Source organism: Aegilops tauschii, chromosome 7 (assembly GCF_002575655.3).
Source record: "Aegilops tauschii subsp. strangulata cultivar AL8/78 chromosome 7, Aet v6.0, whole genome shotgun sequence".
Lineage (NCBI taxonomy): Eukaryota > Viridiplantae > Streptophyta > Magnoliopsida > Poales > Poaceae > Aegilops > Aegilops tauschii.
In genome coordinates this window covers 483,492,117-483,564,205 of record NC_053041.3, presented here as the reverse complement: position 1 = coordinate 483,564,205, position 72,089 = coordinate 483,492,117, and the positions used below count along the sequence as shown (strand labels likewise).

Below are 72,089 nucleotides of genomic sequence, written 5' to 3'. Positions count from 1 at the left end.
CCATTAAAAACGATCTGTTAAAATATCAGCCAATGACAGGTGGACCCCTGTCCAGTTTGACCAAGTCAAACTACTGACTGGACTAGCCTAGTCATTGACAGGAGGGTCCCACTAGACCCCTTTGACTAGTCAAGCTGACCAGTCAACTGCTGACTGGACCTACTGATTGGGTAGTTGACTTAGTCAACTGTCCCCACCTATCAGCCTCAGGTGCACACTTCTGGGTACACTTCCTGTGTACCCATAGCATTTAAATACTAATTTAGTTTCGAATTAAATTAAATCCAGAAATTAGAAAATCATTTAAAACTTTGAAAATTAATATAAAATAATCCGTAACTCGGATGAAAATACTTTGTAAATGAAAGTTGCTCAGAACGACGAGACGAATCCGAATACACAGTCCGTTCGTCCGCCAGACATCCCTAGCATAGCGAACCTGCAACCTTCCCCTCTCCGGTTTGTTTGTCCGAATATGCCAAACACCGGGAATACTTTCCCGGATGTTTCCCCCCTTCGCCGATATCACCTATCCCTACGTTAGGTCACCCCTAGCACAACGTAGTGCCGCGTCTTGCTTTGTGTTACATTTGATTGCTCTGTTATTTATTGTGTTCCCCCTCCGTTAATTCTTTCCGGTAGACTCCGAGACCGCTGCTGATGTCCGTGTGTACGACTACATCACCGACGACCCTTCTTCCTGTGCAACAGAGCTTCCAGGCAAGCCCCCCCCTTGATCACCAGATATCGCCTATTCCTTCTCTCTACTGCTTGCATTAGAGTAGTGTAGCATGTTACTGCTTTCGGTTACTCCTATTCTGCTGCATAGCCTGTCATTGTTGCTACAGTTGTTACCCTTACCTGCAATCCTAAATGCTTAGTATAGGATGCTAGTATTCCATCAGTGGCCCTACATTCTTGTCCGTCTGCCATGCTATACTACTGGGCCGTGATCACCCGGGAGGTGATCACGGGCATATGCTATGTACTTTATACTGTTACATTACTTATGATACTGTTCGGAGATGGGGGCTGAAGGGGCAGGTGGCTCCATCCCGGTAGAGGTGGGCATGGGTTCCCGACGGCCCCCGACTGTTACTTTGTGACGGAGCGATAGGGCAGGTTGAGACCACCTAGGAGAGAGGTGGGCCTGGCCCTGGTCGGCGTTCGTGGATACTTTAATTAACACTCTTAACGAGATCTTGGTATTTGATCTGAGTCTGGCCACTGGCCTATACGCACTAACCAACTACGCGGGAACAGTTATGGGCACTCGGCGTCGTGGTATCAGCCGAAGCCTTCATGACTGTCGGTGTCAAAACTGGCGGATCTCGGGTAGGGGGTCCCGAACTGTGCGTCTAAGGCGGATGGTAACAGGAGGCGGGGGACACAATGTTTACCCAGGTTCGGGCCCTCTCGATGGAGGTAATACCCTACTTCCTGATTGATTGATCTTGATGATATGAGTATTACAAGAGTTGATCTACCATGAGATCGTAGAGGCTAAACCCTAGAAGCTAGCCTATGATTATGATTGTTCTTGTCCTACGGACTAAACCCTCCGGTTTATATAGACACGGAGGGGGCTAGGGTTACACAGAGTCGGTTACAAGGGAGGAGATCTACATATCCGAATTGCCAAGCTTGCCTTCCACGCAAAGGAGAGTCCCACCCGGACACGGGACGAAGTCTTCAATCTTGTATCTTCATAGTCCAACAGTCCGGCCGTCCGAGGACCCCCTAATCCAGGACTCCCTCAGTAGCCCCTGAACCAGGCTTCAATGACGATGAGTCCGGCGCGTAGATTTGTCTTCGGCATTGCAAGGCGGGTTCCTCCTCCGAACACTCCATAGAAGATTTTGAACACAAGGATCGTGTCCGGCTCTGCAAAACAAATTCCACATACCACCGTAGAGAGTATATTATTCCACAAATCTGATCTGCTGACAACTTTTCATAACATGACATCATGCCGTGGTCTGGTCATTACGAACCGTTTTTCCCAGCCTGCCACTGCACGTGTTGCGAGGTGGTTTTATTGGCACGTTTTGTCGAAGCAGAGATCGTGTTCCCCTTATCACGGGATTCTCATCAATACGGGTGTGGGTAACCCAATCATGCTTGTTAGTACGACTCCTCGACTTTAGGCAAGTTCCAAACGGCCACGCTGAGGACGCTTGATATTCGCCCTCTTTATAAAGGGGCCAAGGCCTGTCCTTTTCTTTTCGCGCTCGATCCTTCCCTTCCCCCACCTCGAGTTCCAACACCCAAGGCTCGGGCTAAGTGCTTCGGACCTTCAATCATGTCCGGATCCAACCTTCAAGGCCGGTGGATGGCCTCCTCTGTCACAGAGGAGGACATCGAGAAGCTAAGAGAAGCCAGGTATCTGACCGCCGAAATCTCGCACAGGTTGCCTGCTCAAGGGCAAGTCATCCCCACTCCCGAACCCAACGAGAGTGTCGTATTTGTTTCCCACTTCCTCCGAGGGCTAGGCTTTAGTCTTGATCCCTTTGTTAGAGGGCTTATGTTCTATTACGGGCTCGATTTCCATGATCTAGCTCCAGATTCCATCCTTCACATCTCGTCGTTTATCGTCGTGTGTGAGGCCTTCCTCCGCATCACCCCACACTTCGGCTTATGGCTCAAGACCTTTAATGTGAAGCCGAAGATGATCGATGGGCGACACGCAGAATGCGGAGGTTCCATAATAAGCAAAGGCGCTGATGCTCCATGGCCAAAGGGTTCCTTCCCGGAGATGTCCAACTTATGGCAGCGGGAGTGGTTTTACATCACAGCTCTCCGAAGTACTAAGTGGGTAGCTGCCCCCACCTTCCGTTCGGGCCCCCCGCCACAACTGGCGTCATGGGTCAACAAGGGGCTGGACTGGGGGCCAGTTAATGACGTGCCGACATTGCAAAGTCGCATCCGAGATCTCCTCAAGAGAGATGTCAGTCTTGTCAAGGTAATGCAAGTTATGCTAGTTCGTCGGGTCCTGCCATGCCAACGTCGATCTCTCCGTATGTGGGAGTTCAACCCGGAAGGACCGCGAACTATTCAGCAATTCTTCGGCGTGACGCTCGAAGAGATGTATGAACTGTTCTTCGGATCACGAATAAAGTGTCCGGACACCACCGAGGATGCGGGTCTCAACTACAGTCGTCCAGATACCCGCGTAAGTAATTCTACGACCGAACATGCTGTCTTTTTATTTGTCACAACATCATTCTGAAAAAATCGCTCTTGGCCAGGACTGGATAAGAAAGGCGAAGATGATCAGGTGTTCGGCCCCCCTTCCCGAAGGCTCACCGGATCATGTACTAGCCAGGATACTTGAGCACGCACCTTATCAAGTGCCATCAGGGGAAGATAAAGGGAGGAATAAAGAAGCCGAAAGCGGGCCTCACGCATTACTCATCCAAACCGGGGGAATTAGTGTCTCCGCGAAGGAGGATAATCCGGGAGAAGAATATAGAATCCCCTCTCCCCAAGGAAGGAAAAGGACCGCCTCTGAAGACTTGGAAATGAAGGTTTCCAAACGAGGGAAGAAACCTTCGCCAGGGGGCCCTGCCCCGGAGGGCGTCCTTACCGCACAGCGCCCGCAAGGGGGCCAGCCCTCCACCGAGCTGTAAGCGAACAAGAGTACTTTGGTAAATATATCCTGCTTTATCTCCGAGGACAATAACCGAGACACATATCTTGCAGTCCGGCTCGTAGCGCTTCTCGACAGAGTTCGTCTTCGGGGGTTCTTCTTCCGGAGATGATGGAGAGCGAAACGCCTCTCCCTGTCTCCCCGCCTCATGGGGCGGACGACCCTGAGGTGTCGTCACGGAGGATTTCTCCTGATCCGCCAAGGCCAGAAGGTAACCCTTCGGCCACCCGAAGTCCGGAGTATTCGGCTCCTAAGGAGAGCAACAAAAAGAGTCCGGGACTGTCCGGTGCACAACCGGACGCACTGATGGGTCTTCTGGAGCAAGCGGCTATCTCAGAGGCGCATCGTACCTTAATGGGTACGGTGGTTGAGAGGATTTCATCCGCCAAAAGCGGGTTGCATGAAGCTTTTACGAGCCTGCTAAGAGGCTTTGAGGTACGCAAAGTAATATATATATATATATATTGACAGTACCGCACACGCTAGGTGTGCTCTATACAGATAGTAGCCCCTGAGACTCTAGTTGCTGCCCAAAGGCGGCAAACAGAGGATCATAGTCCCAGGTAATGATCGCGCTGCTTACATGTGCAGGCGGCTGAGGGTCCGGTGGTTGGTTGGACTGCTGAGTTTGCCGAACTGAGGCAGCAGCTTGACGCGGCAGATGTCGACATCACGCTTGTGAACAAGCGGCTTGACGAGGCACAGGGTATGTATTTTCGTGTGGTCAACAAATATTAAGAGGAGCATGATGTAGTATCTATAATATGTTGTGACTGCAGATGGAGCTGCTGCCGTGGAGACCCTTCGGGCGGAACTTGCCCGAGCCAAGGAACAAGCCAGGAGAAGTGATGCGGCCGCCCTAAAGGCGGTTGAAGAGTTAAGAGCCGAACAGGCTGCTCATCGCCAGAGCGAAGATAAAATAGCCAAGATGTCTGTTGAGCTGAAAGATGCCGCCGGCCGATATGAGCTTCTTGAAAAGGAAAGCCGAGCGAAAGCGGCTGGCCTGAAGAAAGCCATGGAAGCAGCCAAGGAAACCCGCTCTAAAATCAGAGCGGCGAAGGAGGGGCTCCGTCAAGCCAGAGATATCACGCCTGGGAAGCCCTTTTTGTTGCGGACGAAGTTCGGAGATCCGAAGTATGCCCCTCTGGATCAATTATGGAGTGCTGCAGACGCGTACTTGGACTTGGCAATGAGTGCTGCTGATTGATACGTCTCCAACGTATCTATAATTTTTGATTGTTCCATGCTATTATATTATTTGTTTTGGATGTTTATGGGCTTTATTAAACACTTTTATATTATTTTTGGGACTAACCTATTAACCCAAAGCCCAGTGCCAGTTCCTGTTTTTTCCCTTGTTTCAGTGTTTCGCGGAAAAGGAATATCAAACGAAGTCCAAACGGAATGAAACCTTCGGGAAAGTTATTTTTGGAAAGAAGGCAATCCGGGAGACTTGGAGTGCACGTCAGAGGATCAACGAGGAAGGCACGAGGCAGGGGGCGCGCCCACCCCCTGGGCGCGCCCTCCACCCTCGTGGGCCCCTCGTGGTTCCCCTGACGTATTTCTTCCTCCTATATATACCAATATACCCTAAAACCTTCGGAGAACAAAATAGATCGGGAGTTCCGCCGCCGCAAGCCTATGTAGCCACCAAAAACCAATCGGGGCCCTGTTCCGGCACCCTGCCGGAGGGGGGGATCCCTCACCGGTGGCCATCTCATCATCCCGGCGCTCTCCATGACGAGGAGGGAGTAGTTCACCCTCGGGGCTGAGGGTATGTACCAGTAGCTATGTGTTTGATCTCTCTCTCTCTCGTGGTCTTGAGGTGATACGATCTTGATGTATCGCAAGCTTTGCTATTATAGTTGGATCTTATGATGTTTCTCCCCCTCTACTCTCTTGTAATGGATTGAGTTTTCCCTTTGAAGTTATCTTATCGGATTGAGTCTTTAATGATTTGAGAACACTTGATGTATGTCTTGCGTGGGATAACCGTGGTGACAATGGGTTATTCTATTGATTCACTTGATGTATGTTTTGGTGATGAACTTGCGGGTTCCGCCCATGAACCTATGCATAGGGGTTGGCACACGTTTTCGTCTTGACTCTCCGGTAGAAACTTTGGGGCACTCTTTGAGGTTCTATGTGTTGGTTGAATAGATGAATCTGAGATTGTGTGATGCATATCGTATAATCATACCCATGGATACTTGAGGTGACATTGGAGTATCTAGGTGACATTAGGGTTTTGGTTGATGTGTGTCTTAAGGTGTTATTTTATTACGAACTCTAGGGTTGTTTGTGACACTTATAGGAATAGCCCAATGGATTGATCGGAAAGAATAACTTTGAGGTGGTTTCGTACCCTACCATAATCTCTTCGTTTGTTCTCCGCTATTAGTGACTTTGGAGTGACTCTTTGTTGCATGTTGAGGGATAGTTATATGATCCAATTATGTTATTATTGTTGAGAGAACTTGCACTAGTGAAAGTATGAACCCTAAGCCTTGTTTCCTAGCATTGCAATACCGTTTACGCTCACTTTTATCATTAGTTACCTTGCTGTTTTTATATTTTCAGATTACAAAAGCCTATATCTACCATCCATATTGCACTTGTATCACCATCTCTTCGCCGAACTAGTGCACCTATACAATTTACCATTGTATTGGGTGTGTTGGGGACACAAGAGACTCTTTGTTATTTGGTTGCAGGGTTGTTTGAGAGAGACCATCTTCATCCTACACCTCCCACGAATTGATAAACCTTAGGTCATCCACTTGAGGGAAATTTGCTACTGTCCTACAAACCTCTGCACTTGGAGGCCCAACAACGTCTACAAGGAGAAGGTTGCGTAGTAGACATCAAGCTCTTTTCTAGCGCCGTTGCCGGGGAGGTGAGTGCTTGAAGGTATATCTTTAGATCTTGCAATCGGATCTTTTAGTTTCTTGTTTTATCACTAGTTTAGTCTATAAAAGAGAACTACAAAAAAATGGAATTGAGAGTGCCTCATATGCTTCATCTTTTTAATGTCTTTCGTGAAAATGATGGGAAGGAAAATTGTGCTCAAGTACTAGAAGAAGAATTACATAGAATGCTTGGCATAAAATATGTGAATGATGAGCATGATTGCAATGTTGTTAGTATGAATTCTTTGAATACCCATGATGCTAATGATATGCAAAGCCACAAGCTTGGGGAAGCTATGTTTGATGAAGATGATATTTTTTGTCCCCCAAGCTTTGATGAGAAAATTTACTATGATGAAAGCATGCCTCCTATCTATGATGATTATTGTGATGACACATATGCTATAAAGAATAATGATAACCATGAAACTTGTCATCTTGATCTTAATTTTCAATCACATGATAGTTATTTTGTTGAGTTTGCTCCCACTTTTATTCATGAGAAGAAATTTGCTTATGTGGAAAGTAATAAAATTTCTATGCAAGTAGATCATGAAAAGAATGCTTTAGGTGCTGGTTATATTGTTGAATTCATTCATGATGCTACTGAAAATTATTATGAGAGAGGATCATATGCTTCTACATATTGCAATAATATCATGTTTCCTCTCTATGTGTTGAAAATCTTGAAGCTATGCTTGTTTTTCCTTCCTATGCTAGATGATTCTTGCTCCAATAAGTTGTTTGTTCAAAAAATCCCTATGCATAGGAAGTGGGTTAGACTTAAATGTGCTAGTCATATTCTTCATGATGCTCTCTTTATGTTTCAATTCTTATCTTTTATGTGAGCATCATTGAAATCATCATGCCTAGCTAGGGGCGTTAAACGTTAGCGCTTGTTGGGAGGCAACCCAACTTTATTTTAGTTTCTTGCTTTTTGGTTCTGTTTAGGAATAAATAATCTATCTAGCCTCTGGTTAGATGTGGTTTTATGTTTTAATTAGTGTTTGTGCCAAGTTAAACCTATATGATCTTCTTGGATGATAGTTATTTGATCTTGCCGAAAATTCCAGAAACTTTCTGTTCACGAAAACAATTGTTAAAAATCACCAGAATGTGATAAAATACTGATTCCAATTGCAGTAGATCAATAATCAAATTATCTAGGTCGTCCTAGTTTTGTAGGATTTTTTGAGTTCCAGAAGTTTGCGCTAGTTACAGATTACTACAGACTGTTCTGTTTTTGACAGATTCTGTTTTTCGTGTGTTGTTTGCTTATTTTGATGATCTATGGCTAGTAAAATAGTTTATAAACCACAGATAAGTTGTAATACAGTAGATTTAACACCAATACAAATAAATAATGAGTTCATTACAGTACCTTGAAGTGGTGTTTTGTTTTCTTTCGCTAACGGAGCTTACGAGTTTTCCTGTTAAGTTTTGTGTTGTGAAGTTTTCAAGTTTTGGGTGAAGATTCGATGGACTATGGAATAAGGAGTGGCAAGAGCCTAAGCTTGGGGATGCCCAAGGCACCCCAAGGTAATATTCAAGGACAACCAGGAGCCTAAGCTTGGGGATGCCCCGGATGGCATCCCCTCTTTCGTCTTCGTTCATCGGTAACTTTACTTGGAGCTATATTTTTATTCACCACATGATATGTGTTTTGCTTGGAGCGTCATTTTATTTTCTTTTGTTTTGCTTGCTGTTTGAATAAAGTATCAAGATCTGAAATTATTAGATGGGAGAGTCTTCACATAGTTGCATAATTATTCGGCTACTCATCGATCTTCACTTATATCTTTCGGAGTAGTTTGTCATTTGCTCTAGTGCTTCACTTACATCCTTTTAGAGCACGGCGGTGGTTTTATTTTGAAGAAATAGATGTACTCTCGCGATTTACTTATATTATTTTGAGAGTCCTAAACAGCATGGTAATTTGCTTTGGTTATGAATTTAGTCCTAATATGATGGGCATCCAAGATGGGTATAATAAAAACTTTCATATAAAGTGCATTGAATACTATGAGAAGTTTGATACTTGATGATTGTTTTGAGATATGAAGATGGTGATATTAGAGTCATGCTAGTGGAGTAGTTGTGAATTTGAGAGATACTTGTGTTAAAGTTTGTGATTCCCGTAGCATGCACGTATGGTGAACCGTTATGTGATGAAGTCGGAGCATGATTTATTTATTGATTGTCTTCCTTATGAGTGGCGGTCGGGGACGAGCGATGGTCTTTTCCTACCAATCTATCCCCCTAGGAGCATGCACGTAGTATTTCGTTTCAATAACTAATAGATTTTTGCAATAAGTATGTGAGTTCTTTATGACTAATGTTGAGTCCATGGATTATACGCACTCTCATCCTTCCACCATTGCTAGCCTCTCTAATACCGCGCACCTCTTCGCCGGTATCATATACCCACCATATACCTTCCTCAAAACAGCCACCATACCTACCTATTATGGCATTTCCATAGCCATTCCGAGATATATTGCCATGCAACTTACCACCGTTCCGTTTATTATGACACGCTCCATCATTGTCATATTGCTTTGCTTGATCATGTAGTTGGCATTGTATTTGTGGCAAAGCCACCGTTCATAATTCTTTCATACATGTCACTCATGAGTCATTGCACATCCCGTTACACCGCCGGAGGCATTCATATAGAGTCATATTTTGTTCTAAGTATCGAGTTGTAATTCTTGAGTTGTAAGTAAATAAAAGTGTGATGATCATCATTATTAGAGCATTGTCCCAGTGAGGAAAGGATGATGGAGACCATGATTCCCCCACAAGTCGGGATGAGACTCCTGACGAAAAATAAAAAAAAGGAAAAAAAAGAGGCCATAAAAAAAGAGAGAAAGGCCCAAATAAAAATAAAATAAAATAATGAGAGAAAAAGAGAGAAGGGACAATGCTACTATCCTTTTACCACACTTGTGCTTCAAAGTAGCACCATGATCTTCATGATAGAGAGTCTCCTATGTTGACACTTTCATATACTAGTGGGAATTTTACATTATAGAACTTGGCTTGTATATTCCGATGATGGGCTTCCTCAAAATACCCTAGGTCTTCGTGAGCAAGCAAGTTGGATGCACACCCACTTAGTTTCTTTTGTTGAGCTTTCATATACTTATAGCTCTAGTGCATCCGTTGCATGGCAATCCCCACTCACTCACATTGATATCTATTGATGGGCATCTCCATAGCCCGTTGATACGCCTAGTTGATGTGAGACTATCTTCTCCTTTTTGTCTTCTCCACAACCACCATTCTATTCCACCTATAGTGCTATGTCCATGGCTCACGCTCATGTATTGCGTGAAGATTGAAAAAGTTTGAGAACATCAAAAGTATGAAACAATTGCTTGGCTTGTCATCGGGGTTGTGCATGATTTAAATATTTTGTGTGGTGAAGATAGAGCATAGCCAGACTATATGATTTTGTAGGGATAACTTTCTTTGGCCATGTTATTTTAAGAAGACATAATTGTTTAGTTAGTATGCTTGAAGTATTATTATTTTTATGTCAATATTAAACTTTTGTCTTGAATCTTATGGATCTGAATATTCATGCCACAATAAAGAAAATTACATTAAGAAATATGTTAGGTAGCATTCCACATCAAAAATTCTGTTTTTATCATTTACCTACTCGAGGACGAGCAGGAATTAAGCTTGGGGATGCTGGTACATCTCCAACGTATCTATAATTTTTTATTGTTCCATGCTATTATATTATCTGTTTTGGATGTTTATGGGCTTTATTAAACACTTTTATATTATTTTTGGGACTAACCTATTAACCCAAAGCCCAGTGCCAGTTCCTGTTTTTCCCTTGTTTCAGTGTTTCGCAGAAAAGGAATATCAAACGGAGTCCAAACGGAATGAAACCTTCGGGAAAGTTATTTTTGGAAAGAAAGCAATCCGGGTGACTTGGAGTGCACGTCAGAGGATCAACAAGGAAGGCACGAGGCAGGGGGGCGCCCACCCCCCTGGGCGCGCCCTCCACCCTCGTGGGCCCCTCGTGGCTCCCCTGACGTATTTCTTCCTCCTATATATACCAATATACCCTAAAACCTTCGGAGAACAGAATAGATCGGGAGTTCCGCCGCCGCAAGCCTCTGTAGCCACCAAAAACCAATCGGGGCCCTGTTCCGGCACCCTGCCGGAGGGGGGGATCCCTCACCGGTGGCCATCTCATCATCCCGGCGCTCTCCATGATGAGGAGGGAGTAGTTCACCCTCGGGGCTGAGGGTATGTACCAGTAGCTATGTGTTTGATCTCTCTCTCGTGGTCTTGAGGTGATACGATCTTGATGTATCGCGAGCTTTGCTATTATAGTTGGATCTTATGATGTTTCTCCCCCTCTACTCTCTTGTAATGGATTGAGTTTTCCCTTTGAAGTTATCTTATCGGATTGAGTCTTTCATGATTTGAGAACACTTGATGTATGTCTTGCGTGGGATAACCGTGGTGACAATGGGTTATTCTATTGATTCACTTGATGTATGTTTTGGTGATGAACTTGCGGGTTCTGCCCATGAACCTATGCATAGGGGTTGGCACACGTTTTCGTCTTGACTCTCCGGTAGAAACTTTGGGGCACTCTTTGAGGTTCTATGTGTTGGTTGAATAGATGAATCTGAGATTGTGTGATGCATATCGTATAATCATACCCATGGATACTTGAGGTGACATTGGAGTATCTAGGTGACATTAGGGTTTTGGTTGATGTGTGTCTTAAGGTGTTATTTTATTACGAACTCTAGGGTTGTTTGTGACACTTATAGGAATAGCCCAATGGATTGATCGGAAAGAATAACTTTGAGGTGGTTTCGTACCCTACCATAATCTCTTCGTTTGTTCTCCGCTATTAGTGACTTTGGAGTGATTCTTTGTTGCATGTTGAGGGATAGTTATGTGATCCAATTATGTTATTATTGTTGAGAGAACTTGCACTAGTGAAAGTATGAACCCTAAGCCTTGTTTCCTAGCATTGAAATACCGTTTACGCTCACTTTTATCATTAGTTACCTTTCTGTTTTTATATTTTCAGATTACAAAAACCTATATCTACCATCCATATTGCACTTGTATCACCATCTCTTCGCCGAACTAGTGCACCTATACAATTTACCATTGTATTGGGTGTGTTGGGAACACAAGAGACTCTTTGTTATTTGGTTGCAGGGTTGTGTGAGAGAGACAATCTTCATCCTACACCTCCCACGGATTGATAAACCTTAGGTCATCCACTTGAGGGAAATTTGCTACTGTCCTACAAACCTCTGCATTTGGAGGCCCAACAACGTCTACAAGGAGAAGGTTGCGTAGTAGACATCACTGATGCGACTGAGTTTCTCAAAGATCAGAAAGATCATCAAGTGGAAAGGTTGTTCTGGTCGCAGTTCAGTGCTCCAACGCGTCCGCTGCTATTAAATGAACAAATGGCCGAGTGGGCCGAGCTCCATAGGTTGTCCGGACTTGCCATGAGGTCTGTCGTGGATCATCTTTGGCCGAGGGGACTGAGGCCGAATAGTTATTTTGGTTTAGTGCAACGATTACTTGGTGATGTGCCGCATATCGACGCTGTAAAGAGGTCGGCGTGCATAGAGGGTGCGCGGATGGCTCTTGCCCGTGTTAAGACATACTGGGCAGAGATGGAGGCCACCGCTATTACAACCCGGGGTCCGGCCATAGGCCAGGTCTCGGTCGAGCACTATTTTGAAGAAATCCTAGAAGGTGCTCGTTTTATAGAGGCTCAGTGCTCGAAGAGTATCATGTTCGAGTGACATGTATCCCAATTGTAAAAACAATGCTATTTGGATTATAAAGGTTGTGTTTATACTTTTGCCTGAAAGTATTATGATGCCTCCTGTGCGGCCAAACTCGCGACGCCGAACACTCCCTAAGGTATTCGGACTTTACAACATATATTGGGCTGAGTAACGCCCTCGATAATGAGCCTTGAATTTCCAGGTACGTGCATTAGTCTGACGTGACAAAATGCCAATAACGCCAGCATCCCTCTCGGTTGTGTTGAGTATCCGGAGGGTGTGAAGCAACAAGAGACAGTAAAAAAGGTTTACACCGGGTCTTAATCTAAAAAGAAACCTTTGAGCCGGGCCCTGTTGCACGTCTGCGCCTGTGTCTCCATTGTGCCGTATCCTGGAAGGGTGTAGCATGATGGTCATCTGTAAAAGAGAAAAACCCAGGTGAAAGTCTTCGTGCGAAAAATTGGTTATTCTTAATGAACCATTAAAATGCAAACTAAATAGGGTCAAGTCGAACTGTAGCCCTTTTTACATGCGGGAAGCCCCTAGCACCACCTATGGGGGTATATCCATCGACCAAATCTCAGGTTTATCTGAGCTGTTACAGCTAGCGGTGCGCCGGACTCGTCTAGCCGTGTCCGCGGTCTTGACGACCGATCATTTATTCTGGTTGGAGAGGCCGTTCAGTGTTCGGCTGCTAGAGCCTCCACATATTCCTCCGCACGTAAGGAACGCTCTGAGTTTCCGCTAACTATGATGATGCCACATGGACCGGGCATCTTAAGCTTAAGATAAGCGTAATGCGGTACTGCATTAAAACGAGCGAAGGCCGTTCTTCCGAGTAGTGCGTGATAGTCGCTTCGGAATGGAGCGATGTCGAAGGTTAATTCTTCGCTTCGGAAGTTGTCGGGAAAACCGAATACAACCTCTAGTACTAGAGAGCCCGTGCAGCGGGCCTCTGGGCCTGGTATTACTCCTTTGAAGGTAGTATTGCTTTGGCTGATTCTTGTCGGGTCTATCCCCATTTTGCGGACGGTGTCCTGATATATCAGATTAAGACTACTGCCGCCGTCCATAAGGACTCGGGTGAGATGGTATCCGTCAATTATTGGGTCTAGCACCAAGGCAGCCGATCCTCCGCGCCGGATACTAGTCGGGTGATCCCTGCGATCAGAAGTGATCGGGCAGGCCGACCAAGGGTTGGACTTGGGGGTGACGGGCTCCACGGCGCATACGTCTCGGAGTGCGCATTTGCTCCTCCTCTTCGGTATGTGAGTTGCATAAATCATGTTCACTGTTTTGACCTCTGGTAGGAATTTTTTCTGTCCCCCAGTGTTCGGCTGGCGAGGCTCATCCTCGTCTTCACTTGGTGTCTCCCTCCCCTTGTGTTCGGCGTTTAGCTTGCCGGCCTGCTTGAAGACCCAGCATTCTCTGTTGGTGTGATTTGCAGGTTTGTCGGAGGTGCCATGAATCTGACATAATCTGTCTAGAATCTTGTTTAGGCTGGACGGTCCATCTCTGCTGCCTTTAAATGGCTTTTTCCGTTGACCGGGTCGAGAGCCCCTGAATCCGGCGTTTACCGCTGTATTGTCTGGGATGTCTTCATTGTTTCGATGCTTGCTTTTATTGCGTCGCGGTTTCCCGTTGCCATCCCTGACTTCGGATGTGCCTGGGTCGCTGGTGCCGCTACGGGCCAGCCAACTGTCTTCGCCCACGCAAAAGCGGGTCATAAGGCTTGTTAGGGCTGCCATTGTCCTCGTTTTTTTCCTGGCCGAGGTGTCTGGCGAGCCATTCGTCCCGGACAATGTGCTTGAAAGCCGCTAAGGCTTCGGCATCCGGGCAGTCGACGATTTGATTCTTCTTAGTGAGAAATCTGTTCCAAAGCTTTCGGGCTGACTCTCCGGGCTGTTGAATTATATGACTTAAATCGTCTGCATCCGGAGGTCGGACATAGGTCCCTTGAAAATTAGCCCTAAAAGCGTCCTCAAGCTCTTCCCAATTTCCGATTGAGTTTTCGGGGAGGCTTTTCAACCAGTGCCGAGCTGGTCCTTTCAACTTGAGGGGCAGGTATTTAATGGCGTGGAGATCATCTCCGCGAGCCATGTGGATGTGAAGGATAAAGTCCTCAATCCAGACCCCAGGGTATGTCGTTCCGTCGTATGCCTCTATGTTCACGGGTTTGAATCCCTCTGGAAATTCATGATCCAGCACCTCGTCGGTGAAGCATAGGGGGTGCGCGGCACCCCTGTATTTGGATGTTTCATGGCATTCTGATAGTTGTAGTGTTCGGTTTTGATTCCGAGCTGTTATTCGGTCAGTATAGTCGTTTGGGTGGCCATGATTCTGTGCCGGAACGCGCTTCCTAGATCCGTAGATGGACCTGGCCATACCGGCTTTTTTGTGTAGGTCCTCACGTAGATCGTCCGCTGACTTGTGTGCGACGTCGTTAGCCGCCCTGTCGCGGCCACGGGATGGTCGATCCGGCTGATCGGCCGTTTTATTTTTTGGCTGAATGGGCTCTAAAGCCTCGTCGTCGAATTCAGGCAGCAGCTTGCGCTTTGGATAGCTCTTTGTGTGGCGACTGTCGCAGTACTTTTCTTCAGTGTCAAGCACTTTATTCCATCTGCTATTGAGCGTATTCTGTGCGGCCTTAAGCCTTTGCTTCTGCTTCTTCAGGCTCCTTGCGGTGGCAATAAGCCTTCTATGGAGGTTCTCTTGTTCCAAGTGCCTTTCCGAGATGATGTGTGCATCGTCGTCCGGACTGTTCTCCTCTCCGGAGACAGGTTGATGAGTTTTACCCTCGGCGTCACCGTGATCGGACAGCGGCTCCGTACTATGTTCGCCATCCGCTGGCTCATCTTGTTCCATTGCTGGGTCCATGTGGTCGTTGTTTCCTTTGGAGTCGCCCGGGGTATTATTCTTTCTTGTGTTGTTATCGCTGTTTTTGCTGAGGCGGGATTTGGAGCGGCGCCTACGTCGTCACTTTGGTTGCTTCTCGTGGGAACTATCCTTCGCTGCTTCCTCCCGTTCCTCGTCGTTGTTTTCTTTGGGTGTATCCACCATGTATATATCGTGTGATGAAGTGGTTGTCCAGTGCCCTATGGGCGGTGGTTCCTGTTCCTCTCCTGCATCGTCGTCCATACCGTCAATGTCTTCGGAGTCGAAATCAAGCATGTCGGTTAAGTCGTCGACAGTGGCTATTAAGTGGGTGGTGGGTGGGGAGCGAATTTCTTCGTCGTCCACTTCCCACTCGAGCCAGACATGGCTCAGCCGAGGGTCTCCTGACAAGGAGAGAGACCTCAGTGAATCTAGCACGTCGCCCAAGGGCGAGTGCTGAAAAATATCCGCGGAGGTAAACTCCATGATCGGTGCCCAATCAGATTCGATAGGCACGGACGCAGGCGGTTCGGAGCCCGTGGCCGGGGACGAATCCAAGGGTCCGGCAATACAGGTCTCATAGGAGGTGAAGTCAGTATTCGGCTCTATCGCCACTGAGTGTGCGGCTTCCGTGGCGGGGTCCATGCACCGTCCTCGGATGGCACAATCTGCTCCGGATTGAGGGCCGGAGTAGCCGCAGGTGTGATCTTCCGAACACCGTCCGACGGCACGGCTAAGTCATGCTCGTTGTGACTGTGCGGCGCACCTGACATGGTCTCGAATCCGTCAAAGATCAAGTCTCCGCGGATGTCGGCAGTACAATTTAAGCTTCCAAACCTAACCTGACGGACAGGGGCGTAGCTCTCGATCTGCTCCAGATGGCCAAGCGAGTTGGCCCGCAGTACGAAGCCACCGAATACGAAGATCTGTCCGGGGAGAAAAACCTCACCCTGGATCGCATCGTTGCCGATAATCGAAGGAGCCATCAAGCCTTTATCGTGACGGCACAGTGGAACTCTCAACGAAAGCACCAATGTCGGTGTCAAAACCGACGGATCTCGGGTAGGGGGTCCCGAACTGTGCGTCTAAGGCAGATGGTAACAGGAGGCGGGGACACAATGTTTACCCAAGTTCGGGCCCTCTCGATGGAGGTAATACCCTACTTCCTGCTTGATTGATCTTGATGATATGAGTATTACAAGAGTTGATCTACCACGAGATCGTAGAGGCTAAACCCTAGAAGCTAGCCTATGATTATGATTGTTCTTGTCCTACGGACTAAACCCTCCAGTTTATATAGACACCGGAGGGGGCTAGGGTTACACAGAGTCGGTCACAAGGGAGGAGATCTACATATCCGAATTGCCAAGCTTGCCTTCCACGCAAAGGAGTGTTGGGGAACGTAGCAATAATTCAAATTTTTCTACGCATCACCAAGAACAATCCATGGAGTCTTCTAGCAACGAGAGGGAAAATAGTGCATCTACATACTCTTGTAGATCGCGAGCGGAAGCGTTCAAGTGAACGGGGTTGATGGAGTCGTACTCGTCGTGATCCAAATCACCGATGATCCTAGCGCCGAACGGACGGCACCTCCGCGTTCAACACACGTACGGAGCGGGGACGTCTCCTCCTTCTTGATCCAGCAAGGGGGAGGAGAAGTTGATGGAGATCCAGCAGCATGACGGCGTGGTGGTGGAAGTATCGGGATCCCGGCAGGGCTTCGCCAAGCGCAAGCGGGGAGGAAGAGGTATCACGGGAGGGAGGGAGGCGCCAGGGCTTGGGGTGCTGCTCCCATGCGCCTCCCCACTATATATAGGGGTGGAGGGGGCTGGTTTCTTTCCCTCCAAGTCCATTGGGGCGTTGGCAAAGGTGGGGGGAAGAAATCCCATCATTTCCCTTCCCCACCGATTGTTATCCCCCTTTTTTAGGGATCTTGATCTTATCGCTTCGGGATATGATCTTATTCCTTCTAAGGTGGGATCTTGGTGCGCCTTGACCAGGGGTGTGGGGCCTTGCCCCCAAACCCACGTTCATGTGGGTCCCCCCATGCAGGTGGGCCCCACTTCGGAACCTTCTAGAACCTTCCCGGTACAATACCGAAAAATCCCGAACATTTTCCGGTGGCCAAAATAGGACTTCCCATATATAAATCTTTACCTGCGGACCATTCCGGAACTCCTCGTGACGTCCGGGATCTCATCCGGGACTCCGAACGACTTTCGGATTTCCGCATACCAATATCTCTACAACCCTAGCGTCACCGAACCTTAAGTGTGTAGACCCTACGGGTTCGGGAGACATGCAGACATGACCGAGACGACTCTCCGGTCAATAACCAACAGCGGGATCTGGATACCCATGTTGGCTCCCACATGTTCCACGATGATCTCATCGGATGAACCATGATGTCGAGGATTCAATCAATCCCGTATACAATTCCCTTTGTCAATCGGTACGTTACTTGCCCGAGATTCGATCGTCGGTATCCCAATACCTTGTTCAATCTCGTTACCGGCAAGTCACTTTACTCGTACCGTAATGCATGATCCCGTGACCAAACACTTGGTCACATTGAGCTCATTATGATGATGCATTACCGAGTGGGCCCAGAGATACCTCTCCGTCATACGGAGTGACAAATCCCAGTCTCGATTCGTGCCAACCCAACAGACACTTTCGGAGATACCTGTAGTGCACCTTTATAGCCACCCAGTTACGTTGTGACGTTTGGTACACCCAAAGCATTCCTACGGTATCCGGGAGTTGCACAATCTCATGGTCTAAGGAAATGATACTTGACATTAGAAAAGCTCTAGCAAACGAACTACACGATCTTGTGCTATGCTTAGGATTGGGTCTTGTCCATCACATCATTCTCCTAATGATGTGATCCCGTTATCAATGACATCCAATGTCCATGGTCAGGAAACCATAACCATCTATTGATCAACGAGCTAGTCAACTAGAGGCTTACTAGGGACATGTTGTGGTCTATGTATTCACACATGTATTACGGTTTCCAGTTAATACAATTATAGCATGAACAACAGACAATTATCATGAACAAGGAAATACAATAATAACCATTTTATTATTGCCTCTAGGGCATATTTTCAACAGTCTCCCACTTGCACTAGAGTCAATAATCTAGTCCACATCACCATGTGATTAACACTCAATGAGTTCTAGGGTTTGATCATGTTATGCTTACGAGAGAGGTTTTAGTCAACGGGTCTGCAACATTCAGATCTATGTGTGCTTTACAAATCTCTATGTCATCTTGTAGATGTAGCTACCACGCGCTACTTGGAGCTATTCCAAATAACTGCTCTACTATACGAATCCGGTTTACTACTCAGAGTCATGTGGATTAGTGTCAAAGTTTGCATCGACGTAACCCTCCATAATCGAGAAAATTCCTTAGTCCACTAGATACTAAGGATAAGTTCGACCGCTGTCATGTGATCCATTCCCGGATCACTATTGTACCCCTTGACTAACTCATGGCAAGGCACACTTCAGGTGCGGTACACAGCATAGCATACTGTAGAGCCTACGTCTAAAGCATAGGGGACAACCTTCGTCCTTTCTCTCTCTTCTGCCATGGTCAGGTCTTGAGTCTTACTCAATACTCACACCTTGTAACACAGCCAAGAACTCCTTCTTTGCTGATCTATTTTGAACTCCTTCAAAATCTTGTCACGGTATGTATTCATTTGAAAGTACTATTAAGCATTTTTGATCTATCCTTATAGATCTTGATGCTCAATGTTCAAGTAGCTTAATCCAGGTTTTCCATTGAAAAACACCTTTCAAATAACTCTGGATGCTTTCCAGAAATTCTACATCATTTCTGATCAACAATATGTTAACAACATATACTCATCAAAAATTCTATAGTGCTCCCACTCACTTCTTTGGAAATACAAGTTTCTCTTAAACTTTGTATAAACCCAAAATCTTTGATCATCTCATCAAAGCGTACATTCCAACTCCGAGATGCTTACTCCAGTCCTTAGAAGGATTGCTGGAGCTTTGCATACTTGTTAGCATATTTCAGGATTGACAAAACCTTCTGGTTGTATCACATACAACCTTTCCTCAAGAAAATCGTCGAGGAAACAATGTTTTGACATCCTATCTGCAAGATTTCATAAATAATGCAGTAAATGCTAATATAATTCCAACAGACTCTTAGCATCGCTACGAGTGAGAAAGCCTCGTCGTAGTCAACTCCTTGAACTTGTCGGAAAACATCTTAACGACAAGTCGAGCTTTCTTAATGGTGACATTCACCATCATTGTCTGTCTTCCTTTTAAAATCCATCTGCACCCAACAGCCTTACGACCATCAAGTAGTTCTTCCAAAGTCTATACTTTGTTTTTATACATGGATCCTCTCTCGGATTTTATGGCCTCGAGCCATTCGTCGGAATTTGGGCCCACCATCGCTTCTCCATAGCTCATAGGTTCATTGTTGTCTAGCAACATGACTTCCAAGACAGGATTACGTACCACTCTGAAGTAGTACGCATCCTTGTCGTCCTATGAGGTTTGGTAGTGACTTGATCTGAAGTTTCATGATCACTATCATAAGCTTCCACTTCAATTGGTGTAGGTGCCACAGGAACAACTTCCTGTGCCCTGCTACACATTAGTTGTAGTGACGGTTCAATGACCTCATCAAGTCTCCACCATCCTCCCACTCAATTCTTTCGAGAGAAACTTTTCCTCGAGAAAGGACCCGTTTCTAGAAACAATCACTTTTGCTTCCAAATCTGAAATAGGAGGTATACCCAACTGTTTTGGGTATTCTATGAAGATGCATTTATCCGCTTTGGGTTCGAGCTTATCAGCCTGAAACTTTTTCACATAAGCGTCGCAGCCCCAAACTTTTAAGAGACGACAGCTTAGGTTTCTCTAAACCATAGTTCATACGGTGTCGTCTCAACGGAATTGCGTGGTGCCCTATTTAAAGTGAATGCGGTTGTCTCTAATGCCTAACCCATAAACGATAGTTGTAATTCGATAAGAGACATCATGGTATGCACCATATCCAATAGGGTGCAGTTATGATGTTCGGACACACCATCACAATATGGTGTTCCAGGCGGTATTAGTCGTGAAACAATTTCCACAATTTCTTAATTGTGTGCCAAACTCGTAACTCAGATATTCATCTCTATGATCATATCACAGACATTTTATCCTCTTGTCACGACGATCTTCAACTTCACTCTGAAATTACTTGAACCTTTCAATAATTTAGACTTGTGTTTCATCAAGTAAATATTCTCAGCATCTACTCAAATCATCTGTGAAGTAAGAACATAACGATATCCACTGCGTGCCTCAGCACTCATTGGACTGCACACATCAAATGTATTACTTCTAACAAGTTGCTCTCTTGTTCCATCTTACTAAAAACGAGGCCTTTCAGTCATCTTGCCCATGTGGTATGATTTGCATGTCTCAAGTGATTCAAAATCAAGTGAGTCCAAATGATCCATCTGCATGGACTTTCTTCATGCATATATACTAATAGACATGGTTCTCATGTCTCAATCTTTTCAAAAACGAGTGAGTCCAAAGATCCATCAACATGGAGCTTCTTCATGCGTTTTATACCAATATGACTCAAGTGGCAGTGCCACAAGTATGTGGTACTATCATTACTATCTTATATCTTTTGGCATGAACATCTGTATCACTACGATCGAGATTCAATAAACCATTCATTTTAGGTGCAAGACCATTGAAGGTATTATTCAAATAGACAGAGTAACCATTATTCTCCTTTAATGAATAACCGTATTGCTATAAACATGATCCAATCATGTCTATGCTCAACGCAAACACCAAATAACAATTATCCAGGTTTAACCCCAATCTCGATGGTAGATGGAGCATGCGATGCTTGATCACATCAACCTTGGAAACACTTCCAACACATATCGTCATCTCACCTTTAGCTAGTCTCCGTTTATTCCGCAGATTTTATTTCGAGTTACTAACACTTAGCAACCAAACCGGTATCTAATACCCTGGTGCTACTAGGAGTACTAGTAAAGTACACATTAATATAATGTATATCCAATATACTTCTGTCGACCTTGTCAGCCTTCTCATCTATGAAGTATCTAGGGTAGTTCTGCTTCAGTGACCGTTCCCCTCATTTCAGAAGCACTTAGTCTCGGGTTTGGGTTCAACCTTGGGTTTCTTCACTAGAGCAGCAACTGATTTGCCGTTTCATGAAGTATCCCTTCTTGCCCTTGCCCTTCTAGAAACTAGTGGTTTTACTAACCATCAACAATTGATGCTCCTACTTGATTTCTACTTTCGTGGTGTCAAACATCGCGAGTTGCTCAAGGATCATCATGTCTATCCCTGATATGTTATAGTTCATCACGAAGCTCTAATAGCTTGGTGGCAGTGACTATGGAGAACCATCACTATCTCATCTGGAAGATTAACTCCCACTCGATTCAAGTGATTATAGTACTCAGACAATCTGAGCACATGCTCAACGATTGAGCTTTTCTCCCTTAGTTTGCAGGCTTAAGAAACTTGTCAGAGGTCTCATACCTCTTGACGTGGGCACTAGTCTGAAATCCCAATTTCAATCTTTGGAACATCTCATATGTTCTGCGACGTTTCAAAACCGTCTTTGGTGCCACAATTTTAAACCGTTAGCATCACACACTGAACTATCACGTAGTCATCAAAACGTGTATGTCAGACGTTTTGCAACATCTATAGACACGCTCGAGGTTCAGCACACCGAGCAGTGCATTAAGGACATAAGCCTTCTGTGCAGCAATGAGGACAATCCTCAGTTTACGGACCCAGTCCGCATAATTGCTACTATCAACTTTCAACTAAATTTTCTCTAGGAACATATCTTAGTAGAACTAAAGCGTAAGCTACGACATTATTTGCAAAGACCTTTTGACTATGTTCATGATAATTAAGTTCATCTAATTATTTAATGAACTCCCACTTAGATAGACATCCCTCTAGTCATCTAAGTGATACATGATCCGAATCGACTAGGCCGTGTCCGATCATCACGTGAGACGGACTAGTCATCATCGGTGAACATCTCCATGTTGATCGTATCTACTATACGACTCATGTTCGACCTTTCGGTCTCTTGTGTTCCGAGGCCATGTCTGTACATGCTAGGCTCGTCAAGTCAACCTAAGTGTTTTGCTTGTGTTCCGAGGCCATGTCTGTACATGCTAGGCTCGTCAACACCCGTTGTATGCGAACGTTAGAATCTATCACACCCGATCATCATGTGGTGCTTCGAAACAACGAACCTTCGCAACGGTGCACGGTTAGGGGGAACACATCTCTTGAAATTTTAGTGAGGGATCATCTTATTTATGCTACCGTCATTCTAAGAAAATAAGATGTAAACATGACAAACATCACATGCAAATCATAAAGTGACATGATATGGCCAATATCATCTTGCGCCTTTTGATCTCCATCTTCGAGGCGCGGCATGATCACCTTCGTCACCGGCATGACACCATGATCTCCATCATCATGATCTCCATCATCGTGTCTTCATGAAGTTGTCTCGCCAACTATTACTTCTACTACTATGGCTAACGGTTAGCAATAAAGTAAAGTAATTACATGGCATTTTTCATTGACACGCAGGTCATACAATAAATTAAGACAACTCCTATGGCTCCTGCCGGTTGTCATACTCATCGACATGCAAGTCGTGATTCCTATTACAAGAACATGATCAATCTCATACATCTCATATATCATTCATCACATCCTTTTGGCCATATCACATCACATAGCATACCCTGCAAAAACAAGTTAGACGTCCTCTAATTGTTGTTGCATGTTTTACGTGGCTGCTATGGGTTTCTAGCAAGAACGTTTCTTACCTACGCAAAAGCCACAACGGTGATATGCCAATTGCTATTTACCCTTCATAAGGACCATTTTCATCGAATCCGATCCGACTAAAGTGGGAGAGACAGACACCTACTAGCCACCTTATGCATCAAGTGCATGTCAGTCGGTGGAACCTGTCTCACGTAAGAGTACGTGTAAGGTCGGTCCGGGCCGCTTCATCCCACAATGCCGCCGAATCAAGATAAGACTAGTAACGGTAAGCAAATTGAACAAATCGTCGCCCACAACTACTTTGTGTTCTACTCGTGCATAGAATCTACGCATAAACCTGGCTCATGATGCCACTGTTGGAGAACGTAGCAATAATTCAAATTTTTCTACGCATCACCAAGAACAATCTATGGAGTATTCTAGCAACGAGAGGGAAAAGAGTGCATCTACATACCCTTGTAGATCGCGAGCGGAAGCGTTCAAGTGAACGGGGTTGATGGAGTCGTACTCGTCGTGATCCAAATCACCGATGATCCTAGCGCCGAACGGACGGCACCTCCGCGTTCAACACACGTACGGAGCGGGGACGTCTCCTCCTTCTTGATCCAGCAAGGGGGGAGGAGAAGTTGATGGAGATCCAGCAGCATAACGGCCTGGTGGTGGAAGTAGCGGGATCCCGGCAAGGCTTCGCCAAGCACAAGCGGGGAGGAAGAGGTATCACGGGAGGGAGGGAGGGAGGTGCCAGGGCTTGGGGTGTTGCTCCCATGTGCCTCCCCACTATATATAGGGGTGGAGGGGGCTGGTTTCTTGCCCTCCAAGTCCATTGGGGCGTTGGCAAAGGTGGGGGAAAGAAATCCCATCATTTTCCTTCCCCACCGATTGTTATCCCCCTTTTTTAGGGATCTTGATCTTATCCCTTCGGGATATGATCTTATTCCTTCTAAGGTGGGATCTTGGTGCGCCTTGACCAGGGGTGTGGGGCCTTGCCCCCACTACCCACGTTCATGTGGGTCCCCCCATGCAGGTGGGCCCCACTTCGGAACCTTCTAGAACCTTCCCGGTACAATACCGAAAAATCCCGAACATTTTCCGGTGGCCAAAATAGGACTTCCCATATATAAATCTTTACCTGCGGACCATTCCGGAACTCCTCGTGACGTCCGGGATCTCATCCGGGACTCCGAACGACTTTCGGATTTCCGCATACTAATATCTCTACAACCCTAGCGTCACCGAACCTTAAGTGTGTAGACCCTACGGGTTCGGGAGACATGCAGACATGACCGAGACGACTCTCCGGTCAATAACCAACAGCGGGATCTGGATACCCATGTTGGCTCCCACATGTTCCACGATGATCTCATCGGATGAACCACGATGTCGAGGATTCAATCAATCCCGTATACAATTCCCTTTGTCAATCGGTACGTTACTTGCCCGAGATTCGATCGTCGGTATCCCAATACCTTGTTCAATCTCGTTACCGGCAAGTCACTTTACTCGTACCGTAATGCATGATCCCGTGACCAAACACTTGGTCACATTGAGCTCATTATGATGATGCATTACCGAGTGGGCCCAAAGATACCTCTCCGTCATACGGAGTGACAAATCCCAGTCTCGATTCGTGCCAACCCAACAGACACTTTCGGAGATACATGTAGTGCACCTTTATAGCCACCCAGTTACGTTGTGACATTTGGTACACCCAAAGCATTCCTACGGTATCCGGGAGTTGCACAATCTCATGGTCTAAGGAAATGATACTTGACATTAGAAAAGCTCTAGCAAACGAACTACACGATCTTGTGCTATGCTTAGGATTGGGTCTTGTCCATCACATCATTCTCCTAATGATGTGATCCCGTTATCAATGACATCCAATGTCCATGGTCAGGAAACCATAACCATCTATTGATCAACGAGCTAGTCAACTAGAGGCTTACTAGGGACATGTTGTGGTCTATGTATTCACACATGTATTACGGTTTCCAGTTAATACAATTATAGCATGAACAACAGACAATTATCATGAACAAGGAAATACAATAATAACCATTTTATTATTGCCTCTAGGGCATATTTCCAACAAGGAGAGTCCCACCCGGACACGGGACCAAGTCTTCAATCTTGTATCTTCATAGTCCAACAATCCGGCCAAAGTATATAGTCCGGCCGTCCGAGGACCCCCTAATCCAGGACTCCCTCAGTGACGTCAGCGACTGAGCGGCGCGCGCCGGATTGGACCGTAAGCCTGCTCTTGTATTAAGGGGGCTAGGTCTGCTTCCGGCCGCCCACGCAACGTGCAGGTGTGCAATGGGCGATGGACCCAGACCCCTGCGACATAGGATTTAGACCGACGTGCTGACCTCTCTGTTGTGCCTAGGTAGGGTTGCGACGTGTTGATCTTCCGAGGCCGGGCATGACCCAGGAAAGTGTGTCCGGCCAAAGGGGATCGAGCATGTTGGGTAATGTGGTGCACCCCTGCAGGGAAGTTTATCTATTCAAATAGCCGTGTCCCTCGGTAAAAGGACGACCCGGAGTTGTACCTTGACCTTATGACAACTAGAAACGGATAATTAATAAAACACACCCTTCCAAGTGCCAGATATAACCTGGTGATCGCTCTCACACAGGGCGACGAGGAGGGGATCGCCGGGTAGGATTATGCTATGCGATGATACTTGGTGAACTTACCATCTACTCTCTTCTACATGCTGCAAGATGGAGGCTGCCAGAAGCGTAGTCTTCGATAGGATTAGCTATCCCCCTCTTATTCTGGCATTCTGCAGTTCAGTCCACCGATATTGCCCTTTACACAGATACCCATGCATATGTAGTGTAGATCCTTGCTTGCGAGTACTTTGGATGAGTACTCACGGTTGCTTTGCTCCCCCTTTTCCTTTCTTCCAGGTTGTCGCAACCAGATGCTGGAGCCCAGGAGCTAGACGCCAACGTCGACGACGACTCCTACACCGGAGGTGCCTACTACTACGTGCAGGCCACTGACGTCGACCAGGAGTAGTTTAGGAGGATCCCAGGCAGGAGGCCTGCGCCTCTTTCGATCTGTATCCCATTTTGTGCTAGACATCTTATGGCAACTTGTTTAACTTATATCTGTACTCAGATATTGTTGCTTCCGCTGACTCGTCTATGATCGAGCACTTGTATTCGAGCCCTCGAGGCCCCTGGCTTGTATTATGATGCTTGTATGACTTATTTTATTTTTAGAGTTGTGTTGTGATATCTTCCCGTGAGTCCTTGATCTTGATCGTACACGTTTGTGTGTATGATTAGTGTACGATTGAATCGGGGGCGTCACAAGTAATGCAAGAAAGTAGTTAACATGCAATAAGAAAGTAGAATGCATACTTGATTACCTCATATCTATCAAAGCAGCAATGTCATCCTTGTTACCCTTCTTGCACTTATGCCAATGGTGCCCGTATTCCTTACAAATAGGGCACTGGTTCGCCGTCGCCGCCTCTAGGGTTTGGGAAGAAAGGGGATGAGAAGAGGTCAGGTCGAGAGAGAAGAGAGAGATCGGGTTGGTCTCTATTTATTTCCCCGTAGGGGTAATTTCGTCCAACAGGAAAATACTGACATCAGTCAATCCAGATCTTAATGACATATGCTAACGGAAGTGTTAGAAAGGGGAAAATTACACTTGGTGTTATTTAGGGAAGATTTTTTTGGAGTGTTAAATAGGAAACCAACATTTAAAACAGTGTTATATAAGGAATTTTCCCTTCATCATATCAAGTTTAACCGCACATAGGCTCTTCTTTCTCTTCCTATTTCTGATAGAATGAATACACTCATATGCAATGAGAACATTGTCAGTGATTAACCGCCCTGGAACAAAGGCACATTACTCTTCTGAGATTAAAATTGGCAAGACACCCTTGAGCCGGTTTGCCAACACCCTTGCGGCTATCTTGTACAACACGTTACATAAATTAATTGGTCGGAACTGTGATAGCAACTCACATGCATTTACTTTTGGAATAAGAACAAGCATAATATTACTGAAATCTGTCGGCATCTCCTTACCATCCAGAAAATCACGAATAGCCTTGCAAACAACATTTCTAAGCAAAGACTGGTGTTTTTAATGGAAAAGAAAAGGCGCAGGCAAACCATCCGGCCTCGACGCCTTCATGGGACCCATTTGAAGTAAAGCTTTGCTCGGAACTGTGATAGCAACTCACATGCATTTACTTTTGGAATAAGAACAAGCATAATATTACTGAAATCTGTCGGCATCTCCTTACCATCCAGAAAATCACGAATAGCCTTGCAAACAACATTTCTAAGCAAAGACTGGTGTTTTTAATGGAAAAGAAAAGGCGCAGGCAAACCATCCGGCCTCGACGCCTTCATGGGACCCATTTGAAGTAAAGCTTTGCTCAATCTCTGTATTTGAGAGAATGACCACTAAACGTGAGTTCATTTTGTGGAAATTCTCATCGGAATTTGCATTCGGTTCATGTTGCCTGCTCCTCCCGAAGAGTATAAGTATTCATAGAAAGCTTTTGCCATTTACCTCGGCTCATCACCTTATGATTTAGTTTGAGAGCAGAGAAAAGATCATGCCACACTGACAAATCAGATAAAAAGCAACGATGACGAGCATTATGAATCTAAACTTTCGAAGCATTTATACAAATTACAGTGAACAAACAGAATAATATGAACGAAAAGAAAAAAAAACACTGACAAAACAGATAAAAAAGCAACGATGACGAGCATTATGAATCTGAACTTTCGAAGCAATTATACAAAATTACAGTGAACAAACGGAATAATATGAACGAAATGAAAAAAGAGGCATCCGGCCTCGACGCCTTCATGGGACCCATTTGAAGTAAAGCTTTGCTCAATCTCTGCATTTGAGAGAATGACCACTAAACGTGAGTTCATTTTGTGGAAATTCCCATCGGAATTTGCATTCGGTTCATCTTGCCTGCTCCTCCCGAAGAGTATAAGTATTCATAGAAAGCTTTTGCCATTTACCTCGACTCATCACCTTATGATTTAGTTTGAGAGCAGAGAAAAGATCATGCCACACTGGCAAATCAGATAAAAAAGCAATGATGACGAGCATTATGAATCTGAACTTTCGAGGCATTTATACAAATTACAGTGAATAAACAGAATAATATGAACGAAAAGAAAAAAACACTGACAAAACAGATAAAAAAAGCAACAATGACGAGCATCATGAATCTGAACTTCCGAAGAGTAAAAGTATTCATAGAAAGCTTTTGCCATTTACCTCGGCTCATCACCTTATGATTTAGTTTGAGAGCAGAGAAAAGATCATGCCACACAGGCAAATCAGATAAAAAAGCAACGATGACGAGCATTATGAATCTGAACTTTCGAGGCATTTATACAAATTACAGTGAACAAACAGAATAATATGAACGAAAAGAAAAAAAAACACTGACAAAACAGATAAAAAAAGCAACGATGACGAGCATCATGAATCTGAACTTTCGAAGCATTTATACAAAATTATAGTGAACAAACAGAATAATATGAACGAAAAGAAAAAAACACTGACAAAACAGATAAAAAAAGCAACGATGACGAGCATCATGAATCTGAACTTTCGAAGCATTTATACAAAATTATAGTGAACAAACAGAATAATATGAATGAAAAGAAAAAAACACTGACAAAACAGATAAAAAAAGCAACGATGACGAGCATCATGAATCTGAACTTTCGAAGCATTTATACAAAATTATAGTGAACAAACAGAATAATATGAACGAAAAGAAAAAAAACACTGACAAAACAGATAAAAAAAGCAACGATGACGAGCATCATGAATCTGAACTTTCGAAGCATTTATACAAAATTATAGTGAACAAACAGAATAATATGAACGAAATGAAAAAAAGAGGTCCCACCGAGACTTGAACTCGGGTTACTGGATTCAGAGTCCAATGTCCTAACCACTAGACCATGGGACCTTTGATGTTTTTCAACTCTTTTGTCCTATTTATTTAATGTAGTTACTATATGCGGAAATATTGGTATATTGGCTTCGCTCAGTCTAATAGATCGGAGCTACGGCTGCCCCGCGGTCGCGGAAGTGCTCGGGTGCCAACCGAGACTAGCTCCGGCGGCCGGAACACATACCTGTACGTACATACAGTACATCGGAGGCAGCGTGCTCTGTTCTTGCCTGCTTCTAGCCGGGATCGAGGGAAACGGCTGCCCCCGCGGCTCCGCCCTAGCCAAGCCCGCCAGCTGTTCGGCGAAATGCGCGGGTGAGAATGCTGCCGCTTCCTGTTTAATTATCGTGCCGCTATGCTCTCCTCAATCCTCATGCTATCCTTCTGTTCCTTCTGTATACTTTTTTCTTTTTGGGGGGGCTGTTTCTCTGTATCTTTTACGGACTGCAGAGCCATTTGTGATCGTTTTTGTTCTGTTGGTAAAACCACTGGCGTAGCCGCATTGCAATGACATAGCTTGGTAACAATAGGTGATGACTGCTCCACTTTTTCCCCATATGAAATTGGGTGTTTGTTTGTGGTTTGTAGCAATCAGTTCCAATTGCTTGATGTTTATACGTATGTGTCATGGAACAGTTACACGATACAGTAGGTTAGTAAGAATTATGCGAACGGCTGGCCAATTTTATTTTGATTGTTATTAGCATCGATGTGATGTGCAACCATTTGGGCAAATGCCCAGTTTATGTTACTTAACGGGACTACCGGCAGATTATCAAAAACACGCCCAACGGAAAGGATGAGACTTTATGTGGATAAGGCTCAGGGGGTAAGAAGTGAAACATCACTTGCTTTGATCACAGTTGTTTCCTGACCTGCACTACACATATGTTGCAAAGAATGGTGGATGTGAATGAGTCATGCTCCTCAAGTTCTGTCACATCGTTTTTTTCAGTCTTTCTGTATGAATAAAGGGTCTAGTCACTTTGGCCCTTCATCCTTTGGCTCATCCTCTGGAACATTTGGGATGCTAGAAATGTTATGGCCTTCCAATCGATAGATACCCATTCTGCTACTTCTGTAAGGCTTATGATTGCGGGCCTTGATATCTGGTCACATAGACTTTGTAAGACTATCGACAAGGATGCCGCTTCCTCGGTTTTTTTTTTCGAGAAAACGCAAAAGAGCTTGCGTTTCATTGTATTGAAAAGAAGGGCAAAAGAGCCGCTTCCTCGTGGAGGGGCATTCCTCTTCTCGCTCGCAAGCGTGCCTATGTAGTTCTGCTACTATTGTAATCGGCCTTTCGTTACAAAATACATCACGTTTTAGACATGGACATTGTCTCAAGGCACAACGTTTACCGATATATTCATATGAACATGTTAGTTTTTTTTTAAGATTATGTAATTGTGGAGTATACTTCTTGAAAAATGTAATTATTTTTTTATATTCGACCAAAATCAATGCTTTTTATATGTATCAATATTCAAGTTAGATAAGTTTGACTTTTGCTCTCTAGGGTATTGTCTATTTTGGACGGAGGTAGCATCTAAAAACATGCTTAACCGAAAAGTCCGTTCAACTGTGGTGTGCTCTGCTGTTGCCATCAACTTGCTAGGTGGCAGTGTGACACCCTGGACTTCTAAAAGATCTGTAAGTTCATGAATATAATTAATACTATGACATGTGAGCCCGCTAAAATTCATCCAAAAATATGACCAACTGTACCTTGCGCACACAAAAAATAAGAGTCAAGTGTTCAGTTTAAAGTGTTCAACTCTTATTTTTTTTGTAAGCTGCAAATGTTCAAAGTTTGGATAAATTGCAGCTTTACATGGTATGCTATTCATCATTACATCCACAATTCTTGTATAAGTTCTGAAAACTCCAGGGTGCTTCGAACAACATGTTGTGCACGCGCAGCCATGCTCATGTGATCCGTTCTAGGCTTCTAGCTAATAAAACACTAGCAAGTTGTCCTTGAAGGCGCTGCTTCTACTAGAAGTAGATTTTTGTATCTGTCACTCATTAGCTTGTGGTCAAACAAGTAGAATGGTGCTATAAATGCTGGCCAAGGACAACGCCGGTGCCTGATCGTTTCACTTATTTTTTAACTCGTCTGAGCCCATTCTTCTTTTAATCATTTGGAAGTTTATGCAAATAGAAGTACGAGTTGTTGGCTCCACTCATGAAATTTCCTTGGGCTCAGATCTCTTCTTTTATTTCCTATGGAAGTACATGCTGCTGAAACTTTCCTAGGGAATTATTATGCCACTATTTCAAACGCCCCTAAAATGATTATTCCAACATTTTCACTGAAATTAAGTTGATTCAACGACTGATGTGGTCAACAAAATTTCTAAGAAGACGTGTTACAGAAAAGTAGTACTAATCATATCCAGAGATTTCAAAGCATTTAAGGAACCTACTTTTGGCTAGTCAATGAAGAAAATTGGCTGGTTTCTGGTAGGGCCATTGATTTGAAATGTATCTTTTTTATATGTAAATATACTGTAGTTTGCAATCGATAGTTAGGCGAAAATCAAGGAGTCTTTGGAGAACCTGCATGGTTCTCTCTTTTTTGGCCGTGTGTCATTGTTATCTGATCTGCTATGCCAGACTGTATACCACTCATCCCCAAGTTCCCAAGTGGCTCTTGTTCACTTCCATTTGCTCCTTACGTTCGTTGCTATCTCCCAATCACTTTTTCTTGCTCCATCCCTCCAAAAATTTCTGTTCTTGCTTGCCTCACCTTCATCCTCTTGCAGCTCGCCTATACAATCTTGCCCACCGCAAGCATAGCAGCGACACCACGGCCCCCATGCCAGCATGTGTGGAGAGACTAGCAGGGCCTAAAGGGCGACGTGTTCTGCCATATAGAACCAACCTGTTGAGTTGAATTATTGGTGTGGCCATGTATCCTCCAAAGATCTTGATCCTCCTTTTTGTTCTCCTTTCGACTTTTTCTTCTTCCAGACTTGCGATGAACAAATCCTTTGCTTTGGGTATTGAGATTGGCACCATATGGCGAAATAATCCCTCCCTTCTACACAACGATTATCCAGAAGACGAATTCTCCCTGCGCATCATCCTCCCTAAGGATGCCACGTTTTTTACTACAAACTCGAGCTCAGATCTTGACAGCCTTTCATTTGCCTGCGGATTCTTCTGTGCAGGGCCTGTAGCTACCTGTGATGACTACATCTTTTCCATCTTTGTTGTCAATACCTACAGCTCCAGTGATGCTGTGTCCTTTAACGCGCCCAAGGTGGTCTGGTCTGCCAACCGTGACCGCCCAGTCAAAGAGAATGCTAATGTTCAACTTACTGAACTTGGGGACTTGGTGCTCTATGATTCTGATGGAGCACATGTTTGGTCTACCAATACTGAAGACATGTCAGTTGCTGGCATGAATCTTACGAGTGCAGGCAATCTGGTGCTGTTAAATCAGTCAAATATGCAACTCTGGAGGTCCTTCGATCACCCAACTGATACACTTGTCACCGGGCAGATTCTACCAGAAGGGCAGAAGCTCATTGCAATGACCTCAGTGGCAAACTGGTCAAGTGGAAATTTTGATCTCACCGTCCTCCCTGATGGTATGTATGCATTTGCAGGAACTGATACTCGTCTAGCCTACTATCGGAGCCCCACCGGTGGAACTGTGACGACAAACAGGTCAGCATACGTTGCACTCAAGAATGGCAGTCTGGAGGTGTTCACTAATTTTCGGGATACAGAGGCACCAGATTACCAGATCCAGCTGCCCAGGGATAACTATGGGCTGGGCTTTGTGAGGCTAGATTTTGATGGGCACCTTAGGCTATATCTTTGGACAAACAATAGCTGGGTGAGTTCAGATGTTTTTGACATAGCTGATCCTTGTGCTTATCCTCTAGCTTGTGGCGAATATGGTATTTGTTCGGATGGACAGTGCAGTTGTCCCGATGCTGCCATTGGGCAATCAGGATTGTTTGATGTAATTGATCCAAGGGAGGTTAATCATGGCTGCTTGCCAATAGGTTCACTATCCTGTGATTCGGCACGGAAGCCTACACTTCTTTCCCTTCCCAACATCACGCGCTTCAACGGTGTCTACAATTGGACAACAAGTGAAGAGCGATGCAAATTATCATGCTTGAATGATTGTTCGTGTAAGGCTTCATTCTTCCAGCAGTATGACACCTCCACTGGTTTCTGTTTTCTTGCATCTGACATATTCTCCATGATAAGTGTAAATTCCCCAAGTTACTCAAGCAATTTTAGTTCTCTGGCATTTGTTAAAGTTAACGGAGCTACCCGGAACTTTGTGCTATCTCAAGGAAAATTAACCGTTGCATTGGCCGTTGGTTCTTCAACTTTTATTGCTTTAGTTGTTGTTGCAGTGCTTGTAGTTTTACGAAGAAATAGGGCAGAACCATTAGAAGATGATGACATTATCGATCAGTTACCAGGGCTACCTGCAAGATTTTCTTTTATGGAGTTGAAGTCAGCAACTGAAGATTTCTCAAAAGTGATTGGGAAAGGAGGATCTGGTTCTGTTTTTGAAGGACAGATTTGTGATAAGCAGGTTGCTGTGAAAAGATTGGATGGCATTAATCAAGGAAAAAGGGAATTTTTAGCAGAGGTTCAGACTATTGGAAGCATCAACCACATATATTTGGTGAGGCTAATTGGATTTTGTGCTGAAAAGTCGCATAGGCTTCTTGTCTATGAATACATGCCAAATGGATCTTTGGATAGGTGGATTTTCCAAAGGCACCAAGAAGCACCACTTGATTGGAAAACCAGATTGAGGATCATCACTGATGTAGCAAGGGGACTGGCTTATCTTCACAGTGACTGTCGGGAAACAATCGTTCATCTAGACATCAAGCCACAAAATATCCTTTTGGATGAGCAATTCACTGCCAAGGTATCTGACTTCGGGCTTGCCAAGCTAATTGATCGTGAACAGGGAAGTGTCATGACTAGATTGAGAGGCACACCAGGTTACCTGGCTCCTGAGTGGTTGACATCTGTGATCAACGAGAAGGTTGATGTGTATAGCTTTGGCATTGTTATCATGGAAATTATTTGCGGTAGAAGTAATTTGGATTACTCACAGCCTGAAGAAAGCCGTCATCTCATCAGCATGCTGCAGGACAAGGCCAAAACTGACCAGCTGTTGGACCTTATCGATCCACGCTCCACTGATATGCAATGTCATTTGGATGAAGTGTCGCGCATGATGAATCTGGCAATGTGGTGCCTGCAGGTTGATAGCCGTCGACGGCCTTCCATGACCGAAGTTGTGAAAATCCTGGATGGTGCAATGGATGTTGAAACCGAACTTGATTTGGACCTGGTAAATCTGGAACTAATGGTGGCAAATAGAGCGGTTCGTGGGAACATTGCCGCAACTCTGCAGATAGACTCCGTCCTTTCAGGGCCACGGTAAACGTGAGCTCAAGGTTTCGGAATTGGCATTCGTCCTGTGCAGCATCCAGGATTTACATCCAAAAGTTGTGACATAGACATCTCCTGGTATCAATAGTTACATACTATAATGGCAAAAAATTGCACTTCCCAGGTTACATTATTATTTTTCTTTCTGAACACTGTAATTCCCTGAAGTTTGATCTGTGTGCATCTGTGGCGAGCTTCTAATCATCTCAATGAGCATGGGTTTCAGATCGATGCACCAAAACCCGTTTCCTCGAAATAGGCCACTTTCTGTGTTGCAAGTTTCTCTTGAAGGAGGGCGCTGGCAGGAATTTTTACTGCAGGATTATTTTGTCGCCTGATGATGTTCCTCCAGTCTTGTATTCTACCTGTAAACTAACTTGCTCTAGATCCACATATCATTGACACCAACCGAAGAAACAAGCACTTGTGCAGGTTAGATAAATCCGGTGGTGGTGTGTTGCACTTCGGGATGACGGGGTTTTCCTATGTGGTCGTGGTTTGGCGGTGGTTTTTGCTCGGTTTTATTCCTTAACCGGGCAACTCCCTTGTCGGCTAGTACAAATGTTTCAGCAAGATTCTCCGTTAGCATTTTTTTTCTTGCTAGTGTTGAACAATGAGGGGGGCCATTTCTTTCTTTAAAATAAAACCTGATCTCTTGGGATTAACGAGGTGGGCCGGCAGCCCGCCAAGCCCAAGTTTCGAAATGTTTCCAGCCCATGGTGGTGCGTGCTAACGGCAAAAAGACACGGTGGAGTGGATCTCTGGAAAATCAACGGCGCTGCATGAAATTCCGTCCAAAGCAAAGATATACTACTAGACTACTACTACTGCCGTAAAAGGCATGAAATTCCGTCCAAAGTAACAGTCACACGTATAGCAAACGAACCTCGCGCCTCTGCAATCGCGCAGCGCGCAGCCCCACAGACAGACAGGCTTGAAAAGACGTAACCCAACATGCGGGGGGTAAACACAAACACAGAGCACCGGCGGTAAACCAACAGCAGTCGCGGTCGCGAGGCGAATAAAGACAGGCGGTAAACGCAAACATGGGCGCGCGGCCCCCAAAAGGATCCTTCCCAAATCCCGAGGCACAGCGAGCAGCAGCCTCGCTCCGTGGCTCACCCTCACGACGACGACGACGACATGCGCGCCTGCGTAGCGCAGTACGCGAACGAGCAGCAGGAGCAAGGCACAGGGATCACCTCGCACCACGCGATCGATCGCTCACTGGGTGATGAGTGATGAGTCGATCTTGCGCCAAAGTCCGTGCCCGGCCGCTTTACTTTCTCGGTCTCGTCGCTCGCCTCACCAGGCCGTTGCCGCTGCGTCGCATGGACGGACGCGGGGAGAAGAAGTGGAGGAAGAAGGCGCGAGTGCGACGCGAATCGAATCCGAGGCGCGTGGGGAGAAAGGCGCGTGGCCCAAAGGCACCGGACGCCTCGTGTCGTGCTTGGCTTGGCCAAGCCGGTCACTCAGCCGGCGGGTCCTCCATCGCACTGCATGTGCATGTTACTAGCGCGTGGGCCGCACCGCCTGCGCGCGCGCGCCCGGCCGCGTCTGTCTGTCTGTACGCCAAGGATGCGGCGTGCGGTCGGTTAAAACGATCACGTACGTACTCTAGTCGTACGTGTCACCCAGCTGCCGTGCGCTCTCCTTTCCTTTCCTTTGGCCCGTGACCCCCCACGGTCCAAGATCGATCGGCTCTGAGTCGGAGACACGGCCGATGCTGCCAGCCATCCTTAATTTTCCTGAAAGAATAAACGAGCCCTCCATCGGCATTAGCCAGAGCTCGCTGCACTGCAGCAGCAGCAGCGGCATCTCAACTCACAGCCCACACCATCCCATCTCCTTTAGGCCCTCCCTCGTACGCGTCCGATTGCGTAATCACGTACTGCAATTAATGCGCAGATCCCTGAGCTAACTCTAAACCATGCAATGTTGTCTGCGGGGACCGTAGGTACGTACCCGCAATCGTTCCTTCTCCCCCGAGAAACTCCACGAGAGATGGACCAGAGCTACTACCACCAGAGATAGCATTGCCCGGCCTCACCGTGTAGCATGTATGGCCTCGCCACGAACGCCCACATGGGCGTGCCACCTTTCGACAGACCCGGACGCGGACAGGTCGGTGGCACTCCACTCATGGAGCCCTCTTCGCTACCGCCCATACGCATGGAGCATCGTCGCCCCCCTTTTCGAAAAAAAATAAATGGAGCATCGTCGCAGTCGGACCAGAGGGAGCAATTGCCCTTTAAAGTAAGCAATTCCAGGCAAGGGCTTAATTAACCAGCAGGCTTAACAACTAAGCCTCCATTATTAAGGCAAAGAACACCCGATTTGATATTAAGCCGGCCGGTCTCCCCAGGCACTCTAGGGACAAATATACATTGGGGCAGCAGGGCGATGCGGCGAGCTGGTACGTACTACCACCACCTGCCCCTGGCCATGCATGCACGTCCGCTCACTGGCATGTAGTATCACCACTAGTTTTGTATGGTTTCCAACTTTGGCCAATACAATATCTCGGGTGGATGATTGCGGAAAGCTCTTCGCATTTGACCGGCATCATGTCGACCGTCTTTGTTGCCTGCCTGCCCGCCCGGCCGTAGTGGTCGATCGTGCATGTGCGCGCTCCAGCTCTAGGTCGCCTAACATGTGGGCACAAATGATCGATCGATCGATATGTTGGCGGTACATCGATCGCTAGCTCTGATCGCCTGTACCGATCGCTTTTGCCTTGCTATGATTGGGGTCGTCAGAAACCGGGGGGAAATTTGCCGGGGACCCTATTTTGGAAAATCGATCGATCCAGCATCATTTTCGTACCAGTAGTATGCCCCTCCTACCAATGAGCGAGCTGTCTTGACTTTCTTTTTGTAGGCAAAAAACGACGTGGACGAATAGACATACAAACGCCTTGGCCGCCTCCTGTTCAGGAATCCGATCCTGACAGTTGAACAAACACCATCTCATCCGATGCCGTTTGAGCGTTGTTTCGGTTAGACGACATGACAGATGAGAGAGAGAGAGAGAGAGAGAGAGAGAGAGAGAGAGAGAGAGAGAGAGAGAGCGCGAGAGAAACAAAACATGGAGAACTGTGGCGTGCATGAATCATGATAAAAATGCACTACAGAGCAACATCGGAGGGACTGTTGATACACCGCCTCCCTCCCTCGTGATCTGTTCATCTGTGATCCTTTTACTGTTATAATTACCAGATGGAGCTGCGGCAGGGGCAACGGAAAAGGAGGAGCGGCCATGAAAGACAAGCCCCGCCCCGCCCCGGAGTGGGCCTCGAGGAGAGCCGAGAGAGACTCGTGAGATCGCAAAGGAAAAGAAAAAAAAGGAGACGCATGATGTTTCCACATCCATGCATCTGCATGGGCTGGAATCCGAAGGAGGAGCAGAGCACTGCACAGTGTGCGGGCATGGACCATCGGTGGTCGGAGAAAGAGAAGGACGGCTCACTGCGCGATTGAATGTGCGCGCGCGAGGTCAGGTGGTGTCCAAAGCTCGCCCCTCGGTTCACGCACAAGTTCCATGAACCTGCATGCATGCGGCTTTGCTTGCCTTCCATGGCGTGGCTTGTGCGTGAGCCGTCCACCCATGCCCCGAGCTCGAAGGGTGGTACGTATGGTTTTGGCTTAACATGCCGGTGCACGATAGATAGCTTGGCTAAAACGGGCGGGATTGGTCTGCCCAAACATGAGAAACAAACAAGTACACGTAGGTGAGGCTGTACGCTGTGGACTAGAGTAGCAAATTAAAACCCATTGATTAGTCTCCACTACCACTAGTACGTGAGGATGGGAGCAGGCTGGTATTTAATTTACGTGTTTGTCATGTTTTGCTTGTCAGCACCCGCCCCTGAGCCTTGACAAATGGACATTGGGCTAGCTAGGCGGCGGGCGGCGGCTACGTACACGTACTAGATAGTAGATGGTATTATCCTACGTTATAGAGTATGTATAGAGAAAGTAGAGGAGCACCAGAGTGGGTTAGAGGCGAATAATACATCACTGAATTCATCAACCTGTCGGAATCGACATCACGTAACTAAGTACTTGTCTAGTTTAATCTACTAGTAGCGCAGATGCAGTGTTTCGCAAACTTTTGTTAGTTTGATTTGATAATGGGGGGGAGCCTACATGGTTGGTCAACCTCATTCATTGCCATTGAGGGAGGTTCATGATTGAAAAAACAAGCTTTTGATCAAGGACCAAAGCCCCCTCCATCCATAAGTTGGCAGGGCAGATACTCGATCGCAAAGTGATGCAACATTATCTCGATCGCGGACTATTTTTGATGAGAAGAAAAAAGATACTAGATCGCGGGCTATTTTTTATGAGAAGAAAAAAATGGTAGTACTCGATCGCGGACTGATGCAACATCGACCACGAGCTCATACATAATGCCGTTCTTCACTTGGCTGCACCACCTATTGTGTTCCAGGTAAATCAACGAAACAGCGCGGTCAAACCGCCGCTGCACCTCCACTCAATGATACTCCACGAGGAAGAAGATCTTCTTTTCGTCACGAGATAATATAGTTCAATGGCTCTACCTCAGTGTGAGCAGCATCTGGAAGCACCGTCCGAGAAAAATTTCCACGACACGTTTGTTCGTCACCACGGAAAGCGAGTGACAAACAAAGGCGTGCAAAGAAACAGCGGGCAAAAGGGCGGGTTTTTAACTAAAGCGGGAAACCTCACCCAGCACGTACGTGCTTTCGTGCTCCGTCACGGTACTGAAAAAGGTCCAAACTCCGACTCAAGAAAAAAGAAGAGAGAGGTCCGGGCTAGGTGCCGGGCGGGAACCCAGGGCCAGGCCACTGCATTTCCGCTCCAAGTTCCAACAGAAGCCCGAGCGGCACGCTGGAAACTGCAGGGCACGCGCGCGCACCACGCCTACGCCTACGCCCGCGCACCGCACCGCACGCATCGAGCGGCCAGAAATCCCGCGCAAAACGCCCGCCCGGGCACGGACGAGAAACGCGCCCAGGATCCAAGGCGGCGACGTCGCCCAGCAAAGATAGCGAGGCGACGCCCGCGACCACTGTGCGCCAGCGCCACCGCACTGCCAGTGCCACTGCCTCGGCGTCAGCGAGCAGCCCGTAGCCTCGCTCTCGTCGTCGTCGCCGTCGTAGGCCTGCCGCCGCGGATCCCGAGGCCGGCCGCGGCCGCCGCGCGGTCCCCACGGCTGGCCATGCCCATGCACGCAGCACGCCGAGGGAAAGAAAAGATTCGGCCGCCGCGCCGCGCGATCCCCGTTCAGCAACGGGCCCGCGTCTTGCCCCTTTCCCCCCTTCCGTTTTGACCGCGAAAGAAAGCGCGATGGCTGGTGGGCCCGGCCCGTCAGAGGTGTTTTTTTAACTTTTTGCGCCGTGATGATGATGACGACCATGCTGTGCTGGGGTCGTTACGGCGCGTAATAACGGACCGTGGGGAATACCGTGTCTGCCCCTCGACGCGTATCGTGTAACGGTACGGGCAACGCCAAGGTTAATTTATGGCCAGATTTGGTCTCAGCCTCTCAGGCCGAATGTCGTTTCCATATCTGCGTCCGCACAGTTTGTACACCTACCAGATGACGCAGTACAGTAGAAGTACATTGGAAATACACACATACTGTACATTGGAATGCTCAAGAACTATATGCTTGGACGGAAAAGAAGAAGGAAATTAAATCACTTCCAAAATCTCCTTGACCGAACCGTACAGAATCCATTTATTTTATCCCGTAAATAAATGCGGAGGGTAAAACGGGAAGGTGGTAAGAGCCGCCCGAGCGTAAAAAATGGAAAAAAATAAAGGGCATTTCGCACCCGTGAGCTGAGAGGCCGAGCGTTTAAGCCAGCCAGACAGCAGCATGAGGCAGCAGCTGCGTTCAGACTGCCAATTCCTCCGTCCTCCTTCTTCCTCCCCACAAATACTAAACAATCGAGCGAGAGATTGAGAGAGCTGCGGCCGCAAGAAACAGAGAAGCAGCACGGCGAACCCCGAGCCCGACCTCGCAGATCCAGCGGCGGCGGCGGGCGGGCCGATGATGCACGGCCCCGCGGGAGGGAGCGGCGGCGGCGGCGGCCACGGGCTGGGCGGCACGAGGGTGCCCACGTGGAGGGAGCGGGAGAACAACCGGCGGAGGGAGCGGCGGCGCCGGGCGATCGCCGCCAAGATCTACACCGGCCTCAGGGCCTACGGCAACTACAACCTTCCCAAGCACTGCGACAACAATGAGGTCCTCAAGGCGCTCTGCAACGAGGCCGGCTGGGTCGTCGAGCCCGACGGCACCACCTACCGCAGGGTAACCCATCCATCCGTCCGACCTTTGCTTGCTTGCTCCTCTTCTCATCGGCCTTAATTTGCTCCGCCGCCCGATATATCTGCGACGCCATGTAGCACCTGCCATCCACCGTAAGCCAGAGGTGGCGGCGGCGGATTCGATTTGCGTGTCTCTTGAGCGTGCTCGTGTGTTTGATCCGGCTAGTTCTGCTCCTTGGGACGTGCGTGCTCGGTTTTTGCTTGGATTCGGTTGGTTCTCGTGGGAAGTCGGGGATTCTGCTTGGTTTAGGAATGCCGTGGCGATTTTGTTGCTTTTAGAGGAATGTTCTTGGATGCGCCAGGTGCGATGCGCTGTACTCTACATCAGAGCTGATGGTTCTGGAGCAATTTCTCTCTTCCTTTTTTTTAATTGAAAATTTTTATTTGTTTATTAGGAATGCTATGGTGATTTTGTTGCTTTTAGAGGATTGTTCTCGGATGCGCCAAATGCGATGCAATTTCTCCTTTGCTTTTGGTTGGAATTTTTCTTGTTTGCCTTCAGTTGAAATTTTTCTTCTTTGCTTTCTGCCGTGCTGTTTGGATTTAGGCTGTTTTCGTGCCATGTCAGCGGAGCTGGAGATTCAAGAACGGGGAACGCATTGCCGCTTCCTCTGTTTTAGCAATCTCTGGAGTTGTGATTCGTCAAAGAAGGAAAACAAACAAGTTTCGAACTGTTTGCTCCTTGGGAGATGCTTGTTTTTCTTGCGATTTTGGCAGAGTTCGGTTGCCATGTAAGGGGAATGGGGTCTAGCTAGTTTTAGGAATGGGGAATGCGACGTGGCTTCCTCAGTTTTAGCAACCTCCTGATTTTGGATTTACAATAGATTCATAGTTACCTCCTTAAAAAGAGAGAAACTTCCATAATTAGGGGGCAGAAAATATTGTGGCTTTTTCTCAAGAACTAGCAGTAATCTTTATACTAGTTTTTTGACATGATCAAACTAAGAAATTTCCTTCTGTATACGTGTTTCACTGGAGATCGCCACATTTCTTTTGGTCAATTTGTAGTTGGAAGCTGATGCGTCAATTCTTCAGTTCAATTTTAGTGGTGTGATAGACTACATTTTAGCAACCTCCTGATTTAGGATTTCAATAATAAATAAATTAAAGTCTCATAATTACCTCCTTACAAAAAGAGAAACTTCTATAATTATGGGGGCAGAAAATATTGTGTTTGCCTTTATTTCTTTCATATAAGCTTTTTCTCAACAACTTGCGGTAATCTTTATACTAGTTTCTTGAATTATCAAACTGAGGTAGAGTATTTCCTTCTGTACAAGTGTTTCACTGGAAATCACCACATTTCTTTTGGTAAATTTTATAGTTGGAAGCTGATGCATCAATTCTTTAGGTAAAATTTAGTGGTGTGATAGACTACATTTTTTCTAGAGGTATGGTACTATACAAACACCTGAAAATCACATACCGCTAGAATCGTCCTGTTTGTATAGTACCATACCTCTAGAAAAAATGATGTAGTCACATACCTGCATCCGGGTAGAATGATGTAAATTAACGATTCATATTAGAATCTACACACTTACATCCATGTAAAATGATGTAAAAGGAAGGTTCACATGGAAAATTATGAATTACACTACAATATGGCACTCTTAATGGCCATGTTAATCTGAAAACGATGCTCTTGCTATGATCTCCCTGCCTTCTGCACATGCTACCATTGCTTTCAGCAACAACAAAAGTAGATACCAAACTGAGGTAGTATTTCCTTCTGTATAAGTGTTTCACTGGAAATCGCCACATTTCTTTTGGTCAATTTATAGTTGGAAGCTGATGCTTCAATTATTTCGGTAAATTTTAGTGGTGTGATAGACTACATTTTCAGCTATTTCAGGGATGAATTAGATTGTTAATTGTTCATGGATGAATTAGGTAAAAACCGTTTGGTCAATTTATAGTTGGAAGCTGTTGTCTGTCTCACCTACATTTCCTTTACGCGGAATGAATTAGATTGTTAATTGTTCTGTTTGTTTGTATTTCAGGGATGCAAACCTCCTCCACAAGCGCGTACTGATCCAATGAGGTCTGCTTCGGCAAGCCCCTGCTCTTCATACCAGCCGAGCCCACGGGCCTCATACAACCCAAGCCCTGCGTCTTCCTCCTTCCCGAGCTCTGGATCCTCTTCTCACATCACTCTTGGTGGTGGAAACAACTTCATTGGTGGTGTCGAGGGAAGCTCCCTCATCCCGTGGCTGAAGAACCTCTCGTCGAATCCTTCATTTGCCTCCTCCTCCAAGCTCCCACAGCTCCACCATCTCTACTTCAATGGAGGTTCCATCAGTGCTCCAGTGACACCCCCATCCAGCTCCCCGACTCACACGCCGCGCATGAAGACTGACTGGGAGAGCCAATGTGTTCTGCCACCATGGGCCGGGGCAAACTACGCCTCCCTTCCCAACTCCACACCTCCGAGCCCTGGCCACCACGTCGCTCCAGACCCGGCATGGCTGGCCGGGTTCCAGATATCGTCCGCCGGACCCTCATCGCCGACGTACAACCTTGTTTCACATAACCCCTTTGGGATCGCCCTTGCGAGCTCGTCGAGGGTGTGCACCCCTGGACAGAGCGGAACCTGCTCCCCGGCGATGGGCGATCACGCGCCGGCTCACCACGATGTCCAGATGGAGATGGTTGAAGGGGCGGCTGATGATTTCGCCTTCGGCAGCAACAGCAATGGCAACAACGGATCGCCTGGGCTGGTGAAGGCGTGGGAAGGGGAGCGGATACACGAGGAATGCGCCTCGGACGAGCTCGAGCTCACCCTCGGGAGCTCAAGGACCCGTGGAGAACCACCCTTCTGATGATGCTGCTGCTGCCACAAGTGTGTGTCTCTTCTTCGCCTGGGTTTATCCTTCACACTTAAATTTGGGCGTGATGTTCTACAAGCTCGGTGTTTGTCGAAAGAGAGAAGGGAGTTGAGGGATTGTTTCGACGATCCTCTGCAGATGATGTCCATCCTCTTTCAGGGGCCTGGTCTGGACTTATATTTTAGCTACATTATGAAACTTGTTAGCTTATTTCTTTCTTTTCTTCTTACTTCAAAAAAAAAATATGGAAAGATGGAAAAACGGCAAGGAACGCTGGCAGGACACACCTTGGACATGTCGAAGGAATGGAATGGCGGAGGCCATTTGTCATCAGTAAGGAAAGGCAGTAGATGCAAGTCCTGTGGCCATCTATCATGTGCTCTTGCAATGCAAACATGCTTCAGTTGTCCTTGATATGACTTGTCGCTGCACTCTGTCATAAGGGTGTGCGTTGTATGTGGTGGACCGTTCATTCATTGATTCTTTGTGTCTTTGCTGGTTAGAGTTGTTAGAAATTCAATTTTTTTTCACCTTCTTGTTGGACGAAACTCAACAGTTAACCCTTTGGTGCAATGGCTTTACCAGTGTGCTGATTACTGGGATCTCCTTTTCCAGGGAAGGCGAGTCCCATTGGTAGCTCAGTGGCTGAAACCTTGTCACTTTTGTGGTAGTTTCCCTACTGATCACCACAGCCTGCCAGGTTTTGTCTTGGGTATATTTCCCCACAACATTATGTTTCCAGGCAGAGGTTTTGCTTGGATCTTGGAGGTGTTTAAACAAGAAAACTACCGTACAGTTGAGTACTAGTGTCTTTCTTTCCCTGCCATGATCTCTTTCGGCTGCCGCCGCCATGGCGGCCGGCAACGCTGCCGTGCAGCCTCGCCGCCGGTCTCAGCTGCCACCAATCATAGCCCGCCCGTCCTCCAGTCCTGCGACTCCCTGGCCTGCCTGGACCCCTGACCCCATACCCCAGGCCCCAGCTAATCATGACTCTTGTCTCAAAAAATTAGTGCTTCAGATCGAACAACACCAGCAGTAGGCCATGCGGTGAACGTGCAGTAGACAGGCCAGCTGAAAGGCCTTTGCATTGCACTGTAGTATTGTTTGCGCAACGGTTTACCCGTCCGAGATCATTCTCGGATAGATTGGTGTACGTGGGTTCGTCGGATTATATTAGTCCAACTAGATAGACATCGTTGGGTTGGATTCATCACTCTCAACGGTTGGTCGAATGCTAGCCCGACGAAAACGCAGCACCGGATCGGCCGTCTGGCTGGAAGAGCTCATTATCAGATCTAAAACAGCAACCTTTGACTGACAGTTTGTCCTTCTTTTTAGATCAAATGAACATACTGTATTAATTAGCTACAGGTATGACGGCCTCAACTTTCGTCGAGTGTGAGCAGGGTTTGTGATGATTATGCGACCAGCTTGATCCAAGCATGTCAGATCAGAATCCGAGTAGCACACCGGCACCTCCATGGCACAATCTCCATGCAGGCCTGCCGTCATGATGGGTCAGCGGCAGCCAACTGAAAAAAGCTGGCCGCAGCCGCAAGCCCCACAATAAGGTCTCACGCAGTACATGCTACCATCTATTGCCATCATGATAAAACTGGCTTGGGCGTCATTAATCTCTTTAAGCATAGCATTGCTCTAAGATTAAGATGGGAATGGCTCCGACGTACGGAAGCTACCAGGCCTTGGCAGGGTTTCAACTTGACCGCGGACAAAAAGGTAAATCAAACTTTCGGGAGCCTGGTCAAATGGAAGGTGGGAGCGGGAGAGAAAAATACTGTTTTGGAAAGATCGGTGGCTCCATGGTGCAACCATCACGGATATTGCCCCTCTGGTCGCGGCGACTGTCCGTACCCAAGTGGCCAATAAGAGGTTGGTGCGCGATGCTATGTGCATGCACGCATGGATGAATGATGTGGTGGGTAACTTATGCACGGAGGGGCTAGCCCAGTTCATCGGACTTTGGCAGATCATTTCGGAGGTGCAACTTGACGCTCAGACTGAGGACAGCCCCATCTGGGCGTGGAATGTGTCCGGAGTCTACTCTGCATCTTCAGCTTATAAGATGCTTTGTGAGGGAAAAGTTCGTTTCCACTCTTTCGGAGCCATCTGAAAATGTTGGGCACCTCTTGCGTGTAAGATTTTCATGTGGCTGGCAGTGCAATATCGATTATGGACGGCGGATAGAAGGACTAGACATGGGTTGCAAGACCAAACGTCAAAATGTTGCCTATGTGACCAGGAGGAAGACACGGTCGACCATATTTTTGCAGCAGTGTGTGTTCTCGCGGCAAGTGTGGTCTAGTTGCATTGCTAGGATGGGATTGAGGATGGAGCTTTGCCCAACAAATGATTCTAGGTTGGTGCAATGGTGGTCAGAAGCCAGAAAGCGAATACACAAGCAAACTCGGAAAAGATTCGACACATTTGTAATGCTTACCTGCTGGACACTATGGAAACAGAGGAACGCGGGGGGTGTTCGGATCGGGCCAGATCAAGAACGAGTGGGATACGGTGGATATGATCTTCGACGACTTGAGGACTTGGGCCACGGCAGGAGCGTTTGGAGGACAACGTGTAGCCGAGTAGTAGAGTAGCGTGAGGAGTGAAATGGAGGCTTGGTTAGGGTTGGATGTGACTCTTAACCAGCGCTATTGTGACCTCTTGTACATATTTTTTCTCTTCTATAAAGCTAAGGCACGCTTTTGGCGTACCCTCGAAAAAAAATGATAAAACTGGCTAGTGGCAAAATTAACATCCCAGTGTGCATGTTCATGTACGGCACCGCCAGAAGCAAATAATTTACACCATCACAGGTTTCAAACACTTTACATGAACCTACAGGTCCTTTTTGCTATACTTCCTGTGATGTATAGATAGAAATTGATTCAAGGACATGACAATCATGCATTTCATTAAAAATATACCCAAAATAACAGTGGCAGGCCGAGATGCCGATAGGTGGTCTAGGTAAAACAAAGACGAGTATGTTGCTCATATTGCAACAGTAAGATGCCAGACAAGTTTCAATCAAGGGCAAGACTGATGAAGAATTTTCTTTCCCTTTTCATTTCTCGCGCAATTGTGATCATATGTACAACATTTACAGAGTAGTTTCTGGCACTGGATAGATGACCTGTTTGACGTACCAACGAATGGCAAACTGTACAGTTGCTTGACTGACACCCAGGAATTAGCAAACAAGCAAATTACCTAGAGAGACACTGAAGCTCGAAAGGTGACGACCAACAGGGACACAATGTGTGTCACCACATGAAAAGACGAAGATTACTTTCCGATCTTATCAAATAGTGTGGATAGAGCTTTATAGAGAGTGGCGGCCGCAGGTGGCTTGGGCAGTGAACCAAGAAGGATTTCTGATGCCTTGACTGGACCGCCATAGAATCGGGCATTTTCGTTGTTTCGGGTTGATACTACACTTCCATTGAGTGCGCATCCCACAAAGGCGCCTGCCAGAGAAAGAAAAAGATGTAAGCATCAGAAGTGAGCGAAACAGAAACTGTGTATGACCGATCCAGTAGAGATTACCAGATGTACTCATCATTGTCACCAATGGTACAAATGTAACATTCCAAACAAACATTATAAAAGAACTACATTTAGTTGGACATCAGTATGCACCCAGCTTTTGTAATAACTGAAATCATAAAAGGTCATATATGCAATTACCTTCGTATCGAAATATAAGATGTTTTTGTAGGCTAAACTAGCTAAAAAAAATCATGAGGTAGTACAATATTGAACATATCATTGTGAAATGATACCCAATAATTATACTAATAACTGTTTACAGAAGCAAATAATTACACAGCTAATACTGATAAAACGGTACAAAGTACAACTGCACTTTTTTCAGTTCAAGACGTCAGAATTGAGCAACATAAACTGCATGCTATGTCACGGTTTTCAGCCACAAAGATACACAAATACATTTTGCGAGTTATAGCACATGTTGGTGCGTTGCTACAGATTTAAAGTACTCCGTGTTTAAGAAGATTGTACCACTATCTGTGTGTAGTTAAAACCATCCATACATGCTGTCATCCTATCCGTTCGTGCCACCCCAAATGCAGTCCAACTTATATGTAACTATTTGTTACTCAGATACTTCTATACCACATGTTAATTTAACAAGTTGTCTGAATGTGCTGCTAGAAATGTGGAAACCAGCAGTTGCAAAACTTGACCATCACGATTTCATTTTGTTCAACTGCCCAGAGGACAGAAGTACAAATTTGAATACACTAGTGTATATTTGGCCATAGGAGATACCAATAACCAGGTATGTGGCCACCGCATAACGTAACATGGCTAAAGCCTAAAGGTCTATGGACCATTTTCTCAGGAATACAATTCTTGGTCTAGATCATAAATTATCATAAGAAGCCAGAGGCTTCAGGAATGTTGGATATATGTTTAAACATCAAACTACTTTTACAGACAATCACAATAAAACTCAATAATATCTGATTATATATTGCTGGGTGACTAATAGTTCCCGAGTTATAAAAGCTATTTGTAAAAGTTACCAATTTGGCAGAATCAACAATGCCAAGTTTAATGTGAAATAAGGAGATAATGGTTAATAATGTAAAACACACACAGATTAGTATTCATCATTCAAAACTAAAAATAAAGGGACCTGGCAAAGTCGCATCTACTCTACGAACTAAGTGAAACTCAAGAGAAATTGTTTCCATCTTTTTGCCGCCCTGGTTTTTAAACAGAATCAGCAAATTGGAAAAATATAGCCCAGGAGAAATTTGAACAGATAAAATTAATAGAACGAAGTCAAGTCCTGCTCAGCTACTGATGATTTCAGCCATACCTTTGCTACAACTGTATGTGTAACAGGCAGCATAACCACCATCACCGGCACGGAAATCAGCCTCTGCCACCCGTCCAAGATGACCAGCAGCAGCACCGAAACCAGCCCCAAGTGACAGATGTGCATTTCCACTGAATGTTTTAATTGCATCAGTGTTCCTCAGAACAATGATGAAGTCAGCTAACTCAGCGCCAGCCTGAAATGCAGAATGCCGGGAAATAGTCCATATGCTATCAGGACTTTATAATAATACACAAGCTTCTTTGTTGGAAATAGAACACTTGAGAGGCCACTGACCTGAGCTCCATATCCAACACCACAAGTAGATATGGCCGAAGGAGGAGACCAAGAACCATCAGCTCTGCGAGCAATAACCAGCCCAGTACCAATTTTGTACGTGACCATCATTCCAACCTTTACCACAGTAATTATAGCAAGTCCCTTTGCTTGTCTAAGAATTGAATCAGGAATGGACTTCTCTGGATTCAGCTTTCCAACCTAAAAAATGCATTTAATCATGGAAAGCTTGGTGAGTAGTGTTCTAGTTGATCCCAAATAACTAGCTGGACCAAATTATAGTGAACATAAACAGGTACTAAATTATAGAATAGGCATACCTTACAATACCCATGTATGGAATTTGCAGCCTTGTATATCTCATACTCCATCGTTGGTGCCCATGGGAGGTTTAACCATGACCTCAAGGTGCTCAGGTCTGTCAAATCTTTAGTCGGAAGTTGACAAGCACGACTTATCTGGTTCATCAAGTAAGGCTGAATACACTCAAGACGTACTCCACAAACATCACAGACCCTTTGAGGATCTGAAGTTCCGAATTTTGGAGGCATCAAGCTTCTACCCTTTGAACAGCCGCCACAGAATATCCCACCACAAAAACGACAATGATGGCGAGAGCAAATTACTGGATGGAAGCGCACTCCACAAAGCATGCAAGAAGGAGCAGCACTATCAGGCAACCACTTTGTCGGTTCTGTCTCAAGCAGGGCATGTTCAGAACCAACACTGGCCTCTGCAAGTGTTTGAGAGTTATCCTCCAAAGCCGCTTGAAGAAGGAAGTGTGAAACTAGAGACATGCTATGCCTCCCAAAATCATATGATGCAACAGATAATAATTTATCTTTTCCTGCAACAGCCATCTCAGCAAACACATCCCACATTGTCATCTCCCTGATGTCTTCATCCACATCCCACTTGTATTCGTCTTCTATGAAGTACCCAGCATTTGAGACAAAGCCCTTTTGCCACTCCTCATGATCATGTTTTGTCATCGGTGGAACAGAAGGAGGTACCCAGATGCCAGTTTGTTGACGAAGTGGGCAATCAGAATGGATGTTTTCTCCTGATCCCTTGAAGGTGGCCATTTCGTCATCGCTCTCATAAATATTGACAACACTAAGGTGGTCTTCCATGTCATCTCTGTCAGGATTATCTTTCGCCCCTTGCTCGCATACATGGGTTCCCTGATTTAACAAGAAATCACAGCATTATTTTAAATATGTCCACAGTAACAATTGTATACAAATACGATTATGGGCATGAATTGGAAAGAAAATGAGTTATAGTCAACTTCATACTATGTAAGGAACTCCCATTTATTGATCATAGGCAAGGCATGCATTTCCAAAAATATGCATCCATGCTTCTAAACATAGAATAGAAGACAAAAAATTTATCTCCCCACATTTCCTTATAGAGCGGCACATATAACATACAGCTCACCACTCACCTATTCTAAACTAAGTAGAAAACAGTCCAAAAGAACAAAACCTGATTGGAAAAGATGCATTTTGTGTGTCAATCCGAATGGCAATCCTTCAGACCGCAGCCACAACAAGCTTCAACCCAAAACGCAAGTGCAAAGGCAAGAATTTCAACCGCTCAGACCCTCAACATCCCCAACAACACGTGACAGCTGCTACTCCCCGCGCCGATAGAAGTGCACGTGCAGCCAGCACGAACCTAAAATCCGTACCTTTTCACGAAGCGTTCTGCTCCTTGATCCTATAAACACCCAACACGGCAATCCTTAACACGCCAATGCTACGGCTAACCAGGCGCGAGACTCCGCAATTGCAATCCAGCCCAGATACAACCCATCACGCAACCCGGCTATTCCAATCTACAGAGAAGGCGAACGCAATCGGAGAGGGGCAGCTCGATTTTTACCTCCTTGGGCTCCTCGTCCCACCTCACCGGCGGGTCGCAAACCCTAGCCTCGCCAGTGCCGACGGCGGCGGCGGCGGCGTCGTCGAGCTGCGGGGGCTCGAGGTCGTACGGCTCGACCGAGGGGTACAGGCGATCGGCCCCCTCCATGCCGCCGCAGGGGATCGGCGGCCCGGCGCCGGATCGAATCGGGCGGCGCGGGAGGATCAGGTTCGGAGAAGACTTAGGATTTGGGGATTTTCTTTCGTTTGGATTTGGATTTCGCGTGATGAGGGAGACGAAGATGACGGGCGAGTTGGTAGCTGAGGGGGAGACGGGAGGGACACGTTAAAATCTCCAGAAAACTCAACGTGTATCCTACAACAATTGTGTGTGCGTGTAAACGAAAATAAACGATTTGTGTTTGTGCCTTTCGCGTTAAGCCCCTCGTAGTTACGGTCTATGTCTGTTTACTTTCCTGCACGGTGTCAATCATTGGTGAACTGGATATATGCATGTGGGCATTAGTTAAGTTCGACACTCACCCTACGAAAACACGCACACCATATCTCTATAAACACCTTCGAGAGAGATTGAGATGGCATGTCATCTCGAGATTTACGAAGTCACCATAAACGTCTCGTTGTCGACGGAGACGTCTCCTTTCACTGAAAACGCATCGCCGGAAATCCTAAAATAAATCAAAAAATAATGTAAGCACTAGGACTTGAACCCTGATGGGTTGGGGATATCACTGTCCCTCTAACCATCCAACAACAGGTTGGTTCGCTACGTCCGACGGTTGTATGGCCAAGGGCAGGGTATTCGTTGAATGAAATACATAGTATATAGTTACGGTTATTGTATTTGTAAGAGAATACTCATTTTAGTCCTTGAGTGAAGTGCTCATTCAGCACCCTTTATCTCTGGTAGATCCTTCAATTTTTAACCCCGTCATATCTTCATCCTTTAATAAAAACTATAGGAATCTAGCAAGTGTCACACGTGTGACACGAGCAATTCCGCCATGACGTTTTTTGATGATATTTTAGTTACTCGGGTATGGCAACTTTAGTTGTGAAGCATGACAATTTTCTGTTTGGATGACAAGTTTCAGTTTTTTGGGGTTTCGTTTTTTGGATGACAATTTTAGTTGTCATTAGGGCAGTGTTACTTAGTGCCACACATGTGTCACTTATCATTTGGGAAACTATAAGATGTTCTAATTTTTTGAATAGGATGTATGTAGACACGTTTGAATGTGTTTGTTCTCCCATTTTACTGCGATATAGTCCATATTAAAATATCCAAAACATCTTATATTTGTGAACGGAGAGAGTATTCTTTTAATTGAACTTTTCTTCATCTAGTAGACCTGTTGATGCAATATTTGCCCTCTTGTGTTTTGGAGATTGTTGATAGAAATAGGCATGGACTGATTTGATTGCTAGTGCATACAGAGAAAAATAGTCCATGCAGAAACGAAGAGAATGCTACCTTTGGTGTCAAGTTCGAGGAACTTCACCGAAGAACATCTGTGTTACAGAGATGATTCAGTTATATCATTCGAAGCCGTGTAGGTGAGAAGATTGATGTAAAGAAGTTAGCCCCTTCAAAATTATTGTTGACGTGAAGCAATTGGGTTCAGTGTTCATCCGAAGAAATATTGACTACAACTGAGAAGATCGAAGGAAAAGTGAGGACGTAGCATTCATTCTGTTGTTCTTCTTTCCATTTTGAGTCATAGGACCTCCGTACTATTAAGAGGGGGTATAAGTTCTCGAAGCTTAGATCCATTGTGATACTTAGTCCAAACCTACGCAAGACTGAGAGAAATCTCTTTATGCTCTGAATGATTACCTGTCAGCAGAAGACCTAGTTCTTCGGTGTTGCAGGAGATATCTTTCGGACCGAGGAGTTAGCATTTCTTACTTCGGAAGAAATGTTACGGTTGTGCTCAAATTCCGATCGTTGGACTCGTGTCGTTCAGCCATTGGTTGTCCCACATGTCCAATTTGGTCATTTCACATCAGGGAAGAGGGTGCGGCTATAAATATCCACCCCGCTCCAACATTGTCCATTGGCTGCTTCGCTTAAGATTTCTAAGAAGATTGATTGAGCACCCCCTCGCCGAGAGATTTGAGTTTAAAATCCACCGAGAGAAAACCAAGAGCCAAAACTTAGACAGTGGTTGAGCATCACAGTAGTTCTAATTTAGAGTTCTTGTACCTATTACTCTTGAGAGTTGCGCACTTTCTAGACGGATAAGTGTCAGCTTGAGTGACGAAGAGTAATTATCCTCAACCAATAGTCATTGTGGTTCGCGAAGAAGTTTGTCAAAGGTTTGGAGATCGCTGACAAGTATCTACCACGAGTTAAATCAACTAGAGTCTGGTCAGCTTCAAGTTGAAGGAGAATAGGACGGAGAGAGGTTTGCTCCTGTGTTCAATCACAATTCCCTCCAACCAGACGTAGTCCTTTGGCAGAAGGGCGAACTGGTCTACCAAATCTGTCTGTCGCCATCGAGCACCACTGGTTCACTTCACTATCCTGCAATACTTTCAATAGTTTATTTCCTTGCTCGGTGTCGATATGACCCCTCGATCTGTTATCTTTCGCTCATAATAATTTAATCATATCTTGCTCAGTTTAGCTTACTTTTGGTGCATTCTAGATTCTTCCTTGGTAGGTTTTGCTTCGCAGTTTACCGCTTGTTTTCATCCATTCTATTGCAACTGATTGTGTACTACATTACCATCATGATAGTTAAGCCAATTCTCTACTATGCTCGAGCGATCATTTCTTCCTATCTTGAAAGATATGTTCTTCAGCGGGATACTTGTTTAATTTCTTTGCTGCCAAATATTTTCCGCTGATGTGTTTGGGCTCGATTCCAAACATTCGCAAGAATTTTCGAATCTCCCATTCACCCCCCTCTGGTCGATATACTATCAGTCATAACAAGATCCCCTAAATTTAATCCCCACGCAATTTCTATACACAAACACATGTGGGGGTCTCAACCAGGTCTAGTATTGAAGCAGACCATAGCCGACATGCGCGACACGGCTTAACTATCGACGATGCGACCACCTCCAGATCGCCAAGGAGGACACGACGTTTGGCGCCGCCTTTCCTGTCCAACAGCGTGCGGCCGTGTGCGTATGTCACCGTTCCTCCAATGGCCAAGTCCATGACTCCACACCACCGCCCTTGTCAAGGCTAGCTTCAGGGCCAACTCCTATGTGCCTGGGGCGGTGGGCACCATGTACACCGCCCACATCGCGCCCAAGGTCCACTTGCCTCCTACTTGAACTGATACCACATGGAGCGTGACCAGAAGACATCCTACTCCATCACGCTGTTGTGGATACTCTATGTAGCGATCCGACCTCAGACGGTCAAATCTCTGTGCTTAAGTGTCATCCCTGGATCGGTAATGCCGACACACACAGTACTTGAAGGATTTGTAACAGAGTTCAATCACACACTTATTACATCGAATGTCTCAAAAGAGAACTTATTACAATAAATATGGCTTAAGACCATCTAAATAAGATAACAACAGAAGGCTTGGAAGATAAAGTGAGTCCATCAACTCCAACGGCATAACTGAGTGCACGACAACGACCTAGCGCACCTTACTCTTCGTCTGAAAAGTCTGCAACCCGAAACGGGTCAGCACATGGAATATGCTGGCAATATAACACAGTAGAGCAATGAACAGAATAAATGCTATCACTACATGCATATATGGCTGGTGGAGGCTCTATGGTTATAATGTTTTGCGAAAAGCCAATTTTTTCCTACAACAAAGGAATATATTTTGTTTAACTATCATAGTAGTTGTTAAACATTGAGAAGGTTCCTCCAACTCAATCCCAATTAAATAGTATTAATCACCCAACAAATTAATTAGAGTGATGAGATCAACATGATAATCCAAGAACCAGATACTCAAGATGTCCATAACCGGGGACACGGCTAACCATGATTAGTTTGTACACTCTGCAGAGGTTTGCACACTTTTCCCCACAAGACTCGATCTCCTCCGTTGAATTTCTCGCACTGCATGATGTTTGAGAAACGGATGACCGAGACACAGTCTTTCAGAAGCATTAACTCTTTACTCTTGGTGGACAATTACACCTACTTTCCCCTACATCTGCTAGCCCACCACTGAAAGAGGTCATGCAACTTACTCCACTATGCTAGAGCCCATAATAGCTTGTGGCTGCACTGGGAAGTTTCTAGCATGAATAATCTTATGATCCCTTTGAGCCTGGGTGGCGAACCATAGGATGATCACATGGGTACTCCGGGATATCCTAGGACAACACTGGATTCTCTAGGTGCCCGCAACCAATCCACCCAAATGTATATTTAAGTAGCCACCTTAAGTTAACCATTAATAATCTCACATCTGTCATGGATACTCTCAGACCCAATCCACGTCTACGAGCATAGCATGGCAATATAAGCATAACGTAGATGTAACACCCAAGGGTTTGATAATAAAAGGGCAATAGGTTCTACCTCATCAACTACTTCCCAATACCCACAAGTTAATCACATCCTAATCATGCAATGTTGGAGGACTGTAACTAATGCATAAAACCGGGTAATAAAGGGGTATGATCAATGTGTTACTTGCCTTGCTGACGATCCGCAAACCCTAGAGACTCGTAGTGGCACGCTTCACACTCCGGGAATTCTATCGCAAACAAACAATAGCATACATAAGCACTCAAGCATAGATGCAAGGGTAAAACTCAAATAAGAAGATCCAAATCTGAAAGTTCAACTGAAGAGATTCGATTTGGAAAAAGAATCGGTCAAATCGGAGCTACGGAACTGAAACTACGGTCAAAAGAACTTCGAATACAAATCTGCTTGAAACCAAATTTTAAATTGTCAAAATCATGTTCAAGTTGGTTAAACAGAAAGAGAGGCTCGAGATGAAGATTTTGGCGTTGGTTTCACTGGATTTGGACGAACGGTTAAAAAGTTGCAAGGGTCTGAAGATCAGGGGCTAATCTGTGATAAAAATAATCGCGGATAGGTCCCTGACCGAAAAATAAAATAAATAAAATAAAAAAGACTACGGCGCGAACGTTCGCTAACAGAGACGAATGAGCGAACGCGTTCGTTAAGAACGAACTAACGAGCGGACGCTCGCTAAGTAACGAAACCAAAAAAACGAACCGAACCGAACCGATCTAAAAAAACCGAACCTAGGGTTTCTAAAGAAACCGGGACGGACCGGAAAAAACCCGGCGGCGGCGAGCGGGAACCGAACGGCGGCGGCGGCGGCGCGAGTCCGCGACGGCGAGGCGAGGCGGCGGGGCTCCTGCGCGGCTGCGAGATGGCGCGGGCGGCGGCGGTGGCTTGCAGCGGCGGCGGCAAGTGCGGCGGCGGCGGCTCGGTGGCGGAGGCGGCGGGGCGAGACGAGGAGAGGAGGGGCGACGGGGCGGCATTTAAAGGGGAGGGGGGTCCGACTTGGCCCAGGGGGCAAGCCGGCGATGGGGGCGTCCCGGACTCCTGTCGGAGTCCGGCTCGAGCGCAGTGCTGGCACGGGGAGGCGGTGACGGCGGCTGGGCCGGCTGGGCTTCGGCCCAGTTCGGTCCAGGAACTAAAAAAAACAATTCCCCCAAAAAGGAAAAAAAGTCCTAAATAAATAAATAAAAAATCTAAAAATGCCAAAAACAATTTTCACTATCTAAATAAAATATTTAGAACAAAGTGGACATTTTCTTGGCCTAAAAATGCAATTTTGGAAAATGCATATTTTTCTAATTCAAATAAAATAGCAATAAAATCCAAATAATTTATTTATTTGATTTTAACATTTTCCTCCAATATTTCTTTTATTTTGGAGAAGTCATATTATCTCCTCTCATTTATTTTTATATTGGAAATATTTTCGGAGAGAAAAATAATTAAAACCAAAATGATCCTCATTTCAATATTTGAGGAAAATTCAAATATGAAAACAAACGAAATCCCCAACTCTCTCTGTGGGTCCTTGAGTTGCTTAGAATTTCTAGGATCAAAACCGAAATGCAAATAAAATATGATATGCATATGATGACCTATGTATAACATTCCAAATTGAAAATTTGGGATGTTACAAACCTACCCCCCTTAAGGTGAATCTCGCCCTCGAGATTCGGGTTGGCTAGAAAATAGGTGTGGGTGGTCTTTCCGTAGATCTTCCTCTTGTTCCTAGGTGGCTTCATCCTCGGTATGGTGGCTCCACTAAACTTTGCAAAACTTGATAACCCTGCTGCGTGTAACTCGGCTGGCAAACTCGAGAATCTTGACAGGTTTCTCCTCATAGGTTAGATCACTATCGAACTGAATTGCTTCCAGGGGCACTGTATCCCTCAGAGGAATATCGGCCATCTCAGCATGGCACTTCTTCAACTGAGAAACGTGAAACACATCATGAACTCCGGACAGTCCTTCGGGTAATTCCAACTTGTAGGCCACTTCTCCCATACGTTCCAAAACTCGGTATGGTCCTACAAATCTCGGGGCTAACTTTCCCTTAACTCCAAAACGTTTATCTCCTCGCAGAGGTGACACACGAAGATATGCTATGTCTCCTCTGCATAACTCTTCTGCCTGGACTGAGCTACCTTCAGTCTATCCCGAATCAACTTAACCTTCTCTTCGGACTCTTTGATCAAGTCTGGTCCAAACAACTGACGGTCTACAACTTCATCCCACATCAACGGTGTCCTGCACCTCCTTCCGTACAAAGCTTCGAAAGGTGCCATCTTCAAACTGGCTTGATAACTGTTGTTGTATGAGAACTCTGCGTAAGGCAAATTGTCATCCCAACTAGATCCATAATCTAGCGCACAAGCTCTCAACATGTCCTCTAGAATCTGATTGACTCTCTCGGTCTGCCCATCTGTCTGCGGATGAAAGGCTGTACTGAACTCCAGCCTGGTACCCAAAGTCTGGTGCAACTGATGCCAAAACTTTGAAGTAAATTGTGTTCCTCTATCCGATACGATGGTCTCCAGAACTCCATGCAGACATACGATCCTGGTCATATATATCTTGGCCAACTTTGCACTCGCATAGGTGGTTTTCACTGGGATAAAGTGAGCCACTTTGGTCAAAAGATCCACTACTACCCAGATAGAATCATATCCCGATCGGGTCCTGGGCAATCCGGTGATGAAATCCATGCCAAGCTTATCCCACTTCCATTCGGGTACCAGCATAGGCTACAGTAACCCTGCAGGCTTCTGATGTTCTGCCTTCACTCTCTGACATACATCACATACGGCTACATACTCGGCAATATCCTTATCATCCTTCTGAGCTTCTCGAATCTTTCCCAATAAAGTCGACTGAACTTCCAATGCTGCAACAAAACCTCTAGGGACTATCTCCAAATGAAGCTCCCTGAGATCTTCGGCCAACTCCTTTGGCAATCCTCCGCTTACGAGGGCATTGGCATAACTCTTCCGGCTCAAAGCGTCTGCTACGACATTGGCCTTGCCTGGATGATAGTACATCTTCATATCATAATCTTTTATAAGTTCCGACCATCTCCTTTGCCTGAGATTCAGCTCCTTCTGTGTGAAAATGTACTTTAAACTCTTATGATCCGTGTACACGTCACAACGATTTCCAGTAAGAAAATGTCTCCAGGTCTTGAGCGCATGCACTACAGCTGCTAACTCCAAATCATGCGTGGCATAATTTAACTCATGCGGTCGAAGCTGACGTGAGGCATATGAAACAACTCTTCCATCCTGCATAAGTACACCTCCAAGTCCTAAGCGGGAAGCGTCACAATACACTTGGAAATCTTTGCGTATATCTGGCAGAATCAGCACCGGGGCTGTAACCAAACATTTCTTCAACTCCTGAAAACTTGCCTCATCTGTCCATTTGAACTTGATGTCCTTCTTCAACAACTCCGTCATAGGCTTCGCAATCTTAGAAAAATTCTCAATGAATCTTCGATAATATCCCGCGAGTCCAAGAAAACTGCGGATCTCTCCAACTGAGGTGGGAGATAGCCAATCAGTGACTGACTTAACCTTGGTAGGATCCACGGCTATACCTTCTCCTGATATAACATGTCCAATAAATCCTACTTCCTTCAACCAAAACTCGCATTTGCTGAACTTGGTATATAATTGATGTTCCCTGAGCTTCTTGAGAACTAAACGCAAATGCTCCTTGTGTTCCTCTTCATTTTTCGAGTATACCAAAATATCATCAATGAACACCACGACAAACTTATCCAAGAACTCCATGAACACCTTATTCATCATACTCATGAAATAAGCAGGGGCATTAGTCAATCCAAATGACATAATCGTATACTCATATAGCCCGTACCTTGTGGTGAAGGCTGTTTTAGGTATATCCTGTTCTCGAATCTTCAACTGGTGGTATCCTGATCGCAGATCGATCTTGGAAAATACTTTAGCTCCTTGCAACTGGTCAAACAAATCATTGATCATCGGCAATGGGTACTTGTTCTTGATCGTCACTTCATTCAGCGCACGATAATCAACAACCATTCTCAATGATCCATCCTTCTTCTCAACCAAGAGCACTGGGGCTCCCCATGGTTACGAACTTCGTCGAATGTAACCTTTCTCCAATAACTCCTTAATATGCTTCTTAATCTCCTCCAGATCATTTGAGGGCATCCGGTATGGTCTCTTCGATATCGGTCCGGTGCCTGGCAACAGCTCTATAAAAAATTCAATGTCTCGATCCAGCGGCATGCCTGGTAGCTCCTCTGGAAATACATCCGGATAATCCTTCACTACAGGCACCTCCTCCTGAACTACTCCCGTGAGAGAATTTACTTGGGTCCTCCTAGGCGCATGCCTAGATACATACTTAATCCTTTTTCCCTCTGGGGTGGTGAGCAGAATTGACTTACTGGCGCAATCGATGTTTCCTCCATACATCGATAGCCAATCCATTCCTAGTATCACATCCAATCCTTGCGACTCCAAAATTATTAAGTATGAGGGGAAAACATGCCTACCTATGGTCAATGGCATCTGAAAACATCCTTGGCTTGCCATATACTCTGCTCCTGGCGAGCTTACTAACATAGGTGTCCTAAGAACTTTAGTGGGCAACTTATACTTATCCACAAACCCCCTTGAAATGTATGAATGTGATGCACCAGTATCAAAAAGAACGATTGCAGTAAATGACTTAACCAAAAACTTACCTACAACTGCATCTGGCTGCTCTTCAACCTCCTCCACGTTAACGTGGTTCACTTGTCCCCTGTTAAAAGGGTTGGGCTTCTTCCCAGAGCTTCCATTGCCGTTACCATTCTTTGCTTCGGAACACTCGATGGCGTAGTGTCCAGTCTTCCCGCACTTGAAACAAGTAATGTGACTTAGATCCTTCTTGGTGGGCGTGGCTGGGTTAGAGCGGTTCTGATTGCTGCCTGCTCCATTCCCGTTTCCGTTCTTGGGGCCACTGTGGTTATGTGAACTTCCTCCATTGTGGGTGTGGCCTCCATGGTTATGAGTATATCCTCCCGAGTTCGGGGTAAAACGAGGCTTCTGCTGAGCACCTAAATTGTACTTCCCTTGTCCATACTTCCTTTTGCGGCTCTCCATCTGCTGTTGCTTCCCTACAATCATAAGAGCCTTGTCTACCAACTCCTGGTAGTTATTAAATGTTGCCACCATTAACCGCATACTCATCTCATCATTCAGCCCTTCCATAAACTTCTCCTGCTTCGCGGCATCTGTGGCCACATCATCTGGGGCATAGTGAGCTAACTTACTGAACTCATCCACGTACTGCCCCACAGTACGATTTCCCTGGCGTAAATTGCGAAACTCACGCTTCTTCATGCTCATTGCTCCAGTTGAGACATGAGCAGTGCGGAATGCTTGCTGAAACTGCTCCCAAGTGACATTGGCTATAGGGAAAGTGGCCGTGTAATTCTCCCACCATGAGGCTGCGGGTCCATCCAATTGATGTGCGGCAAAACGCACCTTCTCAGCATCTGTGCAACCTGCGGTAGTCAACTCCCTTCCAATCCTGCGTAGCCAGTCATCAGCAACTATTGGTTCGGTGCTACTGAAAAACACCGGCGGCTGCAACCTCAGAAAATGGGCTAAGTTGTCAACAGGAGGTGGTGGCGGTGGGTTATTGTTGTTGTTGCCTTGGTTCTGGACTAGTAGTTGCATCAAGGCATTCTGCTGCTAGATCAACTGAGTGAGCTCCGGTGGGAAGACAAATTCGGGGTCACGTCTCAGAGGCATCTGATGGTTTAGAGGGGAGAGATTAGAATAGAATGAGGTCTAATGAGAAAGCACTACCCATATGCACATGAGACAAACACATTCATATCACTCCTAATCAATTCAAACAAGGGCTTACAATCGATCTAACTATCGTCACAGTGCTCGGACTACTACTATATACATGGGGAAATACTACTGGTAATATGGTGGTCTACTAGAAATTTTGATCGGTGGAAGACTCCATGATATCCGCTCCAGCTTCGTCTTCATAATCATCATCACTACTGTCGGGGTCGGGGTCGGTGTCATCGATGATGATGTAGTCCTCGGGATGATCGTCATCTCCTCCTGGCGCGGGGTCTCCCATGAATACTCCTAGCTTCCTCGTCAGGTCGTCATTCTTCTCCACTAGTATTGCGATTTCCTCCTTGTATCCGCCGCGTGTAGACTTGAGTTCCTCTTCAAGCTCCATGTTCCTGGTCATCACCTTCTTCAAATCTATCATGCTTGCGCACATTTGGTTCTCCTGGCATCGAATGTGCTGGTTTAACTCCTGGATGAAAGCTGCAATGGACCTATCCCTTCTGGTGCTGATCATCTCCCATTGCTCATCTCGGCGCCCACATATCTGGTAGATGGTGTCCTTAAGGTCTTTGTGATAAACTTCGCCGATGCGTCCCATGGCGATGTGGGCTGCCATGCTCTTACCTAGACTCCAGGTTGGGGCATCAAAGGAAAACTCTATGGGCTCAGTAACTAGCGTGAATATCCTTCCTGGAACTTGAACTCGAATCATCCAATGCTCCTCTTCTGGCAAAGTGGCGGTGTAGGTCCCGGTGAAGCTTGGTATTTCGATGTTCAGGTACCTAGTGACTTCCTTCAAGTGTCATCCAAAGGGTATGTCTTCATCCGGTTGTGCAAACTTGTTCCTTGAATCCGCCATCCTATAGAGTAGAAAATGGAGAGGAGTCAGAAATGAGTAGAGAAGAGTGACCTATGGCTCATCTTAGTGGTCGTGTCCTACAATCAGCGTGTGCTCTGACCATCTTGTAGCGATCCGACCTCAGACGGTCAAATCTCTGTGCTTAAGTGTCATCCCTGGATCGATAATGCTGACACACACAGTACTTGAAGGATTTATAACAGAGTTCAATCACACACTTATTACATCGAATGTCTCAAAAGAGAACTTATTACAATAAATATGGCTTAAGGCCATCTAAATAAGATAACAACGGAAGGCTTGGAAGATAAAGTGAGTCCATCAACTCCAACGGCATAGCTGAGTGCACGACAACGACCTAGCACACCTTACTCTTCATCTAAAAAGTCTGCAACATGATATGTTGCAGCCCGAAATGGGTCAGCACATGGAATGTGCTGGCAATATAACACAGTAGAGCAATGAACAGAATAAATGCTATCACTACATGCATATATGGCTGGTGGAGGCTCTATGGTTATAATGTTTTGTGAAAAGCCAATTTTTCCTACAACAAAGGAATATATTTTGTTTAACTATCATGGTAGTTGTTAAACATTGAGAAGGTTCCTCCAACTCAATCCCAATTAAATAGTATTAATCATCCAACAAATTAATTAGAGTGATGAGATCAACATGATAATCCAAGAACCAGATACTCAAGATGTCCATAACCGGGGACACGGCTAACCATGATTAGTTTGTACACTCTGCAGAGGTTTGCACACTTTTCCCCACAAGACTCGATCTCCTCCGTTGAATTTCTCGCACTACATGATATTTCAGAAATGGATGACCAAGACACAGTCTTTCAGAAGCATTAACTCTTTACTCTGGGTGGACAGTTACACCTACTTTCCCTACATCTGCTAGCCCACCACTGAAAGAGGTCACGCAACTTACTCCACTATGCTAGAGCCCATAATAGCTTGTGGCTGCACACGGAAGTTTCTAGCATGAATAATCTTATGATCCCTTTGAGCCTGGGTGGCGAACCATAGGATAATCACACGGGTACTCCAGGATATCCTAGGACAACACTGGATTCTCCAGGTGGCCGCAACCAATCCACCCAGATGTGTATTTAAGTAGCCACCTTAAGTTAACCATTAATAATCTCACATCTGTCATGGATACTCTCAAACCCAATCCACGTCTACGAGCATAGCATGGCAATATAAGCATAACGTAGACGTAACACCCAAGGGTTTGATAATAAAAGGGCAATAGGTTCTACCTCATCAACTACTTCCCAATACCCACAAGTTAATCACATCCTAATCATGCAATGTTGGAGGACTGTAACTAATGCATAAAAACTGGGTAATAAAGGGGTATGATCAATGCGTTACTTGCCTTGCTGACGATCCGCAAACCCTAGAGACTCGTAGTAGCACGCTTCGCACTCCGTGAATTCTATCGCAAACAAACAATAGCATACATAAGCACTCAAGCATAGATGCAAGGGTAAAACTAAAATAAGAAGATCCAAATCTGAAAGTTCAGCTGAAGAGATTCGATTTGCAAAAAGAATCGGTCAAATCGGAGCTACGGAACTGAAACTACGGTAAAAAAAACTTCAAATACAAATCTGCTTGAAACCAAATTTTAAATTGTCAAAATCATGTTCAAGTTAGTTAAACAGAAAGAGGGGCTCGAGACGAAGATTTTGGCGTTGGTTTCACTGGATTTGGACGAACGGTTAAAAAGTTGTGAGGGTCTGAAGATCAGGGGCTAATCCGCGATAAAAATAATCGTGGATAGGTCCTTGGCCAAAAATAAAATAAGTAAAATAAAAAGAAAAAGACTACGGCGCGAATGTTCTCTAACAGAGGCGAACAGGCGAACGCGTTCGTTAAGAACGAACTAACGAGCGGACGCTCGCTAAGTAACGAAACCGAAAAAAACCGAACCGAACCGATCTAAAAAAACTAAACCGATCTAATCGAACCTAGGGTTTCTAAAAAACCGGGACGGACCGAAAAAAAACCGGCGGTGGCGAGCGGGAATCGAACGGCGGCGCGAGTCTGCGGCGGCGAGGCGAGGCGGCGGGGCTCCGGCGCGGCTGCGGGATGGCGCGGCGGCGGCGGCGGCTCGGTGGCGGGGCTGAGGCGGCGGGGCGGGATGAGGAGAGGAGGGGGCGGCGAGGCGGCATTTAAAGGGGAGGGGGGTCCGACTTGGCCCAGGGGGCAAGCCGCGGCGGCGGGGGCGTCCCGGACTCCTGCCGGAGTCCGGCTCGGGCGCGGTGCTGGCGCAGGGAGGCGGTGATGGCGGCTGGGCCGGCTGGGCTTCGGCCCAGGAACTTTTTTTTAAAATAAAAAAACAATTCCGCGGAAAAGGAAAAAAATCATAAATAAATAAATAAAAATTCTAAAAATGCCAAAAATAATTTTCACCATCTAAATAAAATATTTAGAACAAATTGAACATTTTCTTGGCCTAAAAATGCAATTTTGAAAAATGCATATTTTTCTAATTCAAATGAAATAGCAATAAAATCCAAATAAATATATTTATTTGATTTTAACATTTTCCCTCCAATATTTCTTTTATTTTGGAGAAGTCATATTATCTCCTCTCATTTATTTTCATATTGGAAATATTTTCGTTGAGAAAAATAATTAAAACCAAAATGATCCTCTTTTCAATATTTGAGGAAAATTTAAATATGAAAAAAACGAAATCCCAACTCTCTCTGTGGGTCCTTGAGTTGCTTAGAATTTCTAGGATCAAAACCGAAATGCAAATAAAATATGATATGCATATGATGACCTATGTATAACATTCCAAATTGAAAATTTGGGATGCTACACTCTACCAGATAGCGCATCGAAGCTGTTGACGCTCAAAAGTGGAATGATCTTAAAGAGTGGCTTCAATTTATATATGAAGTCAAACTATTGGATGGTCCTCTACTAGAAGATCGAAATAGATATGGAGGTGGATCAAAACGAAGCCCGGATGTGAAAGTTATGACAATTTCGGAGATACTCGTGTTGACATCAGATTATGGCATGGCAGAAAACTCAATTAACATGACCTCAAATAAATGGAATTTCAACTTGAGAAGTCTTCATATCATTGAAACTAATGACTTTGTTTATCGGGCCATCTTGATTCGATGTTGTATGCAACCTATAGAGCCCCAACAAGGTGAGAGACAGTGATGTCTACTACACAACCTTCTTCTTGTAGACGTTGTTGGGCCTCCAAGTGCAGAGGTTTGTAGGACAGTAGCAAATTTCCCTCAAGTGGATGACCTAAGGTTTATCAAACCGTGGGAGGCGTAGGATGAAGATGGTCTCTCTCAAACAACCTCAAGATCGTGCCAAATCAAGAACACGAGAGAGAGAGAGAGATCAAACACATAGCTACTGGTACATACCCTCAGCCCCGAGGGTGAACTACTCCCTCCTCGTCATGGAGATCGCCGGGATGATGAAGATGGCCACCGGTGATGGTTCCCCCCTCCGGCAGGGTGCCGAAACAGGGCCCCGATTGGTTTTTGGTGGCTACAGAGGCTTGCGGCGGCGGAACTCCCGATCTAGGTTATGTTCTGGGGGTTTCTGTATTTATAGGAATTTTTGGCGTCGGTCTCATGTCAGGGGGTCTCCGAGTCATCCATGAGATAGGGGGCGAGCCCAAGGGGTAGGGTGCGCCCTCCACCCTCGTGGATGGCTCGGGACTCTTGTGGCCCAACTCTTTTACTCCGGGGGCTTCTTTTGGTCCATAAAAAATCATCAAAAATTGGCACGACAATTGGACTCCATTTGGTATTCCTTTTCTATAAAACTTAAAAACAAGGAAAAAAACGGAAACTGGCACTGGGCTCTAGGTTAATAGGTTAGTCCCAAAAATCATATAAAACAGCATATAAATGCATATAAAACATCCAAGATGGATAATATAATAGCATGGAACAATCAAAATTTATAGATACGTTGGAGACGTATCAAGCATCCCAAGCTTAATTCCTGCTCGTCCTCGAGTAGGTAAATGATAAAAACAGAATTTTTGATGTGGAATGCTACCTAACATATTTATCAATGTAATCTTCTTTATTGTGGCAAGAATATTCAGATCCAAAAGATTCAAGACAAAAGTTTAATATTGACATAAAAATAATAATACTTCAAGCATACTAACAAAGTAATCATGTCTTCTCAAAATAACATTGCCAAAGAAAGCTTATCCCTACAAATTCATATAGTCTGTCTATGCTCGATCTTCATCACACAGAATATTCAAATCATGCACAACCCCGATGACAAGCCAAGCAATTGTTTCATACTTTTGATGTTCTCAAACTTTTTAAATCTTCACGCAATACATGAGCATGAGCCATGGACATAGCACTATGGGTGCAATAGAATGGTGGTTGTGGAGAAGACAACAAAAAGGAAAATAGTCTCACATCAACTAGGCGTATCAACGGGCTATGGAGATGCCCATCAATAGATATCAATGTGAGTGAGTAGGGATTGCCATGCAACGGATGCACTAGAGCTATAAATGTATGAAAGCTCAACAAAAGAAACTAAGTGGGTGTGCATCCAACTTGCTTGCTCATGAAGACCTAGGGCATTTGAGGAAGCCCATCGTTGGAATATACAAGCCAAGTTCTATAATGAAAACTCCCACTAGTATATGAAAGTGACAAAATAAGAGACTCTCTATCATGAGGATCATGGTGCTACTTTGAAGCACAAGTGTGGAAAAAGGATAGTAGCATTGTCCCTTCTCTTTTTTTTTGTTTGGCTTCTTTGGCCTCTCTCTTTTTTTCATTGGCTTCTTTGGCCTCCCCTTTTTTTCCTCACACGGGACAATGCTCTAATAATGATGATCATCACACTTCTATTTATTTACAACTCAAGGATTACAACTCGATACTTAGAACAAAATATAACTCTATATGAGTGCCTCCGGTGGTGTACCGGGATGTGCAACGAATCAAGAGTGACATGTATGAAAAAAATATGAATGGTGGATTTGCCACAAATACGATGTCAACTACTTGATCATGCAAAGCAATATGACAATGATGGAGCGTGTCATAATAAACGGAACGATGGAAGTTGCATGGCAATATATCTCGGAATGGCTGTGGAAATGCCATAATAGGTAGGTATGGTGGCTGTTTTGAGGAAGGTATATGGTGGGTGTATGGTACCGGCGAAAGTTGCGCGGCACAAGAGAGGCTAGCAATGGTGGAAGGGTGAGAGTGCGTATAATCCATGGACTCAACATTAGTCATAAAGAACTCACATACTTATTGCAAAAATCTATTAGTCATCGAAACAAAGTACTACGCGCATGCTCCTAGGGGGATAGATTGGTAGGAAAAGACCATCGCTCGTCCCCGACCGCCACTCATAAGGAAGACAATAAAAAAATATCTCATGCTCCAACTTCGTTACATAACGGTTCACCATACGTGCATGCTACGGGACTCACAAACCTCAACACAAGTATTTCTCAAATTCACAACTACTCACTAGCATGACTCTAATATCACCATCTTCATATCTCAAAACAATCATAAGGAATCAAACTTCTCATAGTATTCAATGCACTTTATATGAAAGTTTTTATTACATCCTTCTTGGATGCCTATCATATTAGGACTAAATTCATAACCAAAAGAAAATTACCATGCTGTTCTAAAAGACTCTCAAAATAATATAATTGAAGCATGAGAGTTCATCTATTTCTTCAAAATAAAACCACCGTCGTGCTCTTAAAAAGATATAAGTGAAGCACTAGAGCAAATGACAAACTACTCCAAAAGATATAAGTGAAGATCAATGAGTAGTCGAATAATTGTGTAACTATGTGAAGACTCTCTAACATTTAAGAATTTTAGATCTTGGGATATTATTCAAACAGCAAGCAAAATAAAATAAAACAAAATGTCGCTCCAAGCAAAACACATATCATGTGGTGAATAAAAATATAGCTCCAAGTAAGGTTACCGATGAACGAAGACGAAAGAGGGGATGCCATCCGGGGCATCCCCAAGATTAGGCTCTTGGTTGTCCTTAATATTACCTTGGGGTGCCTTGGGAATCCCCAAGCTTAGGCTCTTGCCAGTCCTTATTCCACAGTCCATCGAATCTTTACCCAAAACTTGAAAACTTCACAACACAAAACTTAACAGAAAACTCGTAAGCTCCGTTAGTATAAGAAAATAAATCACCACTTAGGTACTACTGTGAACTCATTCTAAATTCATATTGGTGTAATATATACTGCATTACAACTTCTCTATGGTTCATACCCTCCGATACTACTCATAGATTCATCAAAATAAGCAAACAACACATCGAAAACAGAATCTGTCAAGAACAGAATAGTTTGTAGCAATCTGTATCATTCGAATACTTATGTAACTCCAAAAATTGTGAAATAAATTGGTGGACGTGAGGAATTTGTCTATTAATCATCTGCAAAAATAATCAACCTAAAAGCACTCTCCAGTAAACAATTACAGCTAATCTCGTGAGCGCAAAAGTTTCTGTTTTTACAGCAAGATCGCAAAGACTTCACCCAAGTCTTACCAAAGGTTCTACTTGGCACAAACACTAATTAAAACATAAAACCACATCTAACCAGAGGCTATATATATTATTTTTTACTAAACAGGAGCAAAAGGCAAAGAACAAAAATAAAATTGGGTTGCCTCCCAACAAGCGCTAACGTTTAACGCCCCTAGCTAGGCATGATGATTTCAATGATGCTCACGTAAAAGATAAGAATTGAAACATAAAGAGAGCATCATGAAGAATATGACTAGCACATTTAAGTCTAACTTTCCTATGCATAGGGATTTTGTGAGCAAACAATTTATGGGAACAAGGATCAACTAGCATAGGAAAGCAAAACAAGCATAACTTCAAGATTTTAAGCACATAGAGAGGAAACTTGATATTATTGCAACTTCTACAAGCATATATTCCTCCCTCATAATAATTTTAAGTAGCATCATGAGTCAAATTCAACAATATAACTATCACATAAAGCATTCTTTTCATGATGCACGAGCATATAAATTTATTACTCTCCACATAAGCGAATTTCTTCACATTCATAGTAGTGGGAGTATCATAAGAAACTCGAATACTATAAATTGTTTCCACATTAAAAGAATAATGTTCAGAAAAAGGGAAATCATAATCATGACAATTTTTATAAATATAATCATCACTACTTTTTATAACATAAGTGTCATCACAATAATCATCATAAGTAGCAACTTTGTTCTCATCATAATCAATTGAAACCTCTTCCAAGATAGTGGAATCATTACTAAATATAGTCATGACCTCTCCAAATCCACTTTTATAATTATCACAATACGATTCAACATCCTCCAAAAAGTGGGATCATTACTTCCTAAAGTTGACACTCTTCCAAACCCACTTTCATCAATATAATCATCATAAATAGGAGGCATGCTTTCATCATAATAAATTTGCTCATCAAAACTTGGGGGACTAAAAATATCATCTTCATCAATCATAACATCCCCAAGCTTGTGGCTTTGCATATCATTAGCATCATGGATATTCAAGGAATTCATACTAACAACATTGCAATCATGCTCATCATACAAAGATTTAGTGCCAAACATTCTAATGCATTCTTTTTCTAGCACTTGAGCACAATTTTCCTTTCCATCATTTTCACGAAAGACATTAAAAAGATGAAGCATATGAGGCACCCTCAATTCCATTGTTTTGTAGTTTTCTTTTATAGACTAAACTAGTGATAAAACAAGAAACAAAAAGATTCAATTGCAAGATCTAAAGATATACCTTCAAGCACTAACCTCCCCGGCAACGGCGCCAGAAAAGAGCTTAGTTGACGAGGTGTTAGTGCCGCTTACCTAGCCTCCCCGGCAACGGCGCCAGAAAAGAGCTTGATGTCTACTACACAACCTTCTTCTTGTAGACGTTGTTGGGCCTCCAAGTGCAGAGGTTTGTAGGATAGTAGCAAAGTTCCCTCAAGTGGATGACCTAAGGTTTATCAATCCGTGGGAGGCGTAGGATGAAGATGGTCTCTCTCAAACAACCCTGCAACCAAATAACAAAGAGTCTCTTGTGTCCCCAACAAACCCAATACAATGCTAAATTGTATAAGTGCACTAGTTTGGCGAAGAGATGGTGATACAAGTGCAATATGGATGGTAAATATAGGTTTTTGTAATCTGAAATTATAAAAATAACAAGGTAGAAAGTGGTAAAAGTGAGCGTAAACGGTACTGCAATGCTAGGAAACAAGGCCTAGGGTTCATACTTTCACTAGTGCAAGTTCTCTCAACAATAATAACATAACTGGATCATATAACTATCCCTCAACGTGCAACAAAGAGTCAGTCCAAAGTCACTAATAGAGGAGAACAAACGAAGAGATTATTGTAGGGTACGAAACCACCTCAAAGTTATCCTTTCTGATCGATCTATTCAAGAATCCGTAGTAAAATAACAAGAAGCTATTCTTTCCGTTCGATCTATCCTAGAGTTCATACTAGAATAACACCTTAAGACACAAATCAACCAAAACCCTAATGTCACCTAGATACTCCAATGTCACCTCAAGTATCCGCGGGTATGATTATACGATATGCATCACACAATCTCAGATTCATCTATTCAACCAACACAAAGAACTTCAAATAGTGCCCCAAAGTTTCTACCGGAGAGTCAAGACGAAAACGTGTGCCAACCCCTATGCATAAGTTCACAAGGTCACTGAACCCGCAAGTTGATCACCAAAACATACATCAAGTAGATCACGTGAATATCCCATTGTCACCACAGATAAGCACATGCAAGACATACATCAAGTGTTCTCAAATCCTTAAAGACTCAATCCGATAAGATTACTTCAAAGGGAAAACTCAATCCATTACAAGAGAGTAGAGGGGGAGAAACATCATAAGATCCAACTATAATAGCAAAGCTCGCGATACATCAAGATCATGCCAAATCAAGAACACGAGAGAGAGAGAGATCAAACACATAGCTACTGGTACATACCCTCAGCCCCGAGGGTGAACTACTCCCTCCTCGTCATGGAGATCGCCGGAATGATGAAGATGGCCACCAGTGATGGTTCCCCCCTTCGGCAGGGTGCCGGAACAGGGTCTCGATTTGTTTTTGGTGGCTACAGAGGCTTGCGGCGGTGGAACTGCCGATCTAGGTTATGTTCTGGGGGTTTCTGTATTTATAGGAATTTTTGACATCGTTCTCACGTCAGGGGGGGGGGGTCTCCGAGTCATCCACGAGATAGGGGGGCGAGCCTAGGGGGTAGGGCCGCCCTCCACCCTCGTGGATGGCTCGGGACTCTTTTGGCCCAACTCTTTTACTCCGGGGGCTTCTTTTGGTCCATAAAAAATCATCAAAAATTGGCACGTCAATTGGACTCCGTTTGGTATTCCTTTTCTGTAAAACTCAAAAACAAGGAAAAAAATAGAAACAGGCACTGGGCTCTAGGTTAATAGGTTAGTCCCAAAAATCATATAAAACAACATATAAATGTATATAAAACATCCAAGATGGATAATATAATAGCATGGAACAATCAAAAATTATAGATACGTTGGAGACGTATCAGACAGAAGCTATAGAGTTAGCTCAAAGTTTCTAATTGAATTGACTCGGATGCTCCGGTTGGAGTACAGAAACCTGGCCATGGAGCACCCATTTCACTCAGAAGTTTCGAATGAGACAACCGAAATTTCCAAGTGGGGTCTAGAAGGTTTGCCACGTATACCGCAAAATTCGGAGCGAAACCACTTGGAGGCTCCGAACGGATCGAAAGGCATGCGTGTAGGTCCAGTTTGAGTTAGGCTAGGGTTTTAGACTTTTGGACACATTTTGGAGTCCTTTTTTTCTACGGGAAGTCCAACTGCCACGTAAATAGATGCAAGATCATGGTCGATTGAACAACACACAATCGACAAACATATCTACTACTTTTTACCATGCCTTTACATCTCTCCTTTGTTCTTTCTTTCTCGTTCTTCGTGTTGGAGGGCAGTGATCCTTGAGGCTCTAGGGGTGGTTGGGCTAACCTAGCACTGACCATAGCCACTGCACTCCCTAACGGGGTCCCTCCCTGGCGTGTGTGGTTCGGGTCTCAAAAGT

At 45.2% G+C, this 72,089-nt stretch overlaps 3 protein-coding genes and 1 non-coding gene across 5 annotated transcripts; 2 read left to right on the top strand and 2 right to left on the bottom strand.

The window, feature by feature from the left end:
• Nucleotides 1-29,014: 29,014 nt before the first annotated feature.
• TRNAQ-CUG (transfer RNA glutamine (anticodon CUG)) lies at nt 29,015-29,086 on the bottom strand. The gene has a single exon. It is a non-coding gene; the product is annotated as a tRNA-Gln (tRNA).
• A 66-nt stretch (nt 29,087-29,152) lies between these two features.
• Nucleotides 29,153-34,760, top strand: LOC109737475 (G-type lectin S-receptor-like serine/threonine-protein kinase SD2-5). 2 transcript variants are annotated; one of them, XM_020296604.4, is made up of 2 exons: nt 29,153-29,386; nt 31,840-34,760. In XM_020296604.4, the coding sequence occupies exon 2, from the start codon at nt 31,986-31,988 to the stop codon at nt 34,509-34,511; it is 2,526 nt and encodes an 841-aa protein (XP_020152193.1). In that variant the 5' UTR covers nt 29,153-29,386; nt 31,840-31,985; the 3' UTR covers nt 34,512-34,760. The 2 variants fall into 2 exon arrangements, with proteins under 2 accessions (XP_020152193.1, XP_040250160.1); XM_040394226.3 differs by having other exon boundaries at nt 30,591-34,760.
• Nucleotides 34,761-40,341: 5,581 nt separating this feature from the next.
• On the top strand, nt 40,342-44,081 carry LOC109737477 (protein BZR1 homolog 3). Its single transcript, XM_020296606.4, has 2 exons — nt 40,342-40,822; nt 42,843-44,081. The coding sequence occupies exons 1-2, from the start codon at nt 40,562-40,564 to the stop codon at nt 43,659-43,661; spliced, it is 1,080 nt and encodes a 359-aa protein (XP_020152195.1). The 5' UTR covers nt 40,342-40,561; the 3' UTR covers nt 43,662-44,081.
• Nucleotides 44,082-46,728: 2,647 nt separating this feature from the next.
• Nucleotides 46,729-51,177, bottom strand: LOC109737478 (uncharacterized). The gene is made up of 5 exons (XM_020296607.4): nt 50,722-51,177; nt 49,152-50,015; nt 48,832-49,032; nt 48,535-48,730; nt 46,729-47,155 (listed from the first exon to the last, which is right to left on the bottom strand). Exons 1-5 carry the CDS (start codon nt 50,866-50,868, stop codon nt 46,974-46,976), a joined length of 1,590 nt encoding a protein of 529 aa, XP_020152196.1. The 5' UTR covers nt 50,869-51,177; the 3' UTR covers nt 46,729-46,973.
• Between the last annotated feature and the right edge of the window lie 20,912 nt (nt 51,178-72,089).

Coding starts and splice junctions, on each gene's coding strand:
- LOC109737475 (XM_020296604.4), top strand. CDS start 31,986: ATGTATCCTCCAAAGATCTTGATCCTCCTTTTTGTTCTCCTTTCGACT.
- LOC109737477 (XM_020296606.4), top strand. CDS start 40,562: ATGATGCACGGCCCCGCGGGAGGGAGCGGCGGCGGCGGCGGCCACGGG. Junction 40,823..42,842: donor ACGGCACCACCTACCGCAGG/GTAACCCATCCA, acceptor TTTGTATTTCAG/GGATGCAAACCTCCTCCACA.
- LOC109737478 (XM_020296607.4), bottom strand. CDS start 50,868: ATGGAGGGGGCCGATCGCCTGTACCCCTCGGTCGAGCCGTACGACCTC. Junction 49,033..49,151: donor CCATACATGGGTATTGTAAG/GTATGCCTATTC, acceptor TGCATTTTTTAG/GTTGGAAAGCTGAATCCAGA. Junction 48,731..48,831: donor GTGTTGGATATGGAGCTCAG/GTCAGTGGCCTC, acceptor TCTGCATTTCAG/GCTGGCGCTGAGTTAGCTGA.